The 72089-nt window shown below is 42.8% G+C and overlaps 1 protein-coding gene across 1 annotated transcript; it reads left to right on the top strand.

The window, feature by feature from the left end:
• Positions 1-16091: 16091 nt before the first annotated feature.
• Positions 16092-61858, top strand: lrp12 (low density lipoprotein receptor-related protein 12). The gene is made up of 10 exons (XM_046325828.1): positions 16092-17669; positions 28196-28252; positions 44735-44870; positions 50247-50449; positions 52784-52962; positions 56519-56749; positions 56969-57190; positions 58053-58522; positions 58863-58995; positions 59870-61858. The coding sequence occupies exons 1-10, from the start codon at positions 17588-17590 to the stop codon at positions 60809-60811; spliced, it is 2655 nt and encodes an 884-aa protein (XP_046181784.1). The 5' UTR covers positions 16092-17587; the 3' UTR covers positions 60812-61858.
• The last annotated feature ends 10231 nt before the right edge of the window (positions 61859-72089 follow it).

Genomic DNA, 72089 nt, shown 5'->3' with positions numbered 1-72089 from the left:
CATTTTCAATGGCTAAATTAAATTTGATCTGTCTTTTTAATTGCGTGCTCCGTATTTAATTTAAGATAGGTTATAAGTAGGTCTGTTGTAAAATAAATAACATGAGCCTATTTCTGTCATTTGTTGGGTATGGTAGGTATTTGTTGGTAATTGCTTCAATATAGCCTGTTCATTACCTTTGTTAAGGTTTAAATCAGTTCGGAAGTGTTTAGTGTCATTCTGTTGAGACGTTTTCTTTGGTCGAATTCAGTTCCAACTGTAATGCTGTGTTTCACGCAGTATAATAGCCTGCTCGCATTTTCCCTATTGTCACGACTTTTGCCGAAGTCGTTGCCTCTCCCTGTTCGGGCGGTGGTCTACGTCACCGGTCTTCTAGCCATCATTGATCCATTTTTCATTTTCCATTGGTTTTGTCTTGTCTTCCCACGCACCTGTTTTCAATCCCATTCATTACCTGTTGTGTATTTAACGCTCTGTTCCCCCCTCATGTCTTTGTCAGAGATTGTTTATTGTCAGTGTTGTGTTTATTGTGTAGTTGCGTGACGGGTCCTCGTACCCATGTTAGTTTATATTTTATTCTTATTAGTGTTGTGGAGCATGCTACGTGGACATTCATTAAAAGACTCCATTTTACACTCCGTTTGTCTCTCCTGCGCCTGACTTCCCTGCAACCTATACACACGACTCTGACAGAATCTCTGACCATAAAAATATGAAGTCAGCAGGAGAGGACACTACGCTCATGGAGGTGGAGGAACGCTGGGAGAGACAGGGAGTTTCTCCAGTGCCTCCACCACCACAACTGGGATCTCCCTTGAACGCTTTTTCCCCTCCTGAACCGAACAAGATCAACAACATTTATCCCTACCCACGGGATACAACGGAGATACTGCCGGCTGCCAAGGTTTCCTCCTTAAACTGAACTTGTATCTGGCCACGGTCTCCCCAGTACCATCGGACCTTGAGAAGATTTGCCCCCTCGTCCGGGAAAGCCCTGGAGTGGGCCAGCGCTGTGTGTAGAGAGGAGGATGCGGCATTGGACCATTTTGAGGAGTTCACCCACCATTTCCGGATAGTATTCGACCACCCACCCGATGGCAAAGCGGCGGGTGAGCGCCTCTATCATCTGAGGCAGGAGACGAGGAGTGCACAGGAGTGTGCTTTGGAGTTTAGGGAGGAGTGCACAGGAGTGTACTTTGGAGTTTAGGACCTTTGCTGCCGGCGCAGGAGGGAGCGACAGGGCCCTAATCGACCATTACCGTTGTAGTCTACGCGAGGACGTCCGTCGGGAGCTGGCCTGTAGAGACACCACCCTCACCTTCGACCAGCTGGTAGACATGTCCATCAGGTTGGACTACATACTGGCTACTCGTGGACGTCTAGATCGGGGTCTGGTTGTTCCATACTCCCGCACCCTCTCTACCGAACCTATGGAATTGGGAGGGATGGTGCGCAGGGAGACCGGAGGGGGTTCCCGCTCGAGCACCATCTATGGTCGCAGATAGCACACTGCTGGTCGGTGCCGGATTGGTTCCTCTGGGAATAGAGAAGGCAGACAGGGCACTCTGGCATCACCCCAGGTGAGTAGGCACCATTCTCATCCAGAGCCCTCTGCTGCACTAATGTTTGTCTCTGTCACTTTTCTGGATTTTTCCCTGCATTCCCAGTATAAGGCGCTAGTAGATTCAGGCGCGGCTGGGAATTTCATGAATAAAAATGTAGCTCATAGTTTAGGGATCCCTATTGTTTCTGTGGATATGCCTTTCCCTATCCATGCCTTAGACCATTAGGGTCAGGGTTTATCAGGGAGGTCACTGCACCTTTGTGTATGATAATGCAGGACGGTCACAAGGAGAAGATTAGTCTTTTCCTTATTGATTCTCCAACGTATTCTGTGGTGCTAGGCCTACTCTGGTTAGCTTGTCATAACCCCACTGTTTCTTGGCCACAGAGGGCTCTCACGGGATGGTCGCGAGAGTGCTCAGGTAAGTGTTTAGGGGTTTCCGTTGGTGCCACTATAGTGGAAAGTCCAGACCAGGTCTCCACCGTGTGCATTCCCCCCGAATATGCCGATTTGACTCAATTACCACCCCATCGACGGGGGGATTGTGCGATAGAAGGATGGCGATTTACGCCCGTGCATTGATTATCGAGGTCTAAATAAAATCCCGGTGAAATATAGTTACCAGCTACCTCTGATAAATACGGTTATTGAGTCACTGCACGGGGCAAGCTTCTTCACAAAGTTTGATCTCAGGAGTGCGTACAATCTGGTGCGTATTCGGAAGGGTGATGAGTGGAAGACGGCATTTAGCACCACCTCAGGTCATTATGAGTACCTTGTCATGCCATACGGGTTGATGAATGCTCCATCAGTTCTCCAATCATTTGTAGACGAGATCTTCAGTGACCTGCACAGGCAGGGTGTAGTGGTGTATATCGATGATATTCTGATATATTCAGCTACACGCACCGAGCATGAGTCACTGGAGTGCAGGGTGCTTGGTCGCCTGTTGGAGCATGATCTATATGTCAAGGCTGAGATATGCTTGTTCTTCCAACAATCCATCTCCTTCCTAGGGCATCGGATTTCCACTTCAGGAGTAGAAATGGAGAGCGACCGCATTGCAGCCATGCGTAATTGGCCGACTCCAACCACAATAAAGGAGGTGCAGCGTTTTTTAGGGTTTGCCAATTACTACTGGAGATTTATCTGGGGTTTTGGTCAGGTTGCTGCTCCCATTACCTCACTGCTAAAGGGGGGCCCGGTGCGCTTGCAGTGGTCGGCTGAGGCGAACTGGGCTTTTGGACACCTGAAGACTCTGTTTACCTCGGTGCCTGTGTTGGTTCATCCGGATCCCTCTTTGCCATTCATAGTGGAGGTGGACGCATCCGAAGCTGGGATAGGAGCAGTGCTCTCTCAGCGTTCAGGTACGCCACTGAAGCTTCGCCCCTGTGCTTTCTTTTCGAAGAGGCTCAGCCTGGCAGAGAGAAACTATGATGTGGGGGACCGGGAGCTGTTAGCTGTCGTAAAAGCCTTGAAGGCGTGGAGGCATTGGCTTGAGGGGGCTAAACACCCTTTTCTCATCTGGACTGACCACCGCAATCTGGAGTACATCCGGCAGGCGAAGAGACTAAATCTCGCCAAGCAAGGTGGGCCATGTTTTTCACTCGTTTTGTGTTTACTCTTTCTTACAGACCAGGCTCCCAGAACGTCAAGGCAGACGCATTGTCTCGGCTGTATGACACAGAGGAGCGGCCCATGGATCCCACTCCCATACTCCCAGCTTCGTGGGAACTGGATGCGGACATTGAGTGGCCGTCACGTGCAGAACCCTCACCCCCTGAGTGTCCAGCTGGTCGTCTGTATGTTCCGTCTGCTGTCCACGACTGATTGATCTATTGGGCTCACACGTCACCCTCCTCTGGTCATCCTGGGATAGGTTGGACGATGCACTATCTTGATGGGAGGTACTGGTGGCCCACTTTAGCTAAGGACGTGAGGATTTATGTTTCCTCCTGCTCGGTGTGTGCCCAGTGCAAGGCTCCTAGACACCTGCCCAGAGGTAAGCTACAACCTTTATCCGTTCCTCAACGGCCGTGGTCGCACCTGTCGGTGGATTTTTTGACTGATCTTCCACCTTCACAGGGTTACACCACGATCCTGGTCATGGTGTATCGGTTTTCGAAGTCCTGTCGACTCCTCCCTTTGCCCGGTCTCCCTACGGCCTTACAAACTGCAGAGGCCCTGTTTACACATGTTCTCCAGCACTATGGGGTGCCTGAGGATATAGTGTCTGATCGGGGTCCCCAGTTCACATCAAGGGTCTGGAAGACACTCTTGGAACGTCTGGGGATCTCGGTTAGACTTACCTCAGGTTTTCACCCCGAGAGTAATGGGCAGGTGGAGAGAGTTAACCAGGATGTGGGTAGGTTTCTGCGGTCTTTTTGTCAGGAGCGGCCAGGGGGGTGGGCGAGGTTCGTGCCCTGGGCAGAGATGGCCCAGAACTCGCTACGTCACTCCTCCACTAACCTTACTCCTTTTCAATGTGTATTAGGGTATCAGCCGGTTCTGGCTCCTTGGCATCAGTCAGACCGAGGCTCCTGCAGTGGACAATTGGTTTCAAGGCGCGCTGAGGAAACCTGGGAGGCAGCCCACGTCCACCTTCAGTGCACCATAAGGTGCCAGAAATTGGCGCAGACCATCGCCGCAGTGAGGCCCCGGTGTTCGCACCAGGGGACAGGGTCTGGCTCTCGACCCAAAACCTGCCCCTCCGACTGCTCTGCCGGAAGCTGGGTCCGCAGTTTGTGGGGCCGTTTAAAGTCCTGAGGAGAGTGAACAAGGTATTTTTTATTTTACCTTTGTTTAACTGGGTAGGCAAGTTGAGAACAAGTTCTCATTTACAACTGCGACATGGCCAAGATAAATTTTATACAAAATATTCTGATAAATTATTGAAATAGCCTCATTCTGTTCCTAATACAGTATAAACTGTATGTATAGCATAAACCAACACATGTTGGTATCGTAGCAAGCTTCTGGCATATCTCCCTGGGGCAAGGCCTGAGCTTCTCTTCCTTTTATATAGGCTTATACCGTGCATTGGGAAAGTATTCAGACCCCTTAACTTTTTCCCAAAAAGTTTACGTTACAGCCTTATTGTAAAAAAAATGTATCGTTTTTTTCCCCTCATCAAGCTACACAAGCTACGCCCATAATGGCAAAGCAAAAACAGGTTTTTAGAAATGATGAAATTTATATAAGTATGCAGACCCTTCACTCAGTTTCTCCTATTATTCTCTGAACATCCTCTCAAGCTCTGTCAGGTTTGAGGGGGAGCATCGCTGCACAGCTATTTTCAGGTCTCTGGAGATGTTCGATCAGGTTCTGCCTGGGCCACTCAAGGACATTCGGAGACTTGTCTAAATGCCACTCCTGCATTCTCTTGGCTGTGTGCTTAGGGTCGGTGTCCAGTTGGAAGGTGAACCTTCATCAAGGATCTCTCCGTACTTTGCTCCGTTCATCTTTGCCTACATCCTGACAAGTCTCCCAGTATCTGCTGCTGAAACACATCCCCACCACCATGCTTTACCGTAGGGATGATGCCATGTTTCCTCCAGATGTGACGCTTGGCATTCAGGCCAAGAGTTCAATCTTGGTTTCATCAGACCAGTTTCTCATGGTCTGAGAGTCCTTTAGGCGCCCTTTGGCAAACTCCAAGGGAGCTGTCATGTGCATTTTACTGAGGAGTGGCTTCCATTGCCTGTCCTGACTCTGAGTCCGCCTGCCTGACCACTCTGCCTGCCCCTGACCTCGAGCCTGCCTGCCACCCTGTACCGTTTTGGACTCTGCCCTGGCTATGAACGCTTGCCTGTCCCTGACCTGTCTTTTGGCTGTCCCTTGGATTATAATAAATATCAGAGCTCAAACCATCTGCCACCTGTGTCTGCATCTGGGTCTCACCTTGTGTCGTGATGGTAATATGTCATGTTTCGTGTTTTGTGTGGACCACAGGAAGAGTAACTGCTGCTTTTGCATCAGCTAATGGTGATCCTAATAAAATACCAAAATACCCAAAAATGTACTAAGGAACATGACAACGTCCTGATTTTAAGGGACGTTACCAGCAGCCTGGAAACATGCCATGGTGGTGCCAATTGTGAATACAGACCCATAGTGTTGACCTATGTACTGTGTAAAGTAATGGAAGGAATGGTCACAGACTGATTAGTACATACTCTATGTTTGCGAGTAAACGTCTCTTTTCCCTGTACCAGAGCAGATTTAGGTTATGACGGTGTACCATGGACTCAGTGCAAGCACTGGACTGTGATATAAAGAAGGTGCTGGCCAACAAGGAGGGAGTGGTGGCGGTGGTGTTTCTGGACATTGAAAAGGCATATGCTCTGGAAAGGGGCACTGCTGCTGAACTTGTATGCTGCTGGGGTGCGGGGTCGCCTGTTTAATTGGATCCAGGAATTCTTGAAGAACCGTGCGATCCAGGTCTGAGTTGGTGGAGCCTATTTTGAGTCAGTGGAGACAGAGGATGGGACATGGCAGGGAAGTGTAGTTAGTCCAATTTTGTTTAATATAATGATGAATGACATGTTCCAGGATGTCGGGCCTATTTTTGGCCTCTCCCTGTTTGCCGATGATGGGGTGCTCTGGAAAAGAGGAAGGAATATTCCGTTTGTGGTCCAGAAGGTGCAGGAAGCATTGGGAAAGCTGTTGGACTGAAAATATAGGTGGGTTTAGACCAGTATAAAAAAGAATGTGGAACAAGGGCTTGAAATATGATACGCTGCAGGAACGGGTCAAGACGTTCAAATTCCTGTGGGTTTGGTTGGAAGAGAATATGTCCTGGAGCAGTGATTCCCAAACATGTTATAGTCCCGTACGCCTTCAAACATTCAACCTTCAGCTGTGTACCCCGTCTAGCACCGGGGTCAGCGCACTCTCAAATGTTGCTTTTTGCCATAATTGTAAGCCTGCCACACACACACTATACGATACATTTATTAAACTTAAGAATGAGTATGAGTTTTTGTCACAACCCGGCTTGTGGGAAGTGACAAAGAGCTCTTATAGGACCAGGGCACAAATCATAAAATAATAATAATCAATAACTGTGCTCTTTATTTAGCCATCTTACATATAAAACCTTATTTGTTCATCAAAAATGGTGAATAACTCACCACAAAAATCATACAATGATGGAAAAACCTGTGTGTTGTCCTTGTTAATGCAGACAGAGAGGAGCTAATCATAGCCTCAATTTTGTCCCGCACGTTGAATATAGTTGCGGAGAGTCCCTGCAATCCTAGATTCAGATCATTCAGGAGAGAAAAACAGACAAGTGTAAATTATGGTCAGTAAAAAAAACGTTGCCCTCGTCTCTCAATTTAAAAAAAATGTGTACTTTGCCCCTTGATAACCAGCGCACTTCTGTGTGTTGTAAAAGTGTTACATGGTTGCTGCCCATATCATTGCATAGTGCAGGAAATACATGAGAGTTCAGGGGCTTTGCTTTTAACAAAGTTAACCATTTTTCACTGTAGTGTCCAAAACTTATTTCAAGCTGTCAGGCATTCCCTTGGCAGCAAGAGCCTCTCGGTGGATGCTGCAGTGTACCCAAGTAGCGTCAGGAGCAACTGCTTACACACGCGTTACCACTCCACTATGTCTCCCTGTCATGGTTTTTGCACCATCAGTCCAGATATAGATACCAACACATCTTGATCACTAAAGTTAGTTTGATGTCACAAAGCTGTCCAGTATTGAAAAATATCCTCTCATGTTATCCTGGTTTCCTGAAGAGGATGTCTTCCTTAATTGACCCCCCATAAATGTAACAGACATATACCATGAGCTGTGCCAGGCCTGCCACATCTGTTGACTCATCCAGCTGTAACACATAAAATTCACTGGCTTGTATGTGAAGCAGTAATTGTTTAAAAATATCTCCTGCCATGTCACTGATGTGTCGTGAAACAGTGCAGGTGTAGTATTTCTGGTTGTAGCAGTACTACCAGTAGAGCTGGTATGTGTCTCTATGGACACGGACCTTACTTTTTGAAAACAATTTATCAATATTCTAGCAAACGGAATGAGCAGCAGCTAGTTTTGGCTACATATGACACCATTAGTGGAATTCTTGCGAAAGAGTAACAGTTAACGTGATTGGTTGTTCACTATTTGACTAGGCTACCTGTAATTGACATTGGGTTGTTATTTCGCAAAACACTACATGATTTAATTTTATTTTTGACAGTGAAATGAGGCTACTCAGGCGAGAGAAAAAACTTACCCAAATGTATAGCCCCGTTGGAAAATATAAATGGACTGTTTGAAAATATGAATCACATTTTTATTTGGCATACCCCTGACGGCATTGCCCCAGTTTGGGAATAGCCGTCCTGGAGGATGATCCGCGATGATCCGCTTGGTGCTGGAATATGGGAGCATGGCATTTGGATCGGTGGCAGCTACAACACTGTGGATGTTGGATGTGGTACAGGCATGGGCGCTAAGGTTGTGTTGTGGGGCATTTCGAACTACCCCTATCCCTGTGTTGTTGCTTGTAATTGGGGAGGTTCCGTTGAGGCTGAGACGAGCTAAGTACGGGGAATGACTCAACTCCCCTCGCAAGGTGTCTGTTGGGAGAGGCATGGGAATGGCGAGGTGAGGGAAATGGAGTGAGAAGTGGTAGGCCAAGCTATGTGACCCAAGTGCAGGAATGGTGGGAGGAGTTAAGAATGGGAGGTCTGGAAGTGGGGGTCCCTGTCTGCTGGCCATAAGTTCCTTAGTGGCTGTTTGATGAAGGTTCAGTCTTCTCTGCTGAAATGCTAGCACTATTTTCGGCGTTGGGATGGGTGGAAGAAATGGGTCCTAAAGGGTTTTGTGTTCAGACTCTGCTGCTAGACTGGTCAAAGGGAATTCAAAGGCATGACCAGACCTGATAAGGTGGATAGGAAAGGGTGTACGGTAGTTTTCTGTGGATCCCAACTCATGTTGTGGTAGGGGAAATGAGGCAGCTCTGAAGAGGGAGGAGATAGATGTGGTGGTCCCATTAGGGGGGGTGGAATTTCGGAGCATCACAGTAGAGGGGTTGACCCAGGAGTGGTAACATAAGTGAGAGAGAGAGTGGAGCGGGGAAGGAAGTTTTTCTCTATCCAGAATTCTGTGAGGAACATGCATGTGCCAGTTTTCACATAAAATTGGGAAAAAAATGTATTTGACCTGAGAATGTGCTTATCCTCCTGCAAACTTTAGATCATGCATATGCACTGTTTTTGAAGTATTGCATAAGAATTTGTTCTTAACTGACTTGCCTAGTTAAATAAAAAAATAATTAAAAAGTAGCCTATTTAGTAGCCTTGTGCAGGAATATTCATATAGCTTAATATAATAGCAATAATTTGCTGTTTGTGAGAAGAGTGCATTCTAAAATAATTAGAAATAGGCATCTATTTCCTATTATTTATTTAATTTCCACAATCCTTGCAGAGTAAATGCCTCACCTTTTCTAACTGTGATGGTTTCATATTTGCAAAATAGCCTATAGGCCTACTGTAATGGTTGTCGTCTGGAGATAGAGAGGAGGACCAAGGTGCAGCGTGGTAAGTGTTCATGTCTTTTTAATAAACAAACCGAACACTGGAACAAAACAATAAACGATGTGAACAAAATGAAACAGTACCGTGTGGCCCAAACACTCACACGGAAACAAACACCCACAAACCAAAAGTGAAACCCAGGCTACCTAAGTATGATTCTCAATCAGGGACAACAATTGACAGCTGCCTCTGATTGAGAACCATACTAGGCCGAACTCAAAAACCAACATAGAAAAAAAAACAGACTGCCCACCCCAACTCACCTGACCATACTAAAACAAAGACAAAAACAAAGGAACTAAGGTCAGAACGTGACACCTACAACATCGTTGTCTCTAATTGAGAACCATACTTAGGTAGCCTGTTCCCACCTGTGTTTGTGGGTAGTTGTTTTCTGTTTTTGTGTCTGCACCAGACATAACTGTTTCGGTTTCATTTCGTTCTCTTGTTGTTTTTGTCATTCAGTGTTCTGTTCTATTAAATAATCATGAACACTTACCACGCTGCGCTTTGGTCCTCACCTTCTTCCTCTGAATGCCGTTACACCACCGGTCCTGGGATTCATCATTACGCACACCTGGCACTCATCATTACGTGCACCTGGTAATCATTATAATTCACACCTGGACTTAATTACCTTCATCATCTACTCCCTTTTATATGTAACTCTTCCATGTTCACTCACCAGTTGGTATTATTCTTGTGTATCTGCGTTCTGCCTTATGTTAGTGTCATGTTCTATTAAAATGTTTCACCTGCTTCAAACTCTCCGCCCCATCATTACAGAATACCTACTCAATATGGAAACAGCAGGACAACCAGACAACCGGACATCTGACCAGACAATCGATGAACAAGGTTAACTTCTTTGTCAACACCATGATCAGCTGGCACAACTGGGGATGGCCATGGAAGATGTTCTCTGCAGTCTACAACATCTCAACAGCAGAGGATATTCTAGAGCCAGTCTACCCAACGAATCAGCACACCAGCCCATCCAGCAACCCGCTCAGGTCAGCGATACACGTCTACCCTTCCCGGATAAATATGATGGGACACCATCCAAATGCCGTGGCTTCCTCGTTCAGGGCTCCCTCTATTTCGTACATCAGATGGGAGCCCCCACCACTGACAGGTCTAAGGTTGCCACTGTTATTTCTCTGCCGACGGACATTGGAATAGACTACCACTGTCTGGGAGAGAGGAGAGGAGGAGCTTGAGTCTTATGAGGGGTTTATGGCTCTGTTTAAATGTATTTCCGATCATCCTGCGGGGGGCAGAGAGGGAGGTGAGTATCTGCATCAGCTCCAGCAGGGGAATCAGACAGCTGCTGAGTATTCTCTTACCTTCCGGACAGTAGTAGCTTCCAGTGGACGGAATGAGCCGGCGCTCAGCACGTTATTTAGAAGAGGTCTGCGTGTGGAGGTCCTCTGTGTGAGGAGGCCATGGACACACTCATTGCGATGGCAATCCATCTGGATATCCTCCTCCGGGAGAGTTGGCACCTTCACTGCTTCTCTCCCTCCTTCAGCAAGTGTTCGGGATCAGAGCCTGAATCCATGAAGGTAGGGGTCACACACCTTCCCGCGGCGGAACGATGCAGACGGATACAGCTGGGGCTCTGTCTGTACTATGGCCAGGGAGGGCACAAGCACCAGCAGTGTCCGTTACTTCAGAATCCGGGATCCACTAGAGGGATGGTGCGTGATGTTACATCCCCTGGACAAGGAGTGAGTATTCCAGCTACTGCTCTTCCTGTTAGACTCTTTGTTGTAACCATCACTCTGAATGACTGACCTTCATGCCATGTGTCTACAGCTTTAGTGGATTCCGGGGCTGCTGGGAACTTTAAGGATCAGACCCTTGCCTCCTCTCTCAATATTAATACACACCCACTCTCCTCTCCATTTCCGGTTCAAGGTCTTGGCTGTCGGCCTCTAGGATCCGGAACCATCACACACATCACCCAACCACTCACCCTTACTGTGGAGCCTAATCACCAGGAAAATATCCCCTTCTTCATCACCAGTACACCAGTTCACAAAATCATCCTCGGGTCTACCTTGGCTTCAGCGCCATAACCCTACCATCTCATGATCGAGGATGAGAATCACTGACTGGTCACCTGAATGCCGGAGGACATGCTTCCCTGTCCCCTGTGGTTCCACGTCGGTTGCCCTCCAGCCCAATATTTCGGAGGAATATCAGGATCTAAGGGAGGTATTCTCCAAGACCCGTCTTACCTGTCTCCCTCCTCATCGCCCCTGGGTCTGTGCCATTTACCTGTTTTTCCGGTGCTACACCTCTGCGCAGACGCATCTACCCTCTGTCGGTGGCTGAGACCCAGGCCAACCGGCAGAGGGTAGATGGACTACATTCAAGATGCCCTCCAACAGGGTTTCACCTGCAGGTCCACGTCCCCTGCGTTGGATGGTTTAGTCTTCGTGGCCAAGAAGGAGGGAGGATTAATCCCTTGTATCGATTACCGGGGACTCAATGACATCACCACAAAGTATTGGTACCCTCTCCTGCTGGTGTCGTCAGCCATCGAGCAGGTTCTTCACCAAACTGGCCCTGCAGAGTGTCACGAATCCCGCTTCCTGAGTCTGTGTTTCCCTGTGTTTCTGTCCTGGAGTGTGTTTCCGGTGTCCTGGAACGCACCCTGTCTGGTTGCCGGGCGAAGTAGCTTGTTGGGAGATGTTCACCCGCACCTGTATCCCATCAGTAATCTGCACACCTGTCCTGATCATCACCTCTCCCCTTCAAAAGCTCTGACCTGACATCCATTCCCTGCCGGATCGTTAGCCATGAACAGTATGTTGTGCCATAGTATCAGCCTCAAGTTGGATAGAATTTGTTTTGTTGTTTTTTACGTATTGCTTGCCTTAAACTTACCTCTGTTTGTTCTGTCTTCAGTTACTCACCCGGATCATTTAACCCATTCCCACCTGGTCGTCGGAGGATTCCGCTACCCCATTGGTTCCACCTATTTACTCCCATCAACTCACCACCGCTGCCCGCTACGCCACCTGGATATATCTACCCATTCACATTCACTTGTAAATAAATACTCACCTTCTTCCTACTCTCCTTGTCCTGGTCTGCTTCTGGGTTCGATTTTGAAAGAACGTGACACAGAGTGACCTACAATTTCCTTCACATGGGAGGGGGATCAAATCAAACTTTATTTGCCACATGTGCCGAATACAACAAATGTAGACTTTACAGTGAAATACTTACTTACAAGGCCTTAACCAACAGTGTAGTTCAAGAAGAAGAAAGAAAATATTTACAAAGTAGACTAAAATAAAAAGTCATAATAAAAAGTGACATAATAAGACAAACAACAAACTATAGTTTCAGCAAATCGGTTAGGACATCTACTTTGTGCATGACACAAGTAATTTTTCCAACAATTGTTTACAGACAGATTATATCACTTATCATTCACTGCATCACAATTCCAATGGGTCAGAAGTTTACATAGTTGACTGTGCCTTTAAACAGCTTGGAAAATTCCAGACAATTATGTCATGGCTTTAGAAGCTTCTGATAGGCTAATTGACATAATTTGAGTCAATTGGAGGTGTACCTGTGGATGTATTTCAAGGCATACCTTCAAACTCAGGGCCTTTTTGCTTGACATCATGGGAAAATCTGAAGAAATCAGCCAAGACTTCAGAAAAAAATGGTAGACCTCCACATGTCTGGTTCATCCTTGGGAGCAATTTCCAAACACCTGAAGGTACCATGTTCATCTGTACAAGCAATTGTATGCATGTATAAACACCATGGGACCACGCAACAGTCATACCACTTAGGAAGGAGACGCGTTCTGTCTCCTAGAGCTGAACAGACTTTGGTGTGAAAAGTGCAAATCAATCCCAGAACAACAGCAAAGGACCTTGTGAAGATGCTGGAGGAAACAGGTACAAAAGCATCTATATCCACAGTAAAATTAGTCCAATATCAACATAACCTGAAAGACCGACCAGCATGGAAGAAGCCACTGCTCCAAAACCACCAGTTTGCAACTGCACATGGGGACAAATATTGTTATTTTTGGAGAAGTGTCCTCTGGTCTGATGAAACAAATATATAATTGTTTGGCCATAATGTCCATTGTTATGTTTGGAGGAAAAAGGGGGAGCTTGCAAGCCGAAGAACACCATCCCAACCGTGAAGCACGGGGGTGGCAGAATCATGTTGTGGGAGTAATTTGCTGCAGGAGGGACTGTTGCACTTCACAAAATAGATGGCATCGTGAGGAACGAAAAGTATGTGAAAATATTGACGCAACATCTCAAGACATCAGTCAGGAAGTTAAAGCTTGGTCGCAAATGGGTCTTCCAAATGGACAATGACCCCAAGCATACTTCCAAAGTTGTGGCAAAATGGCTTAAGGACAACAACGTCAAGGTATTGGAGTGGCCATCACAAAGCCCTGACCTCAATCCTATAGAACATGTGTGGGTGTAGCGTGGTTCGTTCTGCGTTGTGTGATTTAAGTAGGACACTGCCACAACTGGAGGTCTGCTGGTTGGACTGTTTTATTTGCCCTGCACACGAAGAAACAACACACAATATTTTAGCTCTTGGCGCAATCACAGCTCTCAGGCACCTCGCTAGCCGAAGGTCAGGCAAAAGAGAGCGGCACAAAGCACATTACCTCGAAGGTAACAAAGCAAAGAAAAAAAAACATTTCACACCCACAGGGCGACAGAGTAACCCAGTGTAGTCCCTTAATTCTAGACCCACAATTGGTCGATCAGCTGAAAAGCTATCCCGCGAAGGATTAGGAAAAATAAGGGGTAGTGTCATGACGTGTGTGTTGGTGGCAGGGACGTCAGGCGCAGGAGAATCAAACCTGGTATAATGGAGTAGTTTAATATCTTAAAACAAAACTTCAAAACCAAAGTACATACTAAAATAAACGTGGATACAAGAACCCGTCGTACACCAATCCATAAAACATGAACATAACAATAAACAATCTCTGACAAGGACATGAGGGGAATCAGAGGGTTAAATAATAATAATAATAATAATATAATAATAATACACAACAACAAATGAATGGGATTGAAACCAGGTGTGTAGGAAGACAAGACCAATGGAAAATTAAACATTGATCAATGATGGCTGGAAGACCGGTGACGTCTACCTTCGAGCCCCGCCCGAACAAGGAGAGGCATCGACTTCAGCTGAACTTGTGACAGGTAGCTAATCCTTTATTCTGTATACGAAAAATGCCATATACATTTTATGCCGATGGACTACACACAAAGTTACATGAATTGTCAAATATATTAGACAAACCCATAAATCATTCTAGGACAAGCTTACCAAGAACTGTTTCATTTCCTGTGTAGACATAGTTTGGATTAGCCTATTCACTGGTTTAATAAGTCTACCTAGTCTAGTCCGAACACCCTCACCCAAAAACCAAGCGGGAATGTCACAGACAGCACTAACCGTGCTCAGAGGTCTAATTTCAGGATGGGGAGTACTACAGATTGGCATATCCGGAGCCAGCACTTGGTGCATAATGCTACATGTGCAGAACTGAAAAAGCATGTGCAAGCACGGAGGCCAACAAACCTGACTCAGTTACACCAGCTCTGTCAGGAGGAAAGGGCTAAAGTTCACCCAAAATATTGTGGGAAGGAAGCTTGTGGAAGGCTACCCAAAACAGGTGACCCAAATTAAACAATTTAAAGGCAATGCTACCAAATACTAATTCAGTGTATGTAAATTTATGATCCACTGGGAATGTGATGAAAGAAATAAAAGCTGAAATAAGTCATTATCTTTACTATTATTCTGACATTTCACATTCTTAAAATAAAGTGGTGATCCTAACTGACCTAAAACAGGGAATTTTTACTCGGATTAAACGTTTTTATTTTTACTCGGATTAAATTGTGAAAAACTGAATTTAAATGTATTTGGCTAAAGTGTATGTAGATTTCCGACTTCCAACTGTATGTGACAAATAAGATTTGATTTAGATATTTAAAGTATTTTGCACTGTTTGATCCGATCCAAAGCGCAGTTTACTGGTAGAATGGACGGTTTACCTTTTCCATTGACGTTTGTAGGCTACTGCGGCTGAATACGGTAATGTCAAATTTCTCGAGTAGACATTATTTCATATATAAACATAATACGTACACTATTATAACCATTGCAGAATAAATTCCTCACATTTTCTGGCCATTTTGAATTAATATTCATGTAGCAGCTATACAACAAATTACCATGCTTATCTCTCATTGTGCTCTTTAGATATTATAATTTCAATGTGTTTTTTTTAAGCGAATAAACAGTTTACGTGGGTAGGCTACCACTGTAAATAGGCCTACTGTAAATCAGTTTTCTTTTCGTTCCGAGTGGACAATGTTTCAGAATTCACAGAATTCATTGGCACGACCCTGGGTTTATAAACTCTGATATCGATTCTGCCGCACGAGCATGCTTTTGCGACACAGTCGATCGCGCGCTCGACTGGCTAGACGGTCGAGGGTTCGAGACCTGCTTCCTCCCTGTTTCATTACAATATTTATGTTCGGAAAAAGTAAAAATAAAACACAAATATAAAACATCCAACAATGTGCAATTGTTTTTGTCTTTCAGATACAGCAAATGTCACTTAAAAAAAAAATTCTGCCAACCGCTCCAAAGACATTTGACCAGGTTCATCATATATTGCGATTTCCTTAGATACAATCTTGGCCTAATTCCAATACTTCCAAAGTTCACGGAGTGTTATTGCCAGCATGAGATTGATGGTCGCTTTTCAACTGTTTCACGACAGGTCTAATTATAATGGAAAACATGCGTATGTATGGCGTGCACCAAATTCATAAATCTCAATACGCATGCAGATATTTTGTATTACATTTACGCAACGGTTATAATTGACGCCCATTGGTAGTGAAAGGAGGGATGGGGCTCTGTCCATGAGGTTGAGGTTGGGTCATTGGGTAGTGGGGAAACACACCGATGGGAAATGTGAGGAGGTAGAGACTGTGAAGCATGTCCTGTTATATTGCAGTTGGTATGCTGAGCATAAGGAAGACATTTTCTGTGAGCTGGCTGAGTCGGGTGTAACCACATTTAAGCTTGTAACAATTGTGGACTCAAAACGACATGCAGAGAAAAATGGCAAGGAAGCTGTTGTCGTTTCCCTATTCCACCGGCCTGCACATTCGGGTGACGTTTAAAAAATATATATTTAAACGTGTAATTCGCACTCCGACCTGAGAAAGGCAGCAATACAGCACAAGAAGACGAAGCAGAAGGGGACGATGATGATACTGATACCACCGATACCCCGGCTGTAACAACATTCAGCCGATTCATAGCTAGTTGTGGCTACAACGGGGTGTACTGTTACATACAGTTTAGGGCCCGGAGTTTTAGGGGGCTTGTGCTTTATAACATTTTCAATGATGGTGAAACTCTAAATAAACATTTTAGACACCACTAGAAGAAGACAGTGAAGTGACATTTCAAGGATAACTCTCAGAAATATTTTCGTTCCGTTCTGCCATTGCTTTGGAAACTAGCTTACGTTAGCATGCTAGCTTGTAGCTAGCATTTGTGAGGTTGTGGAGGCGTAAACGAGAGAAGGGGGATTGCAACGCTCTTTTGTGTTTTAGTTCACAGTTATCTTTCGTTTATATTGTATTTGTTTTTCTAATTTACATTCAGTGACATATTTATGTGCGATTTCAATGTTGGTAATGAAACGTCATTGTGTTAACCCAGCTAGCTATCTTTGTTAACGATAGCTAACGTTTGCGTTGAACACTAACATTAGCTAGCTAGCTAACACAAAGGGGAATTCTAGTAGCTAGCGTGAGCTAGTTAACGGTGGAGTTGACTGTATTGCTAGCAATGCCTTTGTATTTTCCTCTGTTCTGGAACAATGCATAGCACAAAGGTTAATATCATACTAGGATATGGGGTGGCACGTATATCTACACATGTAATGTGACGATGGATTAATATTGGCTAGGAATAGATAGATAGCTTACATTAGAGTAATCGTTAGCTAGCAGTTAGCTAAAAATTCAATGTCGCTATTTTGTTGTTATGCTAACTAATTAGCCAGCCAGTTACAACGGACTGTTGCGTTCAACGGTTTGATTGCAGTATTTTGTCAAGACGGCTATATTATTGTTTGTTCATTGTCATCTAGCTAGCAAGATAACTTTATAAGATCTGTATTGGCTGTATAATTGATTGTCAATCACTGTCGGTTTTCTGGCCAGACAGGAATTGGCAAACGTTAGTTAAAATAACTTTAAATCCGTAGCAATCTCATTGGTTGCTTTTGTTTTTGTCACTGCCTAAATGTTTTTGGGACACCAAAGAAGAGAGCTTGCCTAGTTACATTTTTGGGAACATTGTAACAAGTAATAAAGTAATAACAAATATAATTAGGCCTAGTTCATTAGCTATAATGGCCTACTACACATTGAGCTCAAATGGGATTTCATCTTCATCATGGATCTTTCTACACATGGTCCTCCTCATATTCACTGGTAAGTATTTAATAACTAAATATTTGTTACCACTCTCATACAATCTATACCACAGCAACTCAAGCACACAGCAGGATATGGTCATTTCCATCTAAAAGGACCCATGAGCACTGACGTAGTCCTGTGTATCTCAGTTGGTAGAGATAAGCCCAGGTTGTGGGTTCGATTCCCACGGTGAAAATGTATGCTCTAAGTCGTGTGTGCTAAATGACTAAAATGTAACATGAAGTTTTTAGGAGCATATAACATTTGGTGTCAAATAGTCTATAATTTTGGGAGATTCTCACAATGCTATATGTATTGTGATTCGATACTGGGATTTTCTTGTGATTTGATGTTCCAATCATATTGCTCACTACAGTGCATTCGGAAAGTTTTCAGACCCCTTGACTTTTTCCACAATTTTTAACTTTACAGCCTTATTCTAAAATGGATTAAATATTTTTCCCATCACCAATCTTCACAGAATACCACATAATGACAAAGCAAAAACAGGTTTTTAGACATTTTTGCAAATGTATTAATATTAATAACAGAAATGTCATATTTGCATAAGTATTCAGACCCTTTGCTATGAGACTCAAAATTGAGCTCAGGTGCATAATGTTTCCATTGATCATCCTTGAGATGTTTCTACAACTTGATTGGATTCCCCCTGTGGTAAATTCAATTCATTGGACATGATTTGGAAAGGAACACACCTGTCTATATACGGTCCCACAGTTGACAGTGCATGTCAGAGCAAAAACCAACCCATGGGTTCGAAGGAATTGTCCGTAGAGCTCAGAGACAGAATTGTATCAATGCACAAATCTGGGGAAGGGTACCAAAACATGTCTGCAGCATTGACGGTCCCCAAGAACATAGTGGCCTCCATCATTCTTGAATGGAAGAAGTTAGGAACCACCAAGACTCTTCCTAGAGCTGGCCAAACTGAGCAATCGGTGGAGAAGGACCTTAATAAGGGAGGTGACCAAGAACCAGATAGTCACACTGACAGAGCTCCAGCGTTCCTCTGTGGAGATGGGAGAAGCTCCCAGAAGGACAACCATCTCTGAAGCACTCCACCAATCAGGCCTTTGTTGTAGAGTGGCCAGACAGAAGCCACTCCTCTGTAAAAGGCACATGACAGCCCGCTTGGAGTTTGCTGAAAGGGCACCTAAAGGATTCAGACAGTGTTAAACAAGATTCTCTGTTCTGATGAAACCAAGATTGAACTCTTTGACATGAATGCTAATCGTCATGTCTGGAGGAAACCTGGCACCATCCCTACGGTGAAGCATGGTGGAGGCAGCATCATGCTGTGGGGATGTTTTTCAGCGGCTGGAACTGGGAGACTAGTCAGGATCGAGACAAAGATGAACAGAGCAAAGTTAAGAGAGATCCTTGATGAAAACCTGCTCCAGAGCGCTCAGGACCTCAGACTGGGGCAAAGGTTCACCTTCCAACAGGGCAACAACCCTAAGAACACAGCCAAGACAACGCAGGTGTGGCTTTGGGACAAGTCTCTGGACGTCCTTGAGTGGCTCAACCAGAGCCTGGACTTGAATCCGATCGAACATCTCTGGAGAGACCTGAAAGTTGCTGTGCACCGATTCTCCCCATCCAACCTGACAGAGCTTGAGAGAATCTGCAGAGAAGAATGGGAGAAACTCCCCAAATACAGGTGTGCCAAGATTGTAGCGTCATATCCAATAAGACTCAAGGCTGTAATCACTGCAAAAGGTGTTACAACAAGGTACTGAGTAAAGGGTCTGAATACTTATGTAAATGTGTTATTTCTGTTTTTTTAATAGATTTTCAAAAATGTCTAAACCTGTTTTTGCTTTGTCGTTGTGGGGTATTGTGTGTAGATTGATGGAAAAAATAACTTTTAATACATTTTAGAATAAGGCTGTAACGTAACAAAATGTGGAAAGTCAAGGGGTCTGAATAATTTCCGAATGCACTGTATATGTCTGCTGCAGAGACACAAGAAAATGAGTTTTGATCAGTCATGGAAATAATTGCTGAAAACATGTTTGCACACTTTAAAAAACCTGTAGAATAAGTTATAGGATGAAAAATACCTGAATTTCGGCGCAGGTACAGCCGACTAGTGCTAGCTAACGCTACCTCGCATTTTCTTTTTTTACAAATCGATATTTGAGTCATGGTATCGGTAAAATCTTGTCCAAATTATATCGCCGTTTGTAACTGCCGATTCCCCCCCCCCCCCCCCCCCCCCACCATCACTTTCCAAATCACCACATATCTTTATGACATTTTCTTATTTCTCTCCGGCATGAGGGAGAATTATGAAAGTTCACAGAAGTAATAAGTATAGGTAGACCTACCGGTTAGTTTGTGTTTTTACTGATAACAATGTTGTCTATGAATCGGTAACAGTGACTGAAAAATCTGCAACAAAATTATTGCAATTGAATTGGCCACAATGGGGAAATCCCAAACCACAGTTGCAGTAGAGTATGGTACAGTAGAGCACAAATGAGTAGGATACAGTATAATGTAATATACTGTACTGAACTCTACTTTTCTGTACTCTACTGTAACAGGGGTCACATTAACACAGAATTCTGTGTATTTAAAGATAAAGATAAAACACAAAATATATTTCTGTGTTGTGTAAGCACAACTCTAAAATGCTTCTTATTGTAATATCTGCTCGACTTTAATGAAATGTTGTGCTTCAGTTGCCCTTTCCGCTCGGATTAGAAATCTGTGCTCTCGTTGTCAGACTAAGAAAATTCACGTATTCACGAACGGGCATTCTATCAGCAGACAACTAATTTTCTCTGTGTACTTTTATCCGGTAAAATGCAAGATTAACTTCAAGCAAAGCATTAGGATATGTAGATGATTACAATCATTCTATGATAAACATTATAAATGTGATGCACATGCTTCGTTTTGCAAAAAATACCTTGCTTTTTCATTGTAAGCTCATTTATTTGTGTGGCTGCTAGCCAAATAGCATTACACTTCTCACTGATGAAAATGAAGCTATTTTCTGCTAAATGTAAAGGCATTAATTTATTTTGTGTGATGAAAATCCTTAGTTGCATGCCCATGATCACAGTTGACTTTTAATATAAAACACCAAATTTTTTTTGATGGTCTGCTGTGCTAATGAGGTCGGCCCCCAAACGAGATCAAATTTGGTTGGTTCAGAACGGACTTAATATCTACCAATCTTAGACATGACTATGTTCAACAAGTTTGGACTTCACAGTAGAATACAGCAGTGCTATACTGTGATGTCCAAACTTGTTTAACATAGTCACGTCTAAGATTGGTAGATATTAAGTCCGTTCTGAACCAACCAAATTTGATTCTGTTTGGGGTCCGACCTCATTAGAATAATAGCCTGTGTGTAGAATAATACCCAAACATGCAATGGAGGATATTACATTTTTCTACCTTTGTACATCACCATGAAGAGAATGACATTCATGGGTCTTTCTATAAATAATAGGGACAATGTGTCACATTGGGATCAACATTTTAAATGGGGGAAAAAAAGATTTTCATGCAGTTCCACATGTGTACTTAGAAGAATAAAAGTGAATATGCAAATTGTCCCATAAGTCCACCTATATAACAACATAGGGCTAGGATTTCAATGTTATACAATAGTATAATTCATATAATTGTACATATAGGGCATAATATAGAATCCACCTCTCCCAGCATACAAAAAGTAGCCATTACCAGAATAATGCGTTTTTTAGGCCTTACGAACGCAGGGACACATAATAAAGTCATGAATAGCGGTAGCGTTAATCGCACCATTGCTGTTTTTATGATGAGAAAGTTACCAAAAAACAGGTTCCTTTTTTAATGGAAGGATTTGTATTGAAATCCAAGTTGAAGGCAATAGATATTTTTGTCCTCATAATAACTGCATTTGGTTTTACCGCAACACCCTTCAATTGAAGCGTGGGAAACAAATGAAAGTGGTCACATCTCTCACAAAAACGGATCAAAAATGAAATCACAGATAATTCTAAGGGAGTAGGAGAACTTAAAATTGGCAAAAAAAATAATTACAAGGACCTTTCAAGAACTAAATTGAGGAAATGGCAGATTTTCAAGATCTGCCTATTCAGGGTAACGAATGAGACACCAAAATGATCTTGACATTCCTTGCAAATGCCTTTTTTTCCAGTACTTAGTGCCTGCGATGCAACAACAGCCCATCACAACAGCTGCGTGTCACTTGTGTCATTCTGAAAATTCCTTCCTGGATCAGATGATGTGTGAAAATGTCACAGTGTAATTATTTTGCATAATTAAGAAAGAACCACCTTAATGAAAATATAGATTTAAGTTTTAAGTATCAAGGTAAGGTGACTCGGTTAGAAGCATTTCATACAATTTCATACATCATTTGGAATTTGTGTGCCCATGAGAACTTTTTCACCTGTAACAACACAAGGAGACACAAAATGTTACGTAGTTACACTGCATTTATGGGATCTCTATACAAAAAAACTGTTTCTTACAGGGTTCAACTTCAATGTCAAATTTAACTGCTTAAAATGTATGACAACAATTTACACTGTCATAAATGCAAGGACAGAAAAGTAATGTTTTATGTCACACGATTTTGGACAATCCGTCAAGGCAACCATGAAAGGGTTAAACAGGTTTTAAATCAACTCTTGAATTTGGTTGAATATAGCTATGATTCCCCTTATATCTTCATGTAATGACGTGAAAAAAAAACGGCACATTGACTTGTCAACAGCTGCAACAAGTTGTCCAGTGTAGGAAATCCTCACTGGTACCCTAGTTTATAGAAAGGCCCTCATAATTATGCATATCTGTATAGTACAGATCAAGGACCAATGATGTCATTATTTTACTGTAAATATGTTACCGGGTGTTGATCCACTTCACTAGTTCAATAGCCAAAAATGTCCTGAACAAAATATAAACGCAAAATGAAACAATTTAAAAGATTTTACTGAGTTACTGTTCATGTAAGGAAATCAGTCAATTGAAATAAATAAATTAGGCCCTAATTTATGTATTTCACCGAACTGGGAATACAGATATGCATCTTTTGATGCAGATATAAAAAAAAGTAAGGTCATGATTAAAAAAAAAAACAGTATCTGGTGTGACCACCATTTGTCTAATGCAGCGCGACACATCTCCTTCGCATAGAGTTGATCAGGCTGTTGATTGTGGCCTGTGGAATGTTGTCCCACTCCTCTTCAATGGCTCTGTGAAATTGCTGGATATTGACGGGAACTGGAACACAACTGTCGTACACATCAATCCAGAGCATCCCAAACATGCTCAGTGGGTGACGTCTGCAGAGTATGCCGGCCATAATAGAACTGGGAAATGTTCAGCTTCCAGAAATAGTGTATATTATCATACTGAAACGAGTTGATGGCAGTGGATAAATGGCACGACAATGAGCCTAAGGATCTCGTGTTTGTTGTCCGTAGCTTATGCCTGCCCATACCATAACCAAACAGCCCCCATGGGGCTCTCTGTTCACAACGTTGGCATCAGCAAACCCCTCACCCACACAACGCCATACACGTGGTCTGCAATTGTGAGGCCGGTTGGACGTACTGCCACATTCTCTAAAACGACATTGGATGCGGCGTACGGTAAATAAATGAACATTACATTCTCTGGGAACAGCTCTGGTGGACTTTCCTGTAGTCAGCTTGCCAATTGCGTGCTCCCTCAACTCGAGACATCTGTGGCATTATGTTGTGTGACAAAACTGCACATTTTAGTGGCCTTTTATTGTCCCCAGCACAATGTGCACCTGTGTAAGGATCATGCGGTTTAATCAGCTTCTTGATATGCCACACCTGTCAGGTGATGGTGCTCACAAACAGGGATGTAAACAAATTTGTGCACAATTTGAAAGAAATAAGCATTTTGTGCATATAGAAAATTTCTGGGATCTTTTATTTCAGCTCATGAAACATGGGACCAACACTTAACATGTTTGCGTTTTATATTTGTGTTCAGTATACCGTCAGGTTAGCCTAGTGGTTAGAGCGTTGGACTAGTAACCGAAAGGTTGCAAGTCTGAATCCCCGAGCTGACAAGGTACAAATCTGTCGTTCTGCCCCTGAACAGGCAGTTAACCCACTGTTCCTAGGCCGTCATTGAAAATAAGAATTTGTTCTTAACTGACTTACCTAGGAAAATAAAGGTTAAAAAAATTTAAGAAAATAAGCTACAATAAAATATCAAAGGCCAAGTCGTTTATTTTTTATTTACATCCCTGTTAGTGTGCATTTAATCCGTCCATCTGACAGATGTGTCATACCAAGAAGCTGATTAAACCGCATTATTTCCCTGAACAACAAAAGAAAGGGAATATGATCCATCACATCTTCCAAAAACGTTTTCAACATGCATCTGTAAAATGATAGTCTAGTAACTAAAGCTTTGGTTGTCTGTAACACCTCCCTCTGCAACTGGATCCTGGACTTCCTGACGGGCCACCCCCAGGTGGTAAGGGTAGGCAACAACACATCTGCCACACTGATCCTCAACACTGGGGCCCCTCAGGGGTGTGTACTTAGTCCCGTCCCATGTAGTCCCTGTTCACCCACGACTGCATGGCCAAATACGACTCCAACATCATCAAGTTTGCTGACAAGACAACAATGGTAGGCCTGATCACCGACAACGATGAGACAGCATATAGGGAGGTGGTCAGAGAACTGGCAGTGTGGTGCCAGGACAACAACCTCTCCCTCAATGTGAACAAGATAAAGGAGCTGATTGTGGACTACAGGAAAAGGCGGGCTGAACAGGCCCCAATTAACATCAACGGGGCTGTAGTGGAGCCGGTCGAGAGTTTCAAGTTCCTTGGTGTCCACATCACCAACTAAATATCATGGTCCAAACACAACAAGACAGTCGTGAAGAGGGCACGACAACACCATTTACCCTTCAGGAGACTGAAATGATTTGGCATGGGTCCCCAGATCCTCAATATTTTACAGCTGCATCATCGAGAGCATCCTGACCGGTTGCATCGCCATCTGGTATGGCAATTGCTCGGCATCTGACCATAAGGCTCTACAGAGGGTAGTGCATATGGCCCAGTACATGACTGGTGCTAAGCGTCCTGCCATCCAGGACCTATAGGACCTATATAATAGGCTGTGTCAGAGGAAAGCCCATCAAATTGTCAGACTCCAGTCAGCCAAGTCGTAGACTGTTTTCTCTGCTACCACACGGCAGGCAGCACTGGAGCACCAAGCCTAGGACCAAAAGACTCCTTAACAACTTCTACCCCCAAGCCTTAGGACTGCTGAACAATTCATCAATACTTGCTGTTTATCTATGCATTCACTTCACCCCTACCTACATGAACAAATGACCTTAACTAACCTGTACCCCCGCACACTGACTCGGTACCGGTACCCCCTGCATATAGTCTTGTTATTGTTATGTTATTGTGTCACTTTTTATTATTTTCTACTTTAGTTTATTTGGTTAATATTTTCTTACCTCTTCTTGAACTGCACTGTTGGTTAAGGGGCTTGTAAGTAAACATTTCATGGTAAGGTCGACACTTGTATTCGGCGCATGTGACAAAGTTTTGGATTTGATTTGAAGGCACTTGATTCTATGTATATCATGCAACTCTTAGGTTTATTACCAACCAAAAGCATCTGACACATCACTGTGATCTCTGTAGTTCTGTTGGCTGGTCTTCGTAGACTCTACACTTAAACATTGGTATACTATGGTCTATAACCTTTTTGGGAAAACAGATGCTTTATCCCTCTTAATAGATAAGGCCAGAAAGACAATAGCAGTTACGGTCTTACTTAGTTCTAATGGTTCCTAAAATCAGAACGGATCATGTCCAAAATGGTTTTAGTTACTCCACTCCTTGTGCTTGCAGTTCTCTCCAGACCAGCCTGAAACTCCAGGATCTTGGTTCTTTGGAGGAGGTTAAATGTCTGGTTCACTCACGTGACTGAGGAATGTGATTGTCATTAGGATGTTTATCTATGATGCTTCTACGTTTCTGTCATTTTAATGTACTGTATATGTATAAATTTTATAGTGTGTCTGTCTTTAAGTTATGTCTGATCTTAGTCTTAAACATTGTTCCACCCTGTTGCTGTCTTGGTTGGACCAGGTCTATCTTGAAAAAATATATTTTTATCTTAATGAGACTAACCTGGGTAACAAAAAAAAACACTGCATCGTTTGGAAGGGCCGCTAAGCAAGCATTTCACGGTAAAGTCTGCACACGTTGTATTTGGGCGCATGTGACATAACATTTGATTTGATTGTCATTGGATGGGTTACCTTTAAATATTAATCAGCAGCCCCAGGGCTCTGTGGGGGTTGTCACCTTTCTAATTCTGTTATTTCAGCCCATGTGAAAGGCAGCTATTACATTTAAATCCACATTTGTTAACTGGGTCGTTCCATGTCATTTCAGCAAGCCGTAAAACCTGTCATCTCAGATTGTTCTGGAATCATTTCTGTATTTAGAAACATAAGATAAACATTCCAGAAACATTATTTTGTTGAAATATCATTTGATCTTATGCTGATTGATAGCACCAAAATTGGCCATTTTAATTTATAGGATTCATATAATATTGAATAATTTTAGTATCTAACATCCAATTTGGACCGAACTTTTGTTTCTAACAATGAGTTAGACATGAGGAATCCAAAGGAGTGTTGAAAAGCCATCCACGGACTCCCCCCACATCCCACCCCAGCAACAAGTGTATATGGTATCAGTTCTCTATGGCTGAAAAGTAGTATGAAGATACGGCTCGGAATATTGCTTCTTCATCCTATGAAATGTAATGTTTCTTTCCCCCCTGTTCAGAGAAATTAGTAATTGAAGTTGTTGGTTTTCTGCCCCATTTAAAGAATCTCCCCCATTGTTAAAGGGATAGTTCACCCAAATTACATAGCATGTGCTGCTGTCATACCAGGTCAATGGACTCTTTACAGGGTAAGAAAACCAATATGTAATTTAGGTGAATTATCACTTTTGACAAAAAAAAGGGTGGGTTCTTTAAAGAATCACCTAATATGAGGAACAGCACCATTATAGTGGTCAGAGCCTGGTAATATCAGGATATAGGATGGGACATAAACCCAACATATTAATTGACTAATTTCTCTGAACTGGGGGGAAAACAACCAAACATCACCAAATTTACTGAGAACACATTACATAGGATGAAGAACCGATACTCAGAGCCGCAGCTCCATACTACTTGTGAAACATAAAGAACTGATACTATATACTCGTTGTTGGGGTGGGGATTGGTGTGGAGGGTCCGTGGGTGGCTTTTGACCATTCAAATCAGATGTTAGGTACTATTATATCTGAATCCTATAAAATGGCCAAATTGGGTGCAATCAATTAGCTTAATTTCTCTGAGCCAAAATTATATTTCAACAAAATGATGTTGCAGGAATGCTAATCTTAACGGTTTCTAACAACAGAAGCGATTTCATAACAATCTGAGATGGTGGGTGTCAACCCTCTTTCTTGTGCTTTTTGAGGTGGAACTACCCAACTAACAAATGAATGCAATATGCCTACTGAGGTGGTCCCCCCCCCACTACCATCCATAATGGGCATGTAGGCGTAGCGACTAGCCTTAGTTCAAAGAGTTGATTGAGGCATGAGCGATGAAGTTTTCAGAATAATATGTCATAGGTTAGTACTTCTAAGTAGTTTGTGTAGTCAAATGATTCAGTCCTACAAAAACCTTGTCTTATTTACGTTTAGTCAGTTCCTAGGCTACCCCAGGGAAGGAGCAGTGGTTCTGTAGTCAAACTAGTCGTTTAACAACATTGTTTCCTTTGTTAGGACATGTTGGAGGGTTTGTCTGAAGATTATTGATGCTCTGTTCTATTGCTCACTCACAGCACCACACACCCGACATTGCCTAAATGCCCTCAGCTTGGCTAATAACATGGCATAAGCCTAGGGCCAGGCAGCCAAGTACTTCAAGTCTTCCATTAGCCAAGTCTTCCATGAGCCTATATATTTCTATAGGCATGTAGAATTCATTCTTTCAGTCATATTTTTTCTTCATTTTCTATGATACTCATAACCTGCAAGATTGTTAAGCCTAGTTAGTTTTTCACTTTCCACTATTTTCCACTCAGTTGTTGACCAATGTTTACGTGTGACACTTTGGGCAAGTGTAATCGTCCTCTCTAACTGCCAGTTGTTCCCATACACATTAGCCTACACACTGTCTCAAAGCTTATCAAATTCTCCTGCTGCAAGACTACAGATGTCATTTCAGTTGCCTGTTAATCGACGTGTTGTTTGTAGCCTATGTCTAAAGTCAGTCTTGGGTTTCATTGATTCAATAGGTCAATATTTGCATTTGCCCTAGAACCAGTAGACTTGCCTCAGAAGGGCCAGAGTTATGAATAAGCCCTGTTTACACAAAAGATGAGTCCAAAGCTCATGATCACACAATCATTCATTAGAAAATAACCTTTTTTTTTGTTTGTTTCATCTTTTCTAGGAATTGCAGTTTGCTCCCAGCACAACGAGAACGTTTACGTATCGGGGATTTCTAATGGTAAGTTCATTTAGCCTAGATCACATGATTTATGATTATCTCTGAGCTTGTAGGCTGTAGGCAGTAACTTACAACTCAGCCTTTGTTTTTGTCTGCAAAGAACCAAACACTACAATTGTTGCCCACAGCAGACTTTCAAAATAGCCTTTTTGCATGAACAGAACAGAACAACCAGAGTTGGACTGCAGATTGAAGGAAAAGCTGCCAACAAGTCAAGTGCTCAGCATATTTGGGAATTCCTTGGACTTAGAAATGCATTCCTCGTGAAGCTGGTTGAGAGAATGCAAAGCTCTCAAGGCAAAGGGTGGCTACTTTGAAGAATCTAAAATATATTTTGATTTGTTTAACACCTTTTTTGGTTACTTTAGGATTCCATATGTGTTATTTCATAGTTTTGATGTCTTCACTATTATTATATTTTCATTTTTTTATTTTGTTTTTTTAACCTTTATTTAACCAGGCAAGTCAGTTAAGAACATATTCTTATTTTCAATGACGGCCTGGGAACAGTGGGTTAACTGCCTGTTCAGGGGCAGAACGACAGATTTGTACCTTGTCAGCTCGGGGGGTTTGAACTAACAACCTTCCGGTTACTAGTCCAACGCTCTAACCACTAGGCTACGCTGTAAAAAAATAAAGAAAAAGCCTTGAGTAGGTGTGTCCAAACTTTTGACTTGTACTGTATAGGCCCTCCGAAGCAAACTGCTTTTTTAATTTTAATTTTTTATTTTACCTTTATTTAACCAGGCAAGTCAGTTAAGAACACATTCTTATTTTCAATGACGGCCTGGGAACAGTGGGTTAACTGCCTGTTCAGGGGCAGAACGACAGATTTGTACCTTGTCAGCTCGGGGGTTTGAACTCACAACCTTCCGGTTACTAGTCCAACGCTCTAACCACTAGGCGCTCTAACCACTCACTATAAATAAGATGATTGTGGCCTACTTTCCTCATTCCATAGTGATATTTTGGTCTTGATAAACTCACAACGGGTATTCCAGTGATGGTAGTCTCCAGTGATGGTAGTCTACAGTATGGCTAATCTAAAATCTATTGGCTACATGACTTGCAAAGGAGTAGGTTATTTGATGCAGACATAAGTATAACATTTCCATTGTACAAAATTACATTCACCGACTGGCTCGAGGAAGTTTTGCCCTGGCTTGGAAACATCTCTTGCAAACTATTAGTAATTTAAAGTTATGACTTTTTTTGTAGCCCAACAAAATTATATTACCCAACAAAAAATGTAACAGTGATCATAAATTGTATTTCCATAGCTGCACGCATCAATATCTATTTGGAATAGGAACATTATTTTGATGGTGTTTAAATTGTTTTGCCCTGTCAGAAGCTCTCTGGCAGTTGAAGCATCTAGCCTAATGAAAAACGAGGTTAATACATTTTTTGAATAAATAATTTATTTTAGCTTATACAGTGCCTTTCGAAAGTATTCACACCCCTTTTTCCATATTTTGTTGTTCCAGCCTGAATTTAATAATAATAATAATAATATATGCCATTTAGCAGACGCTTTTATCCAAAGCGACTTACAGTCATGTGTGCATACATTCTACGTATGGGTGGTCCCGGGAATCGAACCCACTACCCTGGCGTTACAAGCGCCATGCTCTACCAACTGAGCTACAGAAGGACCACATTTAAAATGTATTAAATTGAGATTTTGTGTCACACAACACCCCATAATGTCAAAGTCGAATTTTGTTTCTAGAAATCAATTTAAAAAAAAATAAAAAGCTGATATGTCTTGAGTCCATAAGTATTCAACCTCTTTTGTTATGGCAAGCCTAAGTACATTCAGGATTAAAACTGTGCTTAATAAATCACTGAAGTTGCTAACTCATTCTGTGTTCAATAATATGTGGTTAATATGATTTTTGAATTAGTACCCCATTGCTTTACCCTACACTAGAGGTTGACCGATTATGATTTTTCAACGCCGATACCGATTATTGGAGGACCAAAACCCCAATACCGATTAATCGGCCAATTTGTATTTATTTATTTGTAATAATGACAATTACAACAATACTGAATGAACACTTATTTAAACTTAATATAATACATCAATAAAATCAATTTGGTCTCAAATAAATAATGAAACATGTTCAATTTGGTTTAAATAATGCAAAAACAAAGTGTTGGAGAATGAAGTAAAAGTGAAATATGTGCCATGTAAAAAGGCTAAAGTTTAAGTTCCTTGCTCAGAACATGAGAACATATGAAAGTTGGTGGTTCCTTTTACCATAAGACTTCAATATAAAGGTAAGAGGTTTTAGGTTGTAGTTAATATAGTATTTTTATGACTATTTCTCTATACCATTTGTATTTCATATACCTTTGACTATTGGATGTTCTTATAGGCACTATAGTATTGCCAGTGTAACAGTATAGCTTCCGTCCCTCTCCTCGCCCCTACCTGGGCTCGAACCAGGAACCCATCGACAACAGCCACACTCGAAGCAGCGTTACCCATCGCTCCACAAAAGCCGCAGCCCTTGCAGCGCAAGGGGAATAACTACTCCAAATCTAAAAGCGAGTGACGTTTGATGGCCTCTCGCCCATCCTTAAAGGGTTCTCCGAATCCTGTGAAGCGTTGGAGTGGGAGAATTTCCTCGTCCTTCTCGCCAGCCATGATTTTGGCAGCTCCATAAGAAATATGACTGTTCCTGGTGCAAAAAAATGTCCTATCCCGGAGCTCGAGTGAACGACATTACTAAGCTGCTCCCGAATGTACTACGTCAGGACATGGACATCGATTCTACTGTAGTCCATGTGGGTTTTAATGGCATTATGAAGTAAGCTCTGAACAGTTGAAACTGGATGTCAAAGAGCTGATGGATTCTCTGCTAGACACTAATAAAATACCCATCATATCTGGCCCTGTGTCCTCTTTGAATCGTGTCATTGAATGCTTTAGACGGATTCTTTCTCTTCACAACTGGAAGTTGCAGCTCATTATTGCAGCTTTTTTGTAAACAAAACACGTTTTATAAGGAAGATGGATAATAGATCATACCTTTTGATACAGTGGTAGCAATACATACATTTGACATTTTAGTCATTTAGCAGATGCTCTTATCCAGAGCCACTTACAGTAGTGAGTTCATACATTTTCTGGTACTGGTCCCCCGTGGGAGTCAAGCGCCAAGCTCTACCAACAGCCACATGGTTATAACATCAACAGAAAAGACAGAAATCCCAATGTATGTATTGCTACCACTGTTGCTGCTTATATTCAGAACTACATTCCTGTAAAGCTCAGAGGATCTCATGTTAAATTATGTTGGAAGTAATATGGCTACAAGTTTCTGCCTCACCTTAAGCCCTTTCTTGTGGGAAGCTGCTATAGACCAAGTGCTAGCAGTCAGTATCTGTATAACGTGTGAAGTGCTTGATAAATATATGTAATATCAACAGAGAGGTATATTTTCTGTGTGATTGTAACATTGACTGGCTTTCATCAAGCTGCCCACTTAAGAAGAAGCTTCAAACTGTAACCAGTGCCTGAAACCTGGTTCAGGTTATCAGTCAACCTCTGTACAAACAGGGGTAGTAACAAATAACACAGGAATGATATCATAAACATGCATACAGTTGAAGTCGTACGTTTACATACATTTACATAACTTAGGTTATCAGTCAACCTACCAGGGTATTAACAAACAGCATAGGAATGAAATCATCAACATGTATTGATCACATCTTTACTAATACTGCAGAAATGTGCTTGACAGCAGTATCAAAATCCATCGGATGTGGTGATCACAAAATAGTAACAATATCTAGGAAAACCAAAGTCACACGAGGTCATACAATAACTTTTGTAGTGATTCCTATATTGATATAAACAATATTTGTATGCCTGTGGTGTATAATGAGGAGCTACCACACGCTGCACTTGACACATTTATGAAATTGCTTAATCCAGTTACTAATAAGCATGCACCCATTTAAGAAAATGATGGTAGAGACTGTTAAATCCCAGTGGATTGATGAAGAATATAAAAAATTGTATGGTTGAGAGAGCTGAGGCAAATAAGTCTGGCTGCACAACTGATTGGCAAAAGTACTGCAAATTGAGAAATCGTGACTAAACTAAATAAGAAGAAGAAATTATACTATGAAAAAAAGCTCCTGGCTTTTTACAATTGGCTCAGAACTGTCATGTTTGTCATTTATTATCATGTCTTGTCCCTGTGCTCCCCATTCTATTCGTTTCCCTCTGCTGGTCTTATTTGGTTCTTTCCCTCTTTCTATCCCTCTCTCTCCCCCTCCCTCTCTCACTCTCTCGCTCTCTCTTCTCTCTATCGTTCCGTTCCTGCTCCCAGCTGTTCCTATTCCCCTAATCATCATTTAGTCTTCCCACACCTGTTCCCGATCCTTTCCCCTGATTAGAGTCCCTATTTATTCCTTTGTGTTCCGTTCCTGTCCCGTCGGTTCCTTGTTTAGTATTCACCGTGCTGTGATTGTGTATCGCCCTGTCCTGTCGTGTTTTTGCCTTCATCAGATGCTGCGTGTGAGCAGGTGTCTCTGTCAGCTACGGCCTGCGCCTACCCGAAGCGACCTGCAGTCTGTGGCCGCTTCTCCTGTTATTCCCCTCTACAGACTAGAGGATTTCTGTTATTCCCTGTTTGGACTTGAATAAACTCTGTTTCTGTTAAGTCGCTTTTGGGTCCTCTTTCACCTGCATGACAGAAGGAACCGACCAAGGAATGGACCCAGCGACTTCAGACGCTCGTTACACTGCCGTCGAGATCCAAGGAGCCATGCTCGGCAGACACGAGCAGGAATTGTCTGCTGCTCGCCATGCCGTGGAGAACCTGGCCGCTCAGGTTTCCGACCTCTCTGGACAGTTCCAGAGTCTACGTCTCGTGCCACCTGTTACTTCCTGGCCTGCCGAGCCTCCAGAACCTAGGGTTAATAACCCACCTTGCTACTCCGGGCAGCCCACTGAGTGCCGCTCCTTTCTCACGCAGTGTGAGATTGTGTTCTCTCTCCAACCCAACACATACTCTAGAGAGAGAGCTCGGGTTGCTTACGTCATTTCACTCCTTACTGGCCGGGCTCGAGAATGGGGCACAGCTATCTGGGAGGCAAGGGCTGATTGCTCTAACAAGTTCCAGAACTTTAAAGAGGAGATGATTCGGGTTTTTGACCGTTCAGTTTTTGGTGGGGAGGCTTCTAGGGCCCTGGCTTCCTTATGCCAAGGTGAACGGTCCATAACGGATTATTCTATTGAGTTTCGCACTCTTGCTGCCTCTAGTGAGTGGAACGAGCCGGCGCTGCTCGCTCGTTTTCTGGAGGGACTCCACGCAGTGGTTAAGGATGAGATTCTCTCCCGGGAGGTTCCTTCAGATGTGGACTCTTTGATTGCTCTCGCCATCCGCATAGAACGACGGGTAGATCTTCGTCACCGGGCTCGTGGAAGAGAGCTCGCATCAACGGTGTTTCCCTGCTCCGCATCGCAACCATCTCCCTCCTCTGGCTTTGAGACTGAGCCCATGCAGCTGGGAGGGATTCGCATCTCGACTAAGGAGAGGGAACGGAGGATCACCAACCGCCTGTGCCTCTATTGCGGAGTTGCTGGACATTTTGTTAATTCATGTCCAGTAAAAGCCAGAGCTCATCTGTAAGCGGAGGGCTACAGGTGAGCGCAACTACTCAAGTCTCTCCATCAAAATCCTGTACTACTTTGTCGGTCCATCTACGCTGGACCGGTTCGGGTGCTACATGTAGTGCCTTGATAGACTCTGGGGCTGAGGGTTGTTTCATGGACGAAGCATGGGTTCGGAAACATGACATTCCTTTCAGAGAGTTAGAGAAGCCTACGCCCATGTTCGCCTTAGATGGTAGTCATCTTCCCAGTATCAGATTTGAGACACTACCTTTAACCCTCACAGTATCTGGTAACCACAGTGAGACTATTTCTTTTTTTGATTTTCCGTTCACCGTTTACACCTGTTGTTTTGGGTCATCCCTGGCTAGTATGTCATAATCCTTCTATTAATTGGTCTAGTAATTCTATCCTATCCTGGAACGTTTCTTGTCATGTGAAGTGTTTAATGTCTGCCATCCCTCCCGTTTCTTCTGTCCCTACTTCTCAGGAGGAACCTGGCGATTTGACAGGAGTGCCGGAGGAATATCATGATCTGCGCACGGTCTTCAGTCGGTCCCGAGCCAACTCCCTTCCTCCTCACCGGTCGTATGATTGTAGTATTGATCTCCTTCCGGGGACCACTCCTCCTCGGGGTAGACTATACTCTCTGTCGGCTCCCGAACGTAAGGCTCTCGAGGATTATTTGTCTGTGTCTCTTGACGCCGGTACCATAGTGCCTTCTTCTTCTCCGGCCGGGGCGGGGTTCTTTTTGTTAAGAAGAAGGACGGTACTCTGCGCCCCTGCGTGGATTATCGAGGGCTGAATGACATAACGGTTAAGAATCGTTATCCGCTTCCCCTTATGTCATCAGCCTTCGAGATTCTGCAGGGAGCCAGGTGCTTTACTAAGTTGGACCTTCGTAACGCTTACCATCTCGTGCGCATCAGAGAGGGGGACGAGTGGAAAACGGCGTTTAACACTCCGTTAGGGCATTTTGAGTACCGGGTTCTGCCGTTCGGTCTCGCCAATGCGCCAGCTGTTTTTCAGGCATTAGTTAATGATGTTCTGAGAGACATGCTGAACATTTTTGTTTTTGTCTATCTTGACGATATCCTGATTTTTTCTCCGTCACTCGAGATTCATGTTCAGCACGTTCGACGTGTTCTACAGCGCCTTTTAGAGAATTGTCTCTACGTAAAGGCTGAGAAGTGCTCTTTTCATGTCTCCTCCGTTACTTTTCTCGGTTCCGTTATTTCCGCTGAAGGCATTCAGATGGATTCCGCTAAGGTCCAAGCTGTCAGTGATTGGCCCGTTCCAAGGTCACGTGTCGAGTTGCAGCGCTTTTTAGGTTTCGCTAATTTCTATCGGCGTTTCATTCGTAATTTCGGTCAAGTTGCTGCCCCTCTCACAGCTCTTACTTCTGTCAAGACGTGTTTTAAGTGGTCCGGTTCCGCCCAGGGAGCTTTTGATCTTCTAAAAGAACGTTTTACGTCCGCTCCTATCCTCGTTACTCCTGACGTCACTAGACAATTCATTGTCGAGGTTGACGCTTCAGAGGTAGGCGTGGGAGCCATTCTATCCCAGCGCTTCCAGTCTGACGATAAGGTTCATCCTTGCGCTTATTTTTCTCATCGCCTGTCGCCATCTGAGCGCAACTATGATGTGGGTAACCGTGAACTGCTCGCCATCCGCTTAGCCCTAGGCGAATGGCGACAGTGGTTGGAGGGGGCGACCGTTCCTTTTGTCGTTTGGACAGACCATAAGAACCTTGAGTACATCCGTTCTGCCAAACGACTTAATGCCCGTCAAGCTCGTTGGGCGTTGTTTTTCGCTCGTTTCGAGTTTGTGATTTCTTACCGTCCGGGTAGCAAGAACACCAAGCCTGATGCCTTATCCCGTCTGTTTAGTTCTTCTGTGGCTTCTACTGATCCCGAGGGGATTCTTCCTTATGGGCGTGTTGTCGGGTTAACAGTCTGGGGAATTGAAAGACAGGTTAAGCAAGCACTCACGCACACTGCGTCGCGCGCGCTTGTCCTAGTAACCTCCTTTTCGTTCCTGTTTCCACTCGTCTGGCTGTTCTTCAGTGGGCTCACTCTGCCAAGTTAGCTGGTCATCCCGGTGTTCGAGGCACTCTTGCGTCTATTCGCCAGCGCTTTTGGTGGCCGACTCAGGAGCGTGACACGCGCCGTTTCGTGGCTGCTTGTTCGGACTGCGCGCAGACTAAGTCGGGTAACTCTCCTCCTGCCGGTCGTCTCAGACCGCTCCCCATTCCTTCTCGACCATGGTCTCACATTGCCTTAGACTTCATTACCGGTCTGCCTTTGTCTGCGGGGAAGACTGTGATTCTGACGGTTGTCGATAGGTTCTCTAAGGCGGCACATTTCATTCCCTCGCTAAACTTCCTTCCGCTAAGGAGACGGCACAAATCATTATTGAGAATGTATTCAGAATTCATGGCCTCCCGTTAGACGCCGTTTCAGACAGAGGCCCGCAATTCACGTCACAGTTTTGGAGGGAGTTCTGTCGTTTGATTGGTGCGTCCGTCAGTCTCTCTTCCGGGTTTCATCCCCAGTCTAACGGTCAAGCAGAGAGGGCCAATCAGACGATTGGTCGCATACTACGCAGCCTTTCTTTCAGAAACCCTGCGTCTTGGGCAGAACAGCTCCCCTGGGCAGAATACGCTCACAATTCGCTTCCTTCGTCTGCTACCGGGTTATCTCCGTTTCAGAGTAGTCTGGGTTACCAGCCTCCTCTGTTCTCATCCCAGCTTGCCGAGTCCAGCGTTCCCTCCGCTCAAGCGTTTGTCCAACGTTGTGAGCGCACCTGGAGGAGGGTGAGGTCTGCACTTTGCCGTTACAGGGCACAGACGGTGAGAGCCGCCAATAAACGCAGGATTAAGAGTCCAAGGTATTGTTGCGGCCAGAGAGTGTGGCTTTCCACTCGCAACCTTCCTCTTACGACAGCTTCTCGTAAGTTGACTCCGCGGTTCATTGGTCCGTTCCGTGTCTCCCAGGTCGTCAATCCTGTCGCTGTGCGACTGCTTCTTCCGCGACATCTTCGTCGCGTCCATCCTGTCTTCCATGTCTCCTGTGTTAAGCCCTTTCTTCGCACCCCGTTCGTCTTCCCTCCCCCCTCCCGTCCTTGTCGAGCGCACCTATTTACAAGGTACATAAGATCATGGACATGCGTTCTCGGGGACGGGGTCACCAATACTTAGTGGATTGGGAGGGTTACGGTCCTGAGGAGAGGAGTTGGGTTCCGTCTCGGGACGTGCTGGACCGTTCACTCATCGATGATTTCCTCCGTTGCCGCCAGGATTCCTCCTCGAGTGCGCCAGGAGGCGCTCGGTGAGTGGGGGGGTACTGTCATGTTTGTCATTTATTATCATGTCTTGTCCCTGTGCTCCCCATTCTATTCGTTTCCCTCTGCTGGTCTTATTTGGTTCTTTCCCTCTTTCTATCCCTCTCTCTCCCCCTCCCTCTCTCACTCTCTCGCTCTCTCTTCTCTCTATCGTTCCGTTCCTGCTCCCAGCTGTTCCTATTCCCCTAATCATCATTTAGTCTTCCCACACCTGTTCCCGATCCTTTCCCCTGATTAGAGTCCCTATTTATTCCTTTGTGTTCCGTTCCTGTCCCGTCGGTTCCTTGTTTAGTATTCACCGTGCTGTGATTGTGTATCGCCCTGTCCTGTCGTGTTTTTGCCTTCATCAGATGCTGCGTGTGAGCAGGTGTCTCTGTCAGCTACGGCCTGCGCCTACCCGAAGCGACCTGCAGTCTGTGGCCGCTTCTCCTGTTATTCCCCTCTACAGACTAGAGGATTTCTGTTATTCCCTGTTTGGACTTGAATAAACTCTGTTTCTGTTAAGTCGCTTTTGGGTCCTCTTTCACCTGCATGACAAGAACAGGGAAGCACAGCTTGGCCTTGAATTTACACAGACAGCAAAAAAATTAATAATATGCATGTCAATCTCTCGTGGCTCAAAGTGGAGGAGAAATTGACATCACTACTTGTTTTTTTGTAAGAAGTGTTGACATGCTGAATGTACAGAGCTGTCCGTTTAAACTGCTAGCACACAGCTCAGACACCCAAATCCACATCGGGTAACAGATGCAAGCATTTGAATTAGGTTTCTTCTTCATTTTTTATGATAAAAATACACCCTATGGAACAGCATGGACTGTGAAGAGAACATCTGTCATTTTAGTCCCATTCAAATCTGCCATGTCAGTCATTTTTACTTGGCAGGAAGGTTATTATCCCAGCCCTAAAAACCTACTGTTTTTCAGCAAACTTCCAGCTCTTCAGATAATAATTATCCTGTGCAAATCGTCACGCCTCTGTTTTGAGGGATATTACAGAGTTGAACAGGTGCTGCACCCAGTTTGGGTAAGACATCTGGACAATTTGAGTACTATACATATAGCCTTCAGATTAGCGGTCGACCGATTAATCGGAATGGCCGATTTAATTAGGGCCGATTTCAAGTTTTCATAACAATCAGAAATCAGTATTTTTGGAGACCATTTTGGCAGATTTTTTAAATATATTTTTTTACACCTTTATTTAACTAGGCATGTCAGTTAAGAACACATTCTTATTTTCAATGACAGCCTAGGAACGGTGGGTTAACTGCCTTGTTCAGGGGAAGAATGACAGATTTTTACCTTGTCAGCTCGGGGATTCAGTCTTGCAACCTTACAGTTAACTAGTCCAACGCTCTAACCACCTGATTACATTGCACTCCACGGGGAGACTGCCTGTTAAGAAGCCAAGGTAAGTTGCTAGCTAGCATTAAACTTATCTTATAAAATATAAAAATCAATCAATCATAATCACTAGTTAACTACACATGGTTGATGATGCGTATTCGCGAAAAAGGACTGTCTTGCTCCAATGTGTACTGGCTCGTTGCGAACTCTGAAGACTATTTCTTCCTAACAAAGACCGCCAACTTCGCCAAACGGGTGATGATTTAACAAAGCGCATTTGCGAAAAAAGCACAATCGTTGCACGACTGTACCTAACCATAAACATCAATTCCTTTCTTAAAATCAATACACAGAAGTATATATTTTTAAACCTGCATATTTTGCTAAAAGAAATCCAGGTTAGCAGGCAATATTAACCAGGTGAAATTCTGTCACTTCTCTTGCATTCATTGCATGCAGAGTCAGTGTATATGCAACAGTTTGGGCTGCCTAATTTACCAGAATTTTACGTAATTATGACAACATTGAAGGTTGTGCAATGTAACAGGAATATTAAGACTTATGGATGCCACCCGTTAGATGAAATACGGAACGATTCCGTATTTCACTGTAAGAATAAACGTCTTGTTTTCTAAATGATAGTTTCCGGATTCGACCATTAATGACCTAAGGCTCGTATTTCTGTGTGTTATTATGTTATAATTAAGTCTATGATTTGATAGAGCAGTCTGACTGAGCGATGGTAGGCACCAGCAGGCTCGTAAGCATTCATTCAAACAGCACTTTAATGCGTTTTGCCAGCAGCTCGTCGCTGTGCTTCAAGCATTCAAGCTGTTTAAGACTTCAAGCCTCCCGAGATTAGGCTGGTGTAACCGATGTGAAATGGCTAGCTAGTTAGCAGGGTTCTCGCTAATAGCTTTTCAAACGTCACTCGCTCCGAGACTTGGAGACTTGGAGTGGTTGTTCCCCTTGCCCTGCAAGGGCCACGATTTTTTGAGCGACAGGTGAACAATCCAACGCTTGGTGAATTCAGCTTCACTATGATATGAAGCTCCGACCTCGAAGGATCAAAAAGCGACATCGCTATGAACGCTTCGAGGGTGGCTGTTGTCGATGTGTTCCTGGTTCGAGCCCAGGTATCAAATCAAATCAAATTTTATTTGTCACATACACATGGTTAGCAGATGTTAATGCGAGTGTAGCGAAAGGCTTGTGCTTCTAGTTCCGACAGTGCAGTAATAACCAACAAGTAATCTAACTAACAATTCCAAAACTACTGTCTTATACACAGTGTAAGGGGATAAGGAATATGTACATAAGGATATATGAATGAGTGATGGTATCGAGTACAGTATATACATACATATGAGAGGAGTATGTAAACAAAGTGGTGTAGTTAAAGTGGCTAGTGATACATGTATTACATAAGGATGCAGTCGATGATATAGAGTACAGTATATACGTATGCATATGAGATTAATAATGTAGGGGAAGTAACATTATATATGGTAGCATTGTTTAAAGTGGCTAGTGATATATTTACATCATTTCCCATCAATTCCCATTATTAAAGTGGCTGGAGTTGAGTCAGTGTCAGTGTGTTGGCAGCAGCCACTCAATGTTAGTGGTGGCTGTTTAACAGTCTGATGGCCTTGAGATGGAAGCAGTTTTTCAGTCTCTCGGTCCCAGCTTTGATGCACCTGTACTGACCTCGCCTTCTGGATGATAGCGGGGTGAACAGGCAGTGGCTCGGGTGGTTGATGTCCTTGATGATCTTTATGGCCTTCCTGTAACATCGGGTGGTGTAGGTGTCCTGGAGGGCAGGTAGTTTGCCCCCTGTGATGCGTTGTGCAGACCTCACTACCCTCTGGAGAGCCTTACGGTTGAGGGCTTAGCAGTTGCCGTACCAGGCGGTGATACAACCCGCCAGGATGCTCTCGATTGTGCATCTGTAGAAGTTTGTGAGTGCTTTTGGTGACAAGCCAAATTTCTTCAGCCTCCTGAGGTTGAAGAGGCGCTGCTGCGCCTTCTTCACGATGCTGTCCGTGTGAGTGGACCAATTCAGTTTGTCTGTGATGTGTATTTCGAGGAACTTAAAACTTGCTACCCTCTCCACTACTGTTCCATCGATGTGGATAGGGGGGTGTTCCCTCTGCTGTTTCCTGAAGTCCACAATCATCTCCTTAGTTTTGTTGACGTTGAGTGTGAGGTTATTTTCCTGACACCACACTCCAAGGGCCCTCACCTCCCTGTAGGCCGTCTCGTCGTTGTTGGTAATCAAGCCTACCACTGTTGTGTCGTCCGCAAACTTGATGATTGAGTTTGAGGCGTGCGTGGCCACGCAGTCGTGGGTGAACAGGGAGTACAGGAGAGGGCTCAGAACTCACCCTTGTGGGGCCCCAGTGTTGAGGATCAGCGGGGAGGAGATCTGTTACACTGGCAATACTAAAGTGCCTATAAGAACATCCAATAGTTAAAGGTATATGAAATACAAATCGTATAGAGAGAAATTGTCCTATAATTCCTATTTTAACTTCAACCTAAAACATCTTACCTGGGAATATTGAACACTCCTGTTAAAAGGAACCACCAGCTTCCATATGTTTTCATGCTCCAAGCAAGGAACTTAAACTTTAGCTTTTTTACATGGCACATATTGCACTTTTACTTTCTTCTCCAACACTTTGTTTTTGCATTATTTAAACCAAATTTTATTTGAGGCTAAATAGATTTTATTGATGTATTATATTAAGTTAAAATAAGTGTTCATTCATTATTGTTGTTATTGTCATTATTACAAATACATTTTCTTTCTTAAATCTGCCAATTAATTGGTATCTGCTTTTTTTGGTCCTTTGGATTAATTGTTTTGTCATATATCAACTTTCTTACTGCCATACTTCTCTTTTAAAAGATGAAGTGGATGATATTGTGCCAATGAATTGCTACATCTCTGTACACGTCAGGTAATTAAATGTCTGGATAGGTTACAGTTCATGGTTCTTAATAATATGCATTATTATTTTGACTTTCTCTGAACTGTAGGCTAATATTAGGCTATCCTTAGATATTTTAAATATCTTCACGCCAGGAAGAGCCAATTTTGAATGAGGGAAAAAAAAGAATTGCAGCGGCAGTTTGGTAAAACCAATTCCATCCGAATCTTCCACTGAAAAAATGGACATGCTGGGCTAATAATTACTGACATTCTATAGTAGTATTAGTCCCTTTGCGAATAGGGCTTAAATCATGGAAAGGAAAGAGCAGGTGTTCCTAATGTTTTGTACATTCAGTGTAGAAAATATATGGCAATACTTGAAAATGGCTGTCAAGCAATTATCAACAACCAACTTGGCAGAGGTTTGAAGAATAGAAAAATAAAATAATGGGCAAATATTGTACAATCCAGGTGTGCAAAAATCTTAGCTGTTTCTAACATTACCTATTTACTAATATACTAATATATTTGTTTTTTTCTGTAGATTGTTGACCACAAATGAAAATAAAATGCATTTTATTCCCACTTTTAACACAACAAAATTAGGAAGAAGTCGAGGGGTGTGAATACATTCTGAAGGTCCTCAGATGTTATTATATTTTGCCCTAGTCTTTTCCGACCATGCCACAAAGTGTGATTAGAAAATCAGTAGCTTACAGCAACCTAGCATGATGGACAATGTTTATTGGCAGGTGGAATCATGCCCAATTAGGTTGCAAGGTAAAAATGTTAGGTGGGATCCGGCCGGCCCAGTATTGTCCAATGAGTTTACATAGTGGATCCAAGCACATCTGTTTAATTTACTCTCTTTGTGCACAGTGCAGGGTTCGAGAACAATGGCATGATACACATACAGTTGAAGTCGGAAGTTTACACCTTAGCCAAATACATTTAAACTCAGTTTTTCACAATTCCTGACATTTAATCCAAGTAAAAATTACCTGTCTCAGGTCAGTTAGGATCAGCACTTAATTTTAAGAATGTGAAATGTCAGAATAATAGTAGAGACAATTATTTATTTCAGCTTTTATTCCTTTCATCACATTCCCAGTGGGTCATAAGTTTACATACACTCAATTAGTATTTGGTAGCATTGCCTTTAAATTGTTTAACTTGGTTCTAATGTTTTGGGTAGCCTTCCAAAAGCTTCCCACAATAGGTTGGGTGAATTCTGGCCCATTCCTCATGACAAAGCTGGTGTAACTAAGTCAGGTTTGTAGGCCTCCTTGCTTGCACACACTTTTTCAGTTCTGCCCACACATTTTCGATGGGATTGAGGTCAGGGCTTGTGATGGCCGCTCCAATACTTTGACTTTGTTGTCCTTAAGCCATTTTGCCACAACTTTGGAAGTATGCTTGGGGTCATTGTCTATTTGGAAGACCCATTTGCGACCAAGCTTTAACTTCCTGACTGATGTCTTGAGCTGTTGCTTCAATATATCCACATAATTTTCCTACCTCATGAAGCCATCTATTTTGTGAAGTGCACCAGTCCCTCCTGCAGCAAAGCACCCCCACAACATGATGCTGCCACCCCCGTGCTTCATGGTTGGGATGGTGTTCTTCGGCTTGCAAGCTCCCCCTTTTTCCTCCAAACATAACAATGGTCATTATGGCCAAACAGTTCAATTTTTTTGTTTAATCAGACCAGAGGACATTTCTCCAAAAAGCACGATCTTTGTGCCCGTGGGCAGTTGCAAATTGTGGTCTGGCTTTTTTTAATGGCGGTTTTGGAGCAGTGGCTTCTTCCATGCTGAGCGACCATTCAGGTTATGTCGATATAGGACTGGTTTTTACTGTGGATATAGATACTTTTGTATCTGTTTCCTCCAGCATCTTCACAAGGTCCTTTGCTGTTGTTCTGGGATTGATTTGCACTTTTCGCACCAAGTACGTTCATCTCTAGGAGACAGAACGCGTCTCTTTCCTGGGCAGTATGACGGCTGCATGGTCCCATGCTGTTTATACTTGCATACTATTGTTTGTACAGATTAACGTGGTACCTTCAGGCGTTTGGAAATTGCTCCCAGGGATGAACCAGACTTGTGGAGGTCTAAAAATAATATTCTGAGGTCTTGGCTGATTTCTTTTGATTTTCCCATGATGTCAAGCAAAGAGGCACTGAGTTTGAAGGTAGGCCTTGAAATACATCCACAGATACACCTCCAATTGACTCAAATGATGTCTCACTGGTCACCCCCAAAGCCAATTCCTCCTTTTGTCGTCTTTCCTTCCAGTTCTCTGCTGCCAATGACTGAAACAAACTGCAAAAATCTCTGAAGCTGGAGACTCGTATCTCCCTCACTAGCTTTAAGCACCAGCTGTCAGAGCAGCTCACAGATCACTGCACCTGTACATAGCCCATCTACCTACCTCATCCCCATACTGTATTTATTTATTTGTCTTGCTCCTTTGCACCCCAGTATATCTACTTGCACATTCATCTTCTGCACATCTACCATTCCAGTGTTTAATTGCTATATTGTAATTACTTCGCCACCATGGCCTATTTATTGCCTTAACTTACCTTATTTGCACTCACTATATATATACTTTTTGTTTTCTTTTGCTCTATTGTATTATTGACTGTTTTGTTTATTCAATGTGTAACTTTGTGTTGTTGTATGTGTCGAATTGCTATGCCTAATCTTGGCCAGGTCGCAGTTGCAAATGAGAACTTGTTCTCAACTAGCCTACCTGGTTAAATAAAGGTGAAATAAAATAAATAAATGAGCCTATCAGAAGCTTCTAAAACCATGACATCATTTTCAAGCTGTTTAAAGGCACAGTCAACTTAGTGTATGTAAACTTCTGACCCACTGGAATTGTGATAGATTATTTCACTTATAATTCACTCTGTCTGTAAACAATTGTTGGAAAGATTACTTGTGTCATGCAAAAAGTACTATAGTTTGTTAATAAGAAATGTGTGGAGTGGTTGAAAAACGAGTTTTATTGACTCCAACCTAAGTGTATGTAAACCTCCGACTTCAACTGTATGTAAGATGGAACACAATCTTTGGTGAACCGTTTTGGCTTGAGAGCACTACTTTCAAAACTACCGGCCTTAAATCGCTTTAAATGCTCATTTGTGTATCTGCGTGTGTGTGCATTTGTGTGTGCACGCCTGTCTGTGTTTGTGTGTGTGTGTCCAGCCTGTGGAGATGTTGCAGAGCAGATCAGGGCGTCCAGTGGAGTGATCACCAGCCCTGGCTGGCCCTTCCAGTACCCCTCCAGGATCAACTGCAGCTGGAACATCAGGGCTAACCCTGGGGAAATCATCACCATCAGGTAGAGCTCTACACCATCTCTTCTCCACAATCTATACCGCTTCTTTCCCTCTGCACTTCGAAACATCTCTCCCTCTCCTCCCTCAGTAGCTCCCTGCCTCAGTCTGTACCCTCCTCAGCCTAGCTGAATGCATACATTGCCCACGCGATAAGAGGGCCTGATTAATGCAGGGGCTGATTCCTCCTGGCCCAAGCTCGTAGGGGGCACTTGAGGTGGGTAAAATGCAGAGATGTTTTTTTCTGCAACCGCCAACTACAGAAACCTGCACTCAATCAGAAGATGGGGAAGAGAGGAGGTAGGGGGCCCATATGGGGGTTGGGTAACTGGGGGCCCTAAGCAAGGTGCAGAACACTTTAGTCGACCCTCTCAACCCGTTCCTAACATCCGTTCTATTAGCCAACGTGCAATCACTGGATAATAAACTGGATGAGCTCATTTCAAGACTGTCCTACTAACAGGACATTAAAAACTGTAGTTTCTTATGTTTCACCGAGTCGTGGCTAATCGACGACACAGATAATATACAGTTGGCTGGGTTTTCCATGCATTGGCAGGGCAGAACAGCTACGTCCGGTAAGACATGGGGAAGGGGGTGTGTGTCTTTGTCAATAACAGCTGGTGTGCAATTTCTAATATTAAGGTAATCTTGAGGTATTGCTCGCCTGAGGTAGAGTACCTCATGATAAGCTGTAGACCACAATATCTACCAAGAGAGTTATCATCTATATTTTTCATAGCCATCTATCTACCACAAAAAAACGATGCTAGCAATAAGACCACACTCAACGAGCTGTATAAGGCCATAAGCAAACAAGAAAATGCTCATCCAGAAGCGCCGTACCTAGAGGCTAGGGACATTTATGCAGGCCAACTTAAATTAAATCAGTTTTACCAAATTTCTACCAGCATGTAACATGTGCAACCAGAGGGGAAAACCTCAAGACAACCTTTACTTCACACACACAAAGATGTGTACAAAGCTGTCCCTCGCCCTCCATTTGGAAAATCTGACCATAATTCTATCCTCCTGTTTCCTGCTTACAAGCAAAAACTAAAGCAGGAAGTACCAGTGACTCGCTCAATATGGAAGTGGTTGGATGCTACGCTACAGGACTGTTTTGCTAGCAATTGAAATCGAATTATTTCTAACTACTTCTATAAGGTGCCAATAATATTGTCAGGGCCGTTGTAGGATTTCTTTGTGGAATTATCTAAGATTTAGTCAATTATTCCGATTTTTTTTGGTTTTGTTCAACCAAAGACATGCAAATGTGATACCAAAATATGTTTTAATTTCAACCGTTTTCTGGAAGAAATGGTGCAATATTTGAAAAAAGTGCAAGGGTGCCAATATTTTTTCCCGCGACTGGTCGTGCATCGATGACGTCATCCCCACAGTGACTGTGCGTATATACAGTGGGGCAAAAAAGTATGTAGTCAGCCACCAATTGTGCAAGTTCTCCAACTTAAAAAGATGAGAGGCCTGTAATTTTCATCATAGGTACACTACACTATGACAGACAAAATGAGAGAAAAAATCAATTTGTAAGATTTTTATGAATTTATTTGCAAATTACGGTGGAAAATAAGTATTTGGTCAATAACAAAAGTTTATCTCAAAACTTTGTAATATACCCTTTGTTGGCAATGACAGAGGTCAAATGTTTTCTGTAGGTCTTCACAAGGTTTCCATACACTGTTGCTGGTATTTTGGCCCATTCCTCCATGCAGATCAACTCTAGAGCAGTGATGTTTTGGGGCTGTTGCTGGGAAAGACAGACTTTCAACTCCATCCAAAGATTTTCTATGGGGTTGAGATCTGGAGACTGGCTAGGCCACTCCAGGACCTTGAAATGCTTCTTACGAAGCCACTCCTTCATTGCCCGGGCGGTGTGTTTGGGATCATTGTCATGCTGAAAGACCCAGCCAAGTTTCATCTTCAATAACCTTGCTGATGGTAGGCTTTGTTACTTCGGTCCCAGCTCTCTGCAGGTAATTCACTAGGTCCCCCGTGTGGTTCTGGGATTTTTGCTCACCGTTCTTGTGATCATTTTGACCCCACAGGGTGAGATCTTGCCTGGAGCCCCAGATCGAGGGAGATTATCAGTGGTCTTGTATGTCTTCCATTTCCTAATAATTGCTCCCACAGTTGATTTCTTCAAACCAAGCTGCTTACCTATTGCAGATTCAGTCTTCCCAGCCTGGTGCAGGTCTACAATTTTGTTTCTGGTGTCCTTTGACAGCTCTTTGGTCTTGGCCATAGTGGAGTCTGGTGTGTGACTGTTTGAGGTTGTGAACAGGTGTCTTTTATACTGATAACAAGTTCAAACAGGTGCCATTAATACAGGTAACGAGTGGAGGACAGAGGAGCCTCTTAAAGAAGTTACAGGTCTGTGAGAGCCAGAAATCTTGCTTGTTTGTAGGTGACCAAATACTTATTTTCCACCATAATTTGCAAATTAATTCATTAAAAATCCTACAATGTGATTTCCTGGATTGTTTTTCTTCTCATTTTGTCTGTCATAGTTGAAGTGTACCTATGATGAAAATGACAGGCCTCTCATATTTTTAAGTGGGAGAACTTGCACAATTGGTGGCTGACTAAATACTTTTTTTGCCCCACTGTATATCCTAACCAGAAGCCATGGATTACAGCCAACATCCGCACCTAGCTAAAGGCTAAAGCTGCCGATTTCAAAGAGCGGGACACTAATCCGGACGCTTATAAGAAACATGCTATACCCTCAGACGAACCATCAAACAGGCAAAGCATCAATACAGGACTAAGATTGAATCCTACTACACCGGCTCTGTCGCTCATCGGGTGTGGCAGGGCTTGCAAACTATTATGGACTACAAAGGGAAACCCAGCCGCGAGTTGCCCAGTGACGTGAGCCTACCCAACTGGCTAAGTCAATTTTATGCTCGCTTCGAGGCAAGCAATGCTTTTTCAGTTCTGCCCACAAACGTTCTATAGGATTGAGGTCAGGGCTTTGTGATGGCCACTCCAATATCTTGACTTTGTTGTCCTTAAGCCATTTTGCCACAACTTTAGAAGTATGCTTGGGGTCATTGTCCATTTAGAGCACCCATTTCCGACAAAGCTTTAACTTCCTGACTGATGTCTTGAGATGTTGCTTCAACATATCCACATAATTTCCCTTTTCATGATGCCATCTATTTTGTGAACTGCACCAGTCCATCTTGCAGCAAAGCACCCCCACAACATGATACTGCCACCCCCGTGCTTCACGGTTGGGATGTGTTCTTCGGCTTGCAAGCCTCCTCCTTTTTCCTCCAAACATAACGATGGTCATAATGGCCGAACAGTTCTATTTTTGTTCCATCAGACCAGAGGACATTTCTCCAAAAAGTACGTTCTTTAACCCCATGTGCAGTTGCAAACCGTAGTCTGCTTTTTTATGGCGGTTTTGGAACAGTGGCTTCTTCCTTGCTGAGCGGCCTTTCAGGTTATGTCGATATTGGACTCGTTTTACTTTTGCACCTGTTTCAAGCATCTTCACAAGGTCCTTTGCTGCTGTTCTAGGATTGATTTGCACTTTTCGCAAAGTCGTTCATCTCTAGGAGACGACGTGTCTCCTTCCTGAGTGGTATGATGGCTGCGTGGTTCCATGGTGTTTATACTTGCGTACTATTGTTTGTACAGATGAACCTGGTAGCTTCAGGCGTTTGGAAATTGCTCCCAAGGATAAATCCGACTTGTGGTCTACCAATTTTTCTTCTGAGGTCTTGGCTGATTTCATTTGATTTTCCCATGATGTCAAGTAAAGAGTTTGAAGGTAGGCCTTGAAATATATCCACAGGTGCACCTCCAATTGACTCAAATGATGTCAATTAGCCAATTGACTGCGATGATGTTAATCAGAAGCTTCTAAAGCCATGACCATAATTTTCCGGAATTTTCCAAGCTGTTTAAAGGCACAGTCGACTTAGTGTATGTAAACTTCTGACCCACTGGAATTGTGATACAGGGAATGATAAGTGAAATAATCTGTCTGTAAACAATTGTTGGAAAAAAAAATTGTGTCATGCACAAAGTAGATGTCTTAACCGACTAGCCAAAACTATTGTTTGTTAACAAGATTTTTGTGGAGTGGTTGAAAAACGAGTTTTATTGACTCCAACTTAAGTGTATGTAAACTTCCGACTTCAAACTGTACGTACTGTGGGGACAACGTCATCGATGCACTTATTGATGAAGCCAGTGACGGTTGTGGTGTACTCCTCAATGCTATCGGAAGAGTCCTGGAACATATTCCAGTCTCTCCTAGCAAAACAGTCCTGTAGTAAAACAGTCCTGTAGCTTAGTATCTGCATCATCTGACCACTTCCGTATTGAGCGAGTCACTGGTACATCCTGCTTCAGGACGATAGCGTTATGGTCAGATTTGCCAAATGGAGGGCGAGGGACAGCTTTGTACACATCTTTGTGTGTGAAGTAAAGGTTGTCTAGAGGTTTTTTCCCTCTGGTTGCACATGTTGCACATGCTGGTAGAAATGAGGTAAAACGTATTTAAGTTTCCCTGCATTAAAGTCCCTGGCCACTAGGAACGCCACCTCTGGATGAGCACCGATCAGAGTGCTGACAGTAACTTGCCTTTTCTTTATGGCAGTGCTGTGTCCATGGTTACATGCACAGCAATAGACCCTGTTTAGTGGTTAAGAACAAACAGAAAATGCAATCTATCAATCACCATTAATGGGCAACAGGGCTTGCATGCAAAAAACACTTGACAAATCACCTAAATTAACTAATGTGTTAGTAATAGGTTTGTAGTGTTTCTACTTAAGTCATGGTTCTACACATTAGTAATATAAGTGGTTTCACTCTCTTTATTCTTTTTTTTATGAAAGCAGTTCAGTTATTCGTTATGTCTCATCCATTGTATTCTAACCCTGGAAAGTCAACTAGTCATATCAGGGAAAATACATTGATCATCTTTATTGTTGGGAAACTTCTTTCAACTGTTTGCTTTTTTCCAGCATGTACCCTACGAAAGTCTCTCATATCGGTGACATCCAATTTATAGACTTCGACAAGATGTGTGGTTTTCTTACCTACTTCAGTTTAATGCACTTATTGTAATTCACTCTGGATAAGAGTGTCTCTACAGCTAGAGTCCTTAATTAGTGGACCTGCCACGTCCCTTTGGGATATTTCAACAAGTTACGGCAAACACCCCCTTCCATTGTTTCATCAACAAAACAATAACAAAGACGCCGGGGACGAACAGTGGTGCTGTTTCCCAAAATGCGGATTCGTTCTTCAACTTACTAAATTGTGAAATGTACAGTACATGAATGGTTTTTACTGTCGGGAAACCTCTTTTAACCCTTTGCCATTTCTCCCCGCAGTTTCCAGGACTTTGAGATCCAGAGCTCCCACCGTTGCGGCCTGGACTGGATCTCCATTAGCACCTACAAGAACCTGGACGGCTATCGGGCATGTGGCTCATCCATCCCAGCCCCTTACATTTCCTCCCAGGACCACGTGTGGATTAAGTTCCACTCAGACGATATCATGACTGGCAAGGGCTTCAGGCTGTCTTATATAACAGGTAGCACCACTCGCAGAGTCATGCTATTTATATCTGTATCAAGGGCTACTGTACGGTCAGATCAGAGATGACATGTGGACAGATGTCTACTGGTGGTGAGGATGTTCCTACCCCCAAGAGAAAAGAGAGAAAGCAGCTTTTAGTTTTTTTGTCCTCTTTCTATGCTTTTCTCTCTTGTCTCCAAGCATTGGATTTTCAAATGTGTAAAAAGACAGAGGATCAGAGGCTCACGAACTGTGCACGTCTATAAATGAACGTATGAAGAAATTGATTCTGCTGATATAATGTTGATGGTGCACAGCTTGATCAATAAACACTATCATTGTACGTAATTTAACTAAATGATACCACAATCGCTTGATTGTCACTAATGGTAAAACATTTTTAAATGGTCACACACTGCATTAAATGGTGGTATTTCCCCTAGGGCTGCTGCTGCTACAGCAGCGGTCGCGAGTCATGAAGGCAGTCAAATTCCATGTGACCATTTAGTCACGGTAATTAGGCTTCTCCAAGCTCTGATGCGGCTGCTGGTCATATAGTAGCCTACCAAACTTGCTACCTACCTGGTAGTCAGCACTATATTGTTCCTCTAATCACTCTGACATCAATGCAAATGTTTCAGAAAATTGAACCAAACACTTCATGAGAGCCCATGAGCTCATGTTGCGTAACATTTCTTGTGTGAGAAAACAGAGTGATGGCCTCTACTAAAGAGGAGGATCCCATCAGCTTTCTAAAGGCTAGATCTACTATATTTATTTCTCAACTTTCCTAATATTAAGCACATTGTTTATCTTTACAACAGGAGTATAGCCTACCTGGCTGGCATGAAAATAAACCACGGGGAAAAGCGTTCTCCATTCACTATTTAAGTCCATAGATGACATGTATTTTTTCCCGCTGTCCCTGTTTCGATACAGGTGCATGATAATGGTCCATTCTAAATCCAAAACAAATTTCACACATATATTATTTAGTATATGTAAAGACATGATTAAATCAAGAATAGTCTGATGGGTGACAATATTAGCCTATCACTTGTGAATTATATAATATCACTTGTGAATGATGCCCAGCATAAGAAACTGCATTTTTTTTGCAACTTTTTCAAATCATAATTGCACACCTCTTGTAGCCTAGCCCAAAGCCCTATATGTTTTAATAAGGTTAGTATCACACCTCATGTAGTCTAGCCCATAGTCCTATATGTTTTAATAAGGTTAGTATCACACCTCATGTAGCCCAGCCCATAGTCCTATATATTTTGATACGGTTTGGATGGCCAAATAAGGTTAAAGTTGTCAAATAACTTTCTTAAAATTAAGCCACTCTACAAGGGGTGTAGAGCCTAACTGGCAGACCCAAGCAAGCAGTGTGTGAGTTTCAAGTTTTTTTTTACCTTTATTTAACTAGGCAAGTCCGTTAAGAACAAATTCTTATTTTAAATGGCGGCCTAGGAACAGTGGATTAACTGCCTGTTCAGGGGCAGGGATTTGAACATGAAACATTTTGGTTACTAGTCCAACGCTCTAACCACTAGGCTACCCTGCCATTCTAACCACTGGGCTACCCTTCGCATCCCACAACTGTACCAGACTGTTTGGTATATTTATTGCTGACGTGAAATTATCAGCATTATCAAGTGCTTGTCAAATTGTAAATGAGAGACTGATGTAATGTGTATGCAGCCTGCTCAAGAAACAAAGAAGAACTCATGCCTTTCAAGCTACTTTTTTCAAATCATCATTAGAGTCGCATCATGCAGCCTTACAATGTATTAAAAGTCAAAACATATATCCCAACATTTGTAGAATTGAAGTTACACTAATAACTCTAAATTAAGCATATAGGAATAGGTATTTCTTTGTTAACCCCTCAACACAGAATAGCCGCGCACGTGTGCACTCCCTCAAATTGTTTGGAGAAAATGTCCTTTCTATTTTATTCAGCTTTATTCAGTTATATTCTTCATACACTATAAAATAATGCCACGGAATTCTAAGCAAATCTTGCCTGCTAAATGAACTAGTGTAGCCCACAGCCATTTGGCATAGCCAGATCAGGACCTAAAATAAGGACATTTTCTTCATATCATGCTTCTTTAGACCCATTTTAAAATAAATCATGTATTTATTAGACTTTTTAAAATGTACATGTTCCAAAGGTCTGCGTCAGTGGCAGGGATGTGTGGAAGCCAGGAGATGCAAAACGTGTTCATGTTAATTAACGGTCAATTACTGTGAGACCGACAGATATTTGCTTGACAATCACCGGCTGACGAACTTTCATGACCGCCACAGTCGTAGTATTTCCTAATATTCCTAATTTCAGGAAAATTGGAGATGATCAGCTGCGACTTGGACCAGTTCCACTGCTCCAACGGAAAGTGCATTCCGGAGTCGTGGAAGTGCAACACCATGGACGAGTGTGGTGACAACTCTGACGAGGAGCTGTGCGTCCAGCCCAACCCCTCGGCAGCATTCTCCTTCCAGCCCTGTGCCTTCAACCAGGTATCTCATTTACATACAGTATCAGTCAAATGTTTGGACACCTACTCATTCAAGGGTTTTTCTTTATATTTATTATTTGCTACATTGTAGAATAATAGTGAAGACATCAACTGTGAAATAACACATATGGAATCATTTAGTAACCAAATAAGTGTTAAACAAATGAAAATATATTGTAGATTCTACAAAGTAGCCACCTTTTGCCTTGATGAAAGCTTTGCACACTCTTTGCATTCTCTCAAACAGCTTCACGAGGAATACTTTTCCAACAGTCTTGAAGGAGTTCCCACATATGCTGAACACTTGTTGGCTGCTTTTCCTTCACTCTGCGGTCCAACTCATCCCAAACCATCTCAATTGGGTTGAGGTCGGGGATTGTGGAGGCCAGGTCATCTGAAGCAGCACTCCATCACTCTCCTTGGTCAAATAGCCATTACACAGCCTGGAGGTGTGTTTTTGGTCATTGTCCTGTTGAAATTATAGTCCCAAACCAGATGGGATGGCGTATCGCTGCAGAATGCTGTGGTTGCCATGCTTTTCAATTGTGCCTTGAATTCTAAAGAAATCACAGACAGTGTCACCAGCAAGCACCATCACACCTCCTCCTCCTAGCTTCACGGTGGGAACCACACATGCGGAGATCATTCGTTCACCTACTTTGTGTCTCAGAAAGACACTACGGTTAGAACCAAAACTCTCAAATTTGAACTCATCAGTCCAAAGGACAGATTTCCACCGGTTTAATGTCCGTTGCTCATGTTTCTTGGCTCAAGCAAGTCTCTTCTTCTTATTGGTGTTCTGTAGTAGTGGTTTCTTTGTAGCAATTTGACAATGATTCACACAGTGTCTGAACAGTTGATGTTGAGATGTGTCTGTTACTTGAACTCTGAAACATATATTTGAGCTGCAATTTCTGAGGCTGGTAACTCGAATGAACTTATCCTCTGCAGCAGAGGTAAATCTGGGTCTTCCTTTCCTGTGGTGGTCCTCATGAGAGCCAGTTTAATCATAACACTTGATGGTTTTCGCGACTGCACTTGAAGAAACTCTGGATTGACTGACCTTCATGTCTTAAAGTAATGATAGGCTGTCATTTCTCTTTGCTTATTTGAGTTGTTCTTGCCATAATATGGACTTGGTCATTTACCAAACTTTTAACAAGCCACGCCTGTTAATTGAAATGCAATCCAGGTGACTACCTCTTGAAGGGAATGCCAAGAGTGTGCAAAGCTGTCATCAAGGGTAAGGGTGGCTACTTTGAAGAATCTCTCATCTAAAATATATTTTGATTTAGCACTTTTTTTGGTTACTACATGATTCCATATGTGTTGTTTTATAGTTTTGATGTCTTCACTATTATTCGACAATGTGGAAAATAGTCAAAATAAAGAAAAACGCTGGAATGAGTAGGAGTGTCCAAACATTTGACTGGTACTGTAAGTATTCACACCCCTAACTCAATACATGTTAGAATAATATTTGGCAGCGATTACAGCTGCGGCTCTTTCTGGGTAAGTCTCTAAGAGCTTTCTAACACCTGGATTGTATAATAATAATAATAATAATAATAATATATGCCATTTAGCAGACGCTTTTATCCAAAGCGACTTACAGTCATGTGTGCATACATTCTACGTATGGGTGGTCCCGGGGATCGAACCCACTACCCTGGCGTTACGTATAATTTTTGCTTATTGTGATTTTTTCAAATTCTTCAAGCTCTGTCAAATTGGTTATTGGTCATTGCTAGACAGCCATTTTACAGTCTTTAATGATTTATTTATTGCCCTTTTACTCCCCAATTTTTGTGATATCTAATTGGCAGTCTTGTCCTATCGTTGCAACTCTCGTATGGAATCGGGAGAGGCGAAGGTCGAGAGCCGAGAGCCGTGCATCCTCCGAAACACGACCCCGCCAAGCCGCACTGCTTCTTGACAAAATGCTCGCTTAACACCGGAAGCACCAATGTGTCGGGGGAAACTGGTGACCGTGTCAGCATGCATTCCGCCCAGCCCGCCACAGGAGTTGATAGAGCGCAATGAGACAAGGACAACCCAGCCGGCCAAACCATCCCCTAATCCGGATGATGCTGGGCCAATTGTGCGCAGCCTCATGGGTCTCCCGGTCGCGGCCGGCTGCAACACAGCCTGGGATCGAACCAGGATCTGTAGTGACGCAGCTAGCACTTCGATGCAGTGCCTTAGACCGCTGAGCCGTGCGGGAGCCCCTCAATGTTTTACTCTTGACATAGATTTTCAAGCCGATTTTAAATGTAATTTTGGTAAGCAACTCCTGTATATTTGGCCTGCTGAAAGGTGAATTTGTCTCCCAGTGTCTGTTGGAAAGCAGACTGAACCAGGTTTTCCTATAGGATTTTGCCTGTGATTAACTCTATTCATTTATTTTTATCCCCCCAAAAACTCCCTAGTCCTTGCCGATGACAAGCATACCCATAACATGATGCAGCCACCACCATCCTTAAAAATATGAAGAGTTATACTCAGTGATGTGTTGTACTGGATTTGCCCCAAACATAACACTTTGTATTCAGGACAAAAATGTAATTTCTTTCACACATTTTTTGCATTTTTATTTTAATGCCTTATTGCAAATAGGATGCATGTCATGGAATATTTTTTTATTTGGTACAGGCTTCCTTCCTTTCACTCAGCCATTTAGGTTAGTATTGTGGAGTAACTAAATTTGACATTTTTAACATTTAGCAGACACTCTTCTCGAGATCGACTTACAGGAGTGAGTGGATACATTTTTCGTACTATTTTGTACTGGTCCCTTGTGGGAATCGAACCCATAACACTGGCATTGCAAGCGCCATGCTCTACAAACTGAGCCACATGCGACTTCTCCTATCACTGCCATTGAGCTCTGTAACCATGGCCTCATGGTGAAATCCCTGAGTTTCTGAAGAGGTAGGAAACCTCAGTTAGGAAGGACGCCTGTATCTTTGTAGTGACTGGGTGTATTTAAAGGGTAATTAATAACTTTACCATGCTCAAAATGATATTCAATGTCAGTATTTTTACTCATCTACCAATAGGTGATCTCCATGGAACTTATGTAATTTGTTAGGCATGTTTGTACTCCTGAACTTATTTAGGCTTGCTATAACAGAAGAGTTTAATACTAATTGACTCAAGCATTTTCAGCTTTTCATTTTAAATTAGTTCGTAGAAAATGTTTTTCCACATAATTCCACTTGACACAAATCTAAATTTAGGCGATTTTAAATTAAGGCTGTAACACAACAAAATGTGGAAAAAGTCTAGGGGTGTGAATACTTTCTGTATGTATTATCCAATTTAATTGAATATAAAGTGAGTATGGGGTGTCTAGTGTACAGCCAATCTTGCGCAAGCTGTCCATTATTTTGCCCATTTGATAAAAGCAAGGACCACAATTAAAAATATGTTTATAGACTTTGTTTTCAATCCTCTACAATTTTTGTTGTACTCCCATGGCCGAGACAACTATATATATTTTATATTTGTCAAATAAAATAATATTAATATTTTTAATTAATACCATTATCATTCAGTTTCCCTGCCTTTCCCGCTACACCCGCGTCTACACCTGCCTGCACGAGTCGCTCAAATGCGATGGCAGCATCGACTGCCAGGACCTTGGTGACGAGATCGACTGTGACGTGCCTACCTGCGGCGAGTGGCTGCGGAACTTCTACGGCACCTTCAGCTCACCCAACTACCCTGACTTCTACCCACCAGGCAGCAACTGCACCTGGCTTATCGACACAGGCGACCACCGCAAGGTTGGATGTAGCTAGGACTGTTGATTTTAGATTTTTTATCCTCAATGATTTTTTTGCATGTGTGTATTATTGTACGGTATTCACATGACTGAGACAACTATGGGTTTGTCTGAAATGACACGCTATCCTTATATGGTAAACTATTTTTGACAAAGGCTCACCAGACGCAGACTATGTATTTAAAAATCATTAATTAATTCTTTAATGGACTGATTCCAGGTGATCCTGCGTTTCATGGACTTCAAGCTGGACGGGACGGGCTATGGGGACTACGTCAAGGTGTACGACGGCTTGGAAGAGAACCCTCGCCGTCTACTCCGCGTCCTCACAGCCTTCGACTCCCGTGCCCCCATGGCCGTGGTCTCGTCCTCGGGCCAGCTGCGCGTTCACTTCTACGCTGACAAGATCAATGCGGCCAGGGGCTTCAATGTCACCTACCAGGTTGGCACATGAGTTCAACCCAAGTTTCTCCAAATCGATTAGTTGCTATTGGTTTGGTTGTTAGGGCCGATTGATTCAATTAATAGTTTTCCGGGCAAAATATAGTAAGAGGTACCCACATCGTTGCATACTAGCTTCTTATTTATTGCGCAGGAGAAAGGCTTAAAAAAAAAAAAATCTAAACAAACAATCTTGTTTATTTAAAGTGACATTTAGCCGCATCTCTGCCACTGTAATAGCATATTAACAACGTTACGTTTTTTCATAAACATAAAAAATCTCCTCGCCACAAGCTAGAACAAGCTCATTTTCATTTCCCTGGTAGAATTAGGAAGATTCGACTTGCTGTCTATTCCTCTGCTCATAGTGTACCACAAGATCCAGCATTCATACCGAATGCACAACGGGACCAGAGCAGGAAGCACTGGCCCACACAGAGCTGTAGTATTTCTGATGTGTCAACATGTGTATATATCGGAATGAATCCGCTGAAAGACATCCAATGGCTCTATCGAAGAAGTACAACCATATCTACACGCACACAAATATATAGTGCGATTGGTATATCAGAGGCTTTGCGAAATGCCACAAAGCAGGACATACTTTCATTTTCTGATCTCGTCCGTATTGTTGTCAATGGTTTTATTGTGTATTGTTCGGCGCACGTGTATCATTAAGCGCACGAAACCCAGACCCACTTTCTGCGAGGCCAAATATGTGTAAAACGCATCTCACTGACCTAGAAGTGCTTCTGATATTTCCCTTTAAACTCTCCCTTGAAAAGTCTCAATTTCATTATTTTGGAATCATTACGGATGCCCTCGAATCAACTAATTAATGAAATATACTCATCTCCTGCCAGGTGGACGGGTTCTGTCTGCCCTGGGAGATCCCGTGTGGGGGCAACTGGGGCTGCTACACGGAGCAGCAGCGCTGCGACGGTTACTGGCACTGCCCCAATGGTCGTGACGAAGTCAACTGCAGCACCTGCCAGGAGGATGAGTTCCCCTGCTCCAGGAACGGCGCCTGCTACCCGCGCTCGGACCGCTGCAACTACCAGAACCGCTGCCCCAACGGCTCGGACGAGAAGAACTGCTTCTTCTGCCAGCCTGGCAACTTCCACTGCAAGAACAACCGCTGTGTGTTCGAGAGCTGGGTGTGCGACGCGCAGGACGACTGCGGCGACGGGAGCGACGAGGAGAGTTGTCCGGTCATCGTGCCCACACGGGTCATCACGGCGGCGGTTATAGGAAGTCTCATCTGTGGCCTGCTGCTGGTCATCGCTCTGGGCTGCACCTGCAAACTCTACTCCCTCCGGATGTTTGAGCGCAGGTAATAAACTCAGACCCCATGCTATTACTCTTGTTATTGCACAGGTGTTAAACAGTTATACAGTGTCCACATAAGTCATAAGACTTTGTTACTGTCTGTGTGGTTTGCTTATGACAGCTTTAGTATGTTGTACACCTACTACGATAGATGATTGGTAATCCAGACTAGTTTTTAGGCTTTTGTAAATGCTTTCTTTGGATTCATATAGCTAGTTAGTTCTCTGATTTCTGTCTTTGATCTTCATCGAAGGACACTGAATGAACTTTTATTTTGTACGTCTAACTGATCTGGTTGTGTTTGTTGCCTCCATTCCTTTGAATCCCTCTAACTGTTTCCCCAGGTCATTTGAGACCCAGCTGTCCAGAGTTGAGGCTGAGCTCCTGAGGAGGGAGGCTCCTCCGTCGTATGGCCAGCTGATCGCCCAGGGCCTTATACCCCCGGTGGAGGACTTCCCTGTCTGCTCCGGCAACCAGGTAAGTCTACATCTAGATCACACTGCCCTCTCTTGTTCTCCTCAGAAGATGTGATCCTCTTGTCCGTACACGACTTAAGCTTACGTCTGTGTTAAGAGTGCACATTTCAAGTCCGAGCGTGAATGCCTATCTTTGTCATAGGATTGGAGACACCAAGAATCAACTGTGTAATGTCTAACAACCTGACTTCGGTAACCAAAGTTGAAGCAGTTTAACTGTGATTCATTAAGTGGAAGTTGACTGGGATTGTTTAGTTAAACAGTAACTTCTGTATGGAGAACATTATGGCTGTTTACAGTATATGGCCGTTTATATATAGTAAGGTTTATTTGAGCATGTACACATTCACAGCTGAAAGCTGAATTACAGTGTACAGACAAAAAAGGGGGGGAAAAGATCTTATTCGGGTGAAATTAAATAATGGAGGGAGGAAGCATCGTTTGTCTCTGAGTGGAGGGAAGATCGCGGTAGCAGCCAGGAGGGTCCCAGTTAGTCAGCCAAACACGGACAGGTTCGGAGCCACGAATCAAGCTGTCCTGCCTGCTTCTCTGTATGGCCACTCCTCCAACAAGTTTGTTCAGTACCAACTTTTCTCTCCTCATAAAGCCGTTGTCATGGAAATCCAAACAAACAGTCCCGTTTGCCGCCCGCTTACAACTTTGTGGGATAAACTATCGTCTTTCCTGGTTTCTGTTGGGAGACACATTTCCCAATGACCTTCAGATTCACATCTCAGGAGTTTGATGTTTATTGTCATCTATAATAGATTGGGTTACTTACTGTAAAGGACTGTGAAAACTGTTGATTTAAAAAGGGCTTTATTATTTGATTGATGATACTAACAGTCTTGCTGTTCTCCCTGTGTGTTGTCCAGGCGTCTGTGTTGGAGAACCTGAGGTTGGCTGTTCGCTCCCAGTTGGGTTTCACCTCCATCCACCTGCCCACCTCCGGTCGCCACAGCAACATCTGGCAACGCCTCTTCAACTTCACACGCTCACGGCGCTCCGGCTCACTGGCCCTGGTGTCTGCCGACGGCGAGGACAACAGCAGCGGTAACGGTGGCTGCTCGGCCCACGAACCCGACAGGGCTGGACCCCACCGTGGGTTGCTGCCCCTCGACTCGGACGACACAGATACAGAGAGCGAGCGCCGGGATGTCCCTGGGGCTGTGGGGGGGCTTGTAGCCCCCCTCCCCGTAAAGACCCCTCCGGCAACTGCAGTGGAGGCCATCGTCTCGGTGTCGACAAACTCCACCACTCCCGCCCCTCTGCCCAGCCGTAGGGACAGCCACCGGGCTAGGGCCAGCCCGGCAGTGGTGGAGGCACACACCATGGAGACCCCAGGGGGAGAGGCAGCAGAGCCTCAGTGTACTGCGACCGGGAGGAGCCAGCTGAGCAGTGCCCTGAGCCGGGTCACCCGCAGCCTGCACTGGGTACGTTTCTCCCTGGGCCGCTCCGGAGGCTCCTCGGGTGGGGGAACCCAGAACCACAGCCCTCTGAGGCACCTAGAGCACGGAGCAGGGACCAGGGAGGACGAAGACGACGTGGAGCTGCTTATCCCTGTATCGGATGCTGCCTCGGACACTGACTCCACCAGCGAGACCTCCAGGCTCCTCAGCTTGGAGGTAGGTCTAGATCAGGCTGCCCCCCGCCTATCATCCCCAGCCTCTCTCAGGTCAGGCCTGATGTCCCTGGGCCGGAACGGGCCCTGTGAACACTGTAGCATGGTTCACACCGCACAGATCCCAGACGCCTGTCTGGAGGCCACAGGCAAGACGGAGACCAATAGTGATGACGAGTTACTTCTGCTCTGCTAATAGCTCTAACCTAAATTACGTTACAGTTTGACTCAACTGACTGTCAAAATGGACCATCCCTGTAAAACTTTGCCATTTATTTTCTCTGGAAGAGGGCGGGGGTAAATGTCATTTTTATGCCCTGTTTTTGAAACGTCTGTAGTTCGTACTGTATTGCAGTCTTCTTGGTGTATTCATCAGATGGTACAATCTCTGCCCAACCTCCCCCTCTTCCCCTCCAAGTTCCACCTTTCTCTCGGGAGTTCCAACTCAGCCTGGGAACTGGGGAGTAGAACTACTGAACCTTGACTTTGTCTAGCCGAGCAGAAGTTGAATTGCCTCCATAGCAACAAGACACGTGCACCTGTGAGTTTGGCTTAGCTCAAGGCAAGCAGAGTGGGACTGAGGTTTATAACAACGCAGGCGCAGCACCTCTTCTTCTCACACTCATTTGGGATGAAGCAGAATAAATCAGCTGTCTTTTTATGTTCAAGAATAATGGTACGAGAGAGACCAAGTATAGAGTACGGACATTTAACAAACTAGAGCCTGTGAAAAGCTAGACGAGATTTAAAAATAGCTGTCAGCTTTATTTGATGTCAGTTGTTTCTTCTTCTTCGGTACAGGGAATGTGAGGGTGAGGGCTCTGAGTATCTGTGGCTTACCGTGTGATGGTATGTTTGTTTCATTTCAGTTCAATGGGAGGCTGTGTAACTCCTTTTCTATTGAAAGGTACTGATGTGTTCTCACGCGTGATCTTAGCAAGAGCAGTTTATTTATGAAAAGTGAATTGCAGAGAACCTCTTTCTGAAGACGAAACATTGTATAACATCCACAGATGTTTGTTGTATTTATTGTTTTGTTTCCTGTTTTGGTAATTTCTGTGTTTTGGTACTGAGAATACTTGTGCCACTTGTGTATTTATTTCATTTTCAGTAGTTATTACTTGTGAAGATGCATGTCAAATTGTCTTGTGCTATTGTTTTGTTAAAGTGATACATTGAAAAACAAGTATATAAGCATAACTGTTTTCTGCATGTAGAAAATCAGAATAAAGCATTCATCCTGCTAACTTGTCTGTTTCTTTTTTGGGATATGAGGTGAAATTTGTAATACTCAAAGTCAATAGTAATTTCAGGACTAATGTTTGTACCTGTATTGCTGTCAATATTTGTTTTCTTTACTGAATCACCTGCTGGTCAACAATATCACTTGACAACTAGCCTGCAGCTAGACACAAATGCGTCAGGTAGCCTAGTGGTTAGAGCGTTGGGCCAGTAACCGAAAAGTTGCTAGATCGAATCCCCGATCTGACAAGGTACAAATCTCATTCTGCCCCTGAACAGGGCAGTTAACCCACTGTTCCTAGGTTGCCATTGTAAGAATTTGTTCTTAATTGGCTGGCCTAATTAAATACAGGTTTAATAAAGAATGCGCATCCAAGTATACTGAACAAAAAGATTTAAACAAAATCAGTCAATTCAAATAAATTCATTCGGTCCTAATTTATGGATTTCACATTACTGGGAATACAGATATGCATCTGTTGGCCACAGACACCTTACAAAAAAAGGTAGGGGCGGGCATGGATCAGAAAACCAGTCACTATCTGGTGTGACCACCATTTGCCTTATGCAGTGCGACTCATCTACTTTGCATAAAGTTGGGTAGGGTGTCTCTGGCAAAAGCTCTGGTGGACATTCCTGCAGTCAGCATGCCAATTGCACGCTACTGTGCCTCAACTTGAGACATCTGTGGCAGTGTTGTGACAAAACTGCACATTTTAGAGTGTTCTTTTATGGTCCCCAGGACAAGGTGCACCTGTGTAATGATCATGCTGTTTAATCAGCTTCTTGATATGCCACACCTGTCAGGTGGATGGATTATCTTGACAAAGTAGAAAAACTCACTAACAGGGATGTAAACTACTTTGTGCACAACATTTTAGAGAAATAAGCTTTTTGTGCGTTTGGAACATTTCTGGGACACTTTACATGTTGCATTTATATTTTTGTTCAGTGTACAGTATATGTTAATGACAGCAGGCCTATAGTTAACTATTTTGGTTAGAGGCATTCGATTTTGAATTAGCATATGCCTACAATATGTTGGATTTGTGTGAGATCAGTTTTCATGGCAAAACATAATGAAATGTTACGTAGGTATAGTTACACTTATGGTACATTTTCTGAGATCTCCAAGATCCATGATTCATACAGGGTTTAAGTTCAATGTTCTAATTTAATTGTTAAATGCTACATAATACTAATGTAAGGAAATAAATGTAGTGTTTTATATCACATGATCTGTGAAGAGTCCAAAGCATTAACTCGTGAATTATGGACAATTCATGAACTAGGGTGCAAAACATGTATTATATTACATGTAGTCTATTCTGTGTATGTTCAAGTGTTTAACATTGCCTTGGCTGAGAGGGTAGGCTACCGGCAGTGGTGTAGGCCTAGTGGAGGGTAAAAATTGAAGTTATGTCTTGGACAATCAGATGAAGATATCCTGACTGGTTGAGTTCATGCCACATTAAAATGTACAGTTTATTATTAGGTCCTTAAGAAAAAGCATGCACAATACTGAGACCTTCCCAAATGTCATGGCGTCATTCACATTCTGGTACAACCCTTATATTGTACGACAACGGGCTTGGGCAGTTGCCATGGTAATACCTGGCATTGAAGTATTCTGTAAATTAGCATTTTGATGGTCATGATGCATGCAAACTGTGAGAAAATATCTCTCTAGTGGCAGGACTTTCCATTCCATGTCCACTTTCATAAGCAATATAAACAACAAAGTACATCACTGAAGAACAAGTTTATTTGGGCCTGTTCAATGTGAATTGTTCAATAGCAGAACTAGTTTGATGTGTCTTTTATTGGAAAGCTGTTGTGGTGATGTTAGGCCTATCTATCTTAAAGCCAATTTATGCTTGATCCGAAAACGTGGTCAGAGGCGCCGTATCGGATGGTGTTACGCAATTGCAGAGCCTATGTTGGCATGCAGAAGCTCCGTACGGGAGGTCCAGTATAAGCACAAACTCGCTTCCTTGACAACTTCCTTCACAACAGCTCTACTCAGCGAAGTGCAAGAAGTACAGTTGAAGTCAGAAGTTTACATACACCTTAGACAAATATATTTAAACTCAGTTTTTCACAATTCCTGAAATTTAATCCTAGTAAAAACTCAGTTTTAGGTCAGTTAGGATCACCGCTTTATTTTAAGATTGTGAAATGTCAGAATAATAGTAGAGAATTATTTATTTCAGCTTTTATTTCTTTCATCACATTCCCAGTGGGTCAGAAGTTTACATGCACTCAATTAGTATTTGGTAGTATTACCTTTAAATTATTTAACTTGGGTCAAACATTTTGGGTAGCCTTCCACAAGCTTCCCACAACAAGTTGGGTGAATTTTGGCCCATTCCTCCTGACAGAGCTGGTTTAACCGAATCAGGTTTGTAGGCCTCCTTGCTCGCACACACTTTTTCAGTTCTGAACCCCTCGTCAACATCCACTGAAAAGGAAGAGCTTGAAATTAAAAAATATTTTTTGAAAATATTTAACTTTCATACATTTACAAGTGCAAGACACCAAATTAAATCTTAACTTGTTAATCTACCCATCACAGTGTCCGATTTCAAAATGGCTTTACAGCAAAAGCACACCATATGATTATGTTAGGTCAGAGCCTAGTCACAAAAAACATAGAGCCATTTTCCAGGCAAAGAGAAGGAGTCACAAAATGCAGAAATAGAGATGAAATTAATCACTAACCTTTGATAATCTTCATCAGATGGCACTCATAGCACTTCGTCTTACACAATACATGTATGTTTTGTTCAATATAATTCAAATTTATATCCAAAAATCTCATATTACATTGGTGTGTTTTGTTCAGTAATGTTGTGCCTTGAAAACATCTGGCAAATTTGCAGAGAGCAACATCAATTTACAGAAATACTCATAAACTTTGATAAAAGATACAAGTGTTATGCACAGAATTAAAGATATACTTCTCTTTAATGCAACTGCTGTGTCAGATTTCAAAAAAGCTTTACGGAAAAAGCACACCATGCAATAATCTGAGTACAGCACTCAGACACAAAACAAGCCATACAGATACCTGCCATGTTGTGGAGTCAGTAAAAGTCAGAAATAGCATTATAAATATTCACTTACCTTTGATGATCTTCATCAGAATGCACTCACAGGAATCCCAGTTCCACAATAAATGTTTGTTTTGTTCGATAAAGTCCATCATGTATGTCCAAATACCTCCTTTTGTTAGCGCGTTTAGTTCACAAATCAAAATTCACAAGGCGTGGGTTCAGACGGAAAGTCCAAAAAGTTATATTACAGTTCGTAGAAACATGTCAAGCGATGTATAGTATCAATCTTTAGGATGTTTTTATCATAAATCTTCAATAGTATTCCAACCGGACAATTCCTTTGTCTTTAGAAATGAAAAGGAACGCAGCTCGCTCTCACGGCCCGCGCGCATGATTTAGCTCACGGCCTTCTGCCAGACCCCTTAGTCAAACAGCTCTTATTCGCTCCCCCTTCACAGTAGAAGCCTGAAACAAGGTTCTAAAGACTGATGACATCTAGGGGAAGCCTTAGGAAGTGCAATATAACCCCATTTACACTATCTTGGAAAGGCAATGAGCTGAAAAACTACAAACCTCAGATTTCTCACTTCCTGGTTGGATGTGTCTCAGGTTTTTGCCTGCCATGTGAGTTCTGTTATACTCACAGACATCATTCAAACAGTTTTAGAAACTTCAGTGTTTTCTATCCAAATCTACTAATAATATGCATGTCCTAGCATCTGGGCCTGAGTAGCAGGCAGTTTACTCTGGGCACGCTTTTCATCCGGACGTGAAAATACTGCCCCCCACCCCAAAGAAGATAACACATCTTCATTGCTTTAAAATATAACTACTTTTCTCTGTTACTAAACATGTCAAATTTCACATTTGTGTACTCAACCTGCGTAACATGCAATTTTCAATAACCACACATTTCTTTCCCCTTTATTTTTTTGATTCGCTCTCATCACTTGAGGCAATAAACATATTTTGAGTGTGTATTTATTTGTTTTTACGAAATGCAGTCTCTGTCCAACAATACTCTATTGTGGCTCTATTTGTTTTCAGATAGAAAAACATTCAGTCCAGATTCCTGTAGTGATGTCTCGGAGTCGTACATAATCTCCAGGTTTCAGTTTAAGTGTCTTGCACTTTAGTCGTGTCACTGTTTTTGTTTGTCTTTGTTTTTCCTTTGCGTGTTTGACTTTTGAGCACCTCTAGGTGTTAGCAAGTCCTGATGGGTAGGTTGGTTCTGATGTGATGTTCCATCAACATTTGTTGCGGTAGATTATCAGACATTTTAGGACATTCTCTTTTCCATTTGCCTTTTTCATCAGACCTTTGACAATTTTGACTGACCTCCCTGCTAAGCCATTGGACCTTGGATAGTTGGGGCAGGAGGTGTTGTATAGGAATTCCCAGTCGTTAGTGAACGATCGGAATTCGGAACTTGAGAACTGCGGGCCATTGTCTGAGTACAGTTCAGACGTAACCCCATGTCTTGCGAAGACTGATTTCAGGTAAGTGATTACAGCTCTGCTGGAGGTAGTTAACAGTGTTGCTACTTCAGGGTAGTTTGAGAAGTAGTCTGTAACAACAATGTGACTTTTGCCATTGCAGTCAAAAAGGCAAACTCCAACTTTGTAGTGGGGTTGGTTGGGTACTGGATGAGGCATTAGCAGCACTGCTTTGGCCTGTAGGTCAAACAAAGTTCACATGAAGCAGTGGTCTGGCCAATTCCTGGTTCATTCTTGGCCAGTACATTACTTCTCATGCTCTTCGTTTGCATTTTTCCTCACCCAAGTGGCCCTTGTATTTTCTGTAGCATTTCTTTGCATAGTGTCATGAGAATGATAATCTTCTTGCCTTTGAACACTGTCATCCACAACAGTGAGCTCTGCACATCCAGTAATCCTGTATTCTCCTTGAACTGTTTATCTTTGCGGGCCATCCTTTCACTATTGCTTCTTTCAACTCTGTCATTATTTGGTCAGCTGCAGTCTCTCTTTTGATCTGCTCCATTCTCTCAGAAGACAGGAACTGATGCTATGATCATTTCGACTTAGGCCTGAATCTCAGTGTTTTTCTGTTTGTTGGCTCTCTCTTTCTTATCAACTGCTCTAGAAAGAGTGTTGTGGCGAACATGAACTTTCCCAGGGTGTAGATCATCTTCACAACACACTTTTGCAGTCTGATCAACATTCTCTGGATTCTCATTGGACAATCATTCAGTGGCTTAGACATGATCAACACCAATGGTTTGTAGTTGGTTTCTACTTTGAAGGCTTGCCGGTAGGCGTATTGGTGAAACCTTCCACACGTGTATGGGCTCGCCAGTAGTCCTTTCTCGATTTGTGCATACCTTGTTTCTCTGCCTGTCAAGGCTCTGGACGCGACAAGTTGTCATGTGTCGTTATGCTGTTGCAGAAGAACTTCTCCCAGGCCAAACTGATGCGTCTGCAGAAATCTTTGTGCTTTTCTCTGGATCATAGAACCTGAGCACTGGCTCTTCTGTGATTGTCTTCAGGTTTTGGAAGCAGTTTTCCTGCTCATGGGCCCATTCCCAATCGTTTTTCTGTTCCTGAAGATGTGAGTGGAGTGGATGGTGCTGACAGTTGAGATATGAACTTTGCAAGGTAGGTGCCCATGAAGCGTTTCACGTTGTCCTTATTCTTCGGGCGTTCTAAGTTGTTGATGGCTGATTTCCTCATGTCTCCCATGAAGAAAGTGTTTTCATACCAAACTCGCATTTATCCTTGTTTAGTTTCAGTTTGACTTTCTGTGTCAGGTCCAGCACACGCGAGAGTGAGACGTTGTGTTCTTTTTTTGTGGCCCCCCCTGACGATAATGTTGACAATCATGATTTCTACTCCTGGAATGTGCTTGAAAATCATGTGGATTGTCTTGATGTTGCAGAGAGAATCCCATATGCTAGACAAAGAAATCTATACCTGCCCTCAGTTGTGTTGAACGTGTATAGCCTTGAGCTTGAATCATCTAGCTTAATTTGCCAGAATGCTGATGAGGCATCAAGCTTTCTGAACTACTTTGCTCCAGCAAACTGCTACATTATCTCTTCTCTGGTTGGCAACTTGAAATGCTCTCGCTTGATAGTATTGTTGAGATCTCTCGGGTCTAGACATATCCTGAGCTTGCCGTTCTTTTTCACCACAATAACCAGTGAGCTTACCCAATCTGTCAGTTCATCCATTTTTGTGATGGAGTCCATCTTTTCCACAAGTCCGAGTTCCTCCTTGAGCTTTTTCCTCAGTGCAAATGGTACTTTTCTGCTTGCACAACTGGAATAATTTTGTCATCAGTACATATTTTGCATTCTTCAGCACAGGGCCAGATATGATGGGTATTTTATTAATGTCTAGCAGAGAATCCATCAGCTCTTTGACATTCAGTTTCAACTGTTCAGAGCTGACTTCATAATGTCATTAAAACCCACAGACTACAGTAGAATCAATGTCCATGTCCTGACGTAGTACATTCGGGAGCAGCTTAGTAATGTCATTTACTTGAGCTCCAGGATAGGACATTGTTTTTGCACCAGGAACAGTCACATTTCTTACCATGGAGCTGCCCAAAATCACAGCTGGGAAGAAGGATGAGGAAATCCGTTTAAATAGGCTGATCAAGGAAACCACCTCAAGCCTAAAATTCTCGGCAAGCAAACAATTGCCACATTGGAACTTTGGGTGATCCAGTTTGTCCTCCAAAACAAAGAGTAGTAGATACAGCTCCTACAGTCCTGGAACCGTTAATTTACTTCTCCAGACAGAGGGCTCCATTGGAAAACTCATCTCGGACTAACTTCGTTAACGTGATGGCTAACGTTAGCAGCTTAGCGGCTCTTTCAAGCAGACTTTAACCTGTTATGGCTTTTTACAAATAATATTAGAAAATAAATATTAAAAAAAACAGTACACCCCTTGGAAGTCCTCGTCACAATATTTTGCTGCCTGTGCCATGTCCCATAGCAGTCTCTTTCTGATGTAAAGCAGAGGCAAACTGAACAAGTGGTGCATTTAATGCACACAGAACACAACAATGCCTCCATGCTGTGCCCTTTTGGCCCTGAGGCACAGTCATGCCTGCAGTAATGAACTGTGGCATATGAACACCACTGGGGGCAGAGGTAGAGTGGGCAGCTTGGCACCGGGGGCTCCCAGTCGGAGTCGCTATCACTGTGAAAGAAAACATTAAAAAATATTTGTATTGTATGAGCCTTTTATCATCACATAAAATAAACAGATATGGATTGTATAGAGCAGAGGGAACAGTCACTAAGGTGAAGTGTTGTTCCATTCAACTCCGGCCATTGTTGTATATATACACACACACACCCAAACAAACCAACACACACACACACACACACACACAACAAACCACACATTTCATTGCAAAAAAAAACGTTTATTTATATTTTTATATATATAATATAGATATATAAATACAAAATAAAAAAATAAAAAAATTTCATAAAACGGCATTAGCACTTACCCGTCCAGAAGTACGTCCTGTCCTTGCAGAAACAGGTCCTCAGTTAGTTTGAATTATAACACTCAAAGATTCCTCAAACAAAAAATCTGTCTCACTTTCACTTTTTCACTTTAGACTTTGCTTTACCTGATTTATTCGCCATGATGTCTTCAATGAAATCGTTGAAACTACAACTTTCCGAAATACAGCTGCGCGTAAAAAGCCTTACAGCAACTCCTCTAATCGTCAAGGCGAGAATGGAGTTCCCTGCGCTTGCGATTACAAACGAGGAATTGTGGTCCAACTCCAAACCATTACATACTGGCGTTTACCTCAGCTCATTGGCTATCTACCAGCTAGATTTCAAGATCAGTGGTCATTGGGCAGAAATATAGTCAATCAATGAAGCTTCGCTAAAATGATTGGTGTGTAAGGTAGTCATTGTTCTTTGTCTTCAAATCAGTTCACTTCGGTCAATACTCCCCGCAAAGAAACAATGTTTTTGGCTGTGTTGCAAATATCCAGAGGAATGCACTGAAACCAACCATGACTATATAAACAATTGTTTACGGGGGTAATCACGTCGAATGCTCCGTAAAAAATTGATAGAGATAGAATTCACCGCACAAACGGTTTACAAAAGGTTTCGATTTAGGCTATAAAAATTGTCTTTATCAAAGAAAACGGCACTTCATTTGATCACTGGGACCCTCAGGAAGAGAAATCAGAATGTAAGTTATAATTTTACCTTAAATGGTAAATAAGAATTTGTTCTGAACTGACTTGCCTAGTTAAATAAAGCTGAAAATAAAATATCGTATTAAGCCTAGGGACAGCTTGTGGATTTGATCTAGCAACCTTCTGTTACCATCCCAATGCTCTGACCACTAGGCTACCTGTAAAGTAATGAGACACATAGTCTATGGTTGCATGCTATTTTATGTCAGTCATACTGCTGCTATAGCCTATACATGATGCTTTGTGATCTTATGCTGCCATCTATTGATTATATTTATCAATAAAAGTTCATTCACATAAAGACATTGGTGAAGCAGCTGAGAAATGAAGAGTATTTTTCTTATTCATTCCTGAGATCAGTCTCAAACCTGCCCCACCTATCCAAGCAAATTGCTGGACTTTTACATATAGGTTACTAAGTCACACCCAGTTCAAACCACATTTGAAAAATAAAATGTGGTTTGTTTAACAAGTGTTCTGCCTTGCAATAACAACAACAAAAAATGTGAAATGCTTGCATAGGTTTTGATTAAAAAACATCAATGCTAGTTAGTACTATAATGGTATTTACTAACACAATTATTTTTGTTAGTAATATTAAGTGTTCTAGGCTACCCTACCCAAGAATTAGGGTTAAGGCTAAAATAGGTTATACCAATGGTTAGGGTTTTTAAAGCAAAAAACAGTATGGGTTTATGGGTACTACATAACTCATTCGTGACACTCGCTACGCTCATAATCTGAGGTAGCAACTGCGTCAGATCTACAAATCAATGAGCTAGACCTATTAATTTGGTTTGCAACTCTGTGAACCTGCGCCACATTCGCTCCATTCGATGCCAACAAACAGATTTGGATGCATATCAAATTACCATTTTGTTTAGATTAACCATATTTTCTTTTAAAAAATGTGTAAACTATGACCGGAAAATGTTTAATGTTCAATGGCTATGCGCCAGCCATCATTAGCACTGTGGGTCACAATACCATGTACCCAGGTGAACAGTGAGTGTGTTCACCAAGTAGCACTGTTGATGTTAATAATAATAAATTACTTGAGGTAAGCCTATGATTTCAACGTGGGCATGTCTCAATGCCAACAATAGCAAAGCAGGCATTGTGACGTAGAACAATGGGCTGGGAATAGAACATTCGGGTGGTGAGTTGGTGCCACTGTGCTCTATAGAACTAATAAGAGCCGGAAAGGTGAAAAATGCCCCATAATAAGGACTGATTTTTTGTGATTACTTCAAAACTACAGCAAGCAGTTGGAACAGATGGTAATATTATGAAACTGGGCTCCACGGCGGATGCAATGAACTCATTTTAATCCAAAAAAGGCGCTGTTTAAAATGTCATGTGTCCAGCCTCGATTTATTGCGCTACAGTAACGCTAGCTATCGTTAGCGGAGAAATACATAATAGTGTGAAATTATAACATGAAAAGTAACAGGTTAGCCATTAATAATCTCACTCAATTATATTTTAACAATAGTCTCCCGTATTGATTCGCAAAATAACAACTGTTAACTAGTCGTCAGCTAGTTTCTTGCATGTGCAGAGCCCAGCTAACTGTTAGCTAACTTACCGTTACTGCTCCTCAGCATGTTTTAACAGAAAATAGCTAGCCAAACAGTTAACGCCCACTACAAAATGTTTTAATATCTCATTTATAAAATGTATAACATTAATCTATATATTTGTAACTTTTCTATCTTGGTGGCGTTAAAAAGTCTCAATAACGAATAGTTACTTAAAGTTAGCTACATCAAATCGTCTGAGGTTTAAAGGAGGTTGGCATCCAATTTGTTGCATTACCGCCACCTACTAGACTGGAGTACAACTCCCTTATACTTTGCTTGAAAAAAGTAAAACAATTACAAAATAAATACCCTACCATCTAATACACTCACTAATTTCAAAATTATATCAAATTAACACCCCCCTTCTCCACTAATTAAATGTATTTAT

The sequence above is a fragment of the Oncorhynchus gorbuscha genome, linkage group LG24, assembly GCF_021184085.1.
Source record: "Oncorhynchus gorbuscha isolate QuinsamMale2020 ecotype Even-year linkage group LG24, OgorEven_v1.0, whole genome shotgun sequence".
NCBI classification, from domain to species: Eukaryota; Metazoa; Chordata; class Actinopteri; order Salmoniformes; family Salmonidae; genus Oncorhynchus; species Oncorhynchus gorbuscha.
This window is presented reverse-complemented; position numbering and strand designations above follow the sequence as displayed.

Bases quoted from the DNA above. Each gene is read 5' to 3' on its own strand.
- lrp12 (XM_046325828.1), top strand. From the start codon at position 17,588: ATGGCCTACTACACATTGAGCTCAAATGGGATTTCATCTTCATCATGG. The intron at 28,253-44,734 runs GTAAGTTCATTT...GTGTGTGTCCAG, and splicing joins CGTATCGGGGATTTCTAATG to CCTGTGGAGATGTTGCAGAG. The intron at 52,963-56,518 runs GTATCTCATTTA...ATTATCATTCAG, and splicing joins AGCCCTGTGCCTTCAACCAG to TTTCCCTGCCTTTCCCGCTA.